The 72,089-nt window shown below is 40.1% G+C and overlaps 1 protein-coding gene and 1 long non-coding RNA gene across 5 annotated transcripts; both read right to left on the bottom strand.

Moving 5' to 3' along the window:
* Positions 1 to 30,719: 30,719 nt before the first annotated feature.
* Positions 30,720 to 37,631, bottom strand: LOC136219779 (uncharacterized). 4 transcript variants are annotated; one of them, XR_010684274.1, is made up of 10 exons: positions 37,493 to 37,631; positions 35,356 to 35,438; positions 34,178 to 34,466; positions 32,873 to 32,954; positions 32,683 to 32,767; positions 32,363 to 32,532; positions 32,171 to 32,268; positions 31,821 to 31,944; positions 31,297 to 31,423; positions 30,720 to 31,200 (listed from the first exon to the last, which is right to left on the bottom strand). It is a non-coding gene; the product is annotated as an uncharacterized lncRNA (long non-coding RNA). The 4 variants fall into 4 exon arrangements; XR_010684276.1 differs by having other exon boundaries at positions 32,171 to 32,207; XR_010684275.1 differs by lacking the exon at positions 37,493 to 37,631 and adding an exon at positions 36,017 to 36,036.
* An 11,246-nt stretch (positions 37,632 to 48,877) lies between these two features.
* LOC136217434 (probable 2-oxoglutarate-dependent dioxygenase AOP1) lies at positions 48,878 to 52,985 on the bottom strand. The gene is made up of 4 exons (XM_066004024.1): positions 51,139 to 52,985; positions 50,583 to 50,866; positions 49,683 to 50,452; positions 48,878 to 49,459 (listed from the first exon to the last, which is right to left on the bottom strand). Exons 1-2 carry the CDS (start codon positions 51,309 to 51,311, stop codon positions 50,689 to 50,691), a joined length of 351 nt encoding a protein of 116 aa, XP_065860096.1. The 5' UTR covers positions 51,312 to 52,985; the 3' UTR covers positions 48,878 to 49,459; positions 49,683 to 50,452; positions 50,583 to 50,688.
* Positions 52,986 to 72,089: the final 19,104 nt, after the last annotated feature.

The raw sequence follows: 72,089 nt of genomic DNA, 5'->3' as shown, positions 1-72,089 counted from the left end.
GAACTACCTTTTAATCGGATCACGGTTCGTATTGGGATATCAAAACGAGGTTTTTTATTTTAAAACAAAACCCAATTTTATTTAACACGAGACGAAAATTAAATGAATACGCAAAATTAAATAAAACGTGATAAAATAAATAAATAACTAAATAAATAAAAACTATGACATAAAAATAAAAAATAAAAGAAATAAATTAAAGGAAATAAAACGAGTCTAGTCCTCGGATAATACCTTAAGTTCGGTATTGACGGTTGACGTCGGTTGATTCCACGAATCGTTCTTTTCCGGTGTTTTTGGTAAAATTTTAACTTTTAGGAGATTTGGAATTTTTAGGAAAAAAATGTTTTTTCCCAAAAAATCAATTTTCTCTCTCTAAAAATGTTTAGAGTGAGAAAATCTTTCCCAAAAAGCTCCTCCTCCCTTTCAAATGCATGGGGATTCGTGCCTTTTATAGGCATTGGATCCCCGGACGGAATGGGCGACGCCCGAGCAAGATCGGGCGTCGCCCAAAGGGGTTGGGCGGCCGCCCAACCTCTGTTGGGCTATCGCCCAACAATTGTTGGGCGAGCGCCCAACAATCGTTTGGCGCGCGCCCAACCGACGTTGGGCGCTCGCCCAACGATCGTTGGGCGCTCGCCCAACGGCTGCCGGACGCGCTCGCCCGACGCCTGCCGGGGCGCGTCTCGCACCGTCGGGCGCACACGCCCCGTGGCTGTCGAGCGCGCGCTCCGCGCCGCCGGGCTCGTGCGTCCAACGGACGTCGAGCGCGCGCCACTCGCAATCGGACGCGTGCGTCCAGCGGACGTCGAGCGCGCGCCCCGTGCTGTCGGGCGGGCATCCGACCATCGTTGGACGCGCGTCAGCGGCCGCTAGGCGCTCGCACCGCGCCGCTGAGCACTCGCGAGCCGTCCAATCGACGACCGCGCACCATCGCAACTTCTCCTTCCTTATTATATATTATTTTTTGTTTTTAAAACTTCCGGAATCAACCGTTTCAACCGTCTTGTTTACAGGTTTTCGTCACAGGTCCTCCGACTCGGTGTCTACAGTTCCCCAAGATGCTGCTAGGCTGAAATTGTTCCCGTTTTCCCTGACTGGGCAAGCTTTGGAATGGCTGAGAACACTGGAGCCCGGATCAATCACGACTTGGGCAGGGTTGGAGAAGGAATTCTTGTCCTACTACTTTCCTCCCTCGAAGACAGCAATGCTCAGGGGTGAGATCACATCCTTCCACCAACCCGAGCACGAAGCGCTCCACACATCTTGGACCCGATTCAGAAAAATGCTGCGCATGTGCCCTCATCATGACATACCCAAGCATCAATTGGTAAGCGTCTTCTATCACGGACTGACACCCACCAACAGAGCTATTGTAGACTCCTTAGCGGGTGGAGATTTATTTAGGAAGACAGCAACAGAGGCATATGACATGATTAATGAGCTGGCCAGAAAGAGTGTGCAGTGGCAAGAACAGAAGCTCGCTGGCCCCACAAGGCAGCGGGTATTTTTTGTGGAAGAACAAGAACAAAATTCGAGTGTTGCGGATATAAGTAGGAAGATGGACGTCCTGTTGGCTCAATTCAGCCAACCTCCCACTTGTGTGCACTGTGGCGGCGACCACCATGGAAAGGAATGTCAAGTAGGTAGCCCTTTCGCTGGAGACGGGATGGAGATGGTCAATTACGTTGGGGGACAACCGAGGTACAACCAGAACTATAACAACCACAACTCCTACAACAACAGCAACAACTACAGGAGGCCTCAGCACCCGAACTTATCTTACGGGAATTCAAATCAGAATGTGCTTCGACCCCCTAGCGGTTTTGTTCAGGAGCATAGAGATCAGGGGCTTGGCATGCCCCCATATCAACAGCAGAATCAAGGGCTAATGCAACCTCCTAAGGAATCTGACGAGGTGGTCACTCTCTTGAAGGAGATCTCGGCTAGGCTTGCCAACAATGAAGCCTTCTGCAAAGATTTGAGCAATCAGGTAGCTCAGATCAATAGGGACAGGCAGGAAAGGCCACAGGGTTCTCTCCCAAGCACAACGGAGAAGAATCCAAAGATCCTGAGAAAGGATTGAGTAAGGGGGAGAAATCGAGTTCTCCTCGGTTTAAATTCAAAGCTTGAACAATTTACTTCTGCATTTCCTTTTCTTTTATTTTTTGTTGATTTTGGTTGTTGAATTTTAATCTCATTTTTTTTCCTTCTTATTTACATTGTCAAGTTTTGTTCCCCCATACTTTGTTCTAAAAAAAAAAAAAAACGAATTTTGCCCAACCCGGGCGAGTTAGGCACTGCCCAGCTCGTCGGGATGGTCGGCCGAGCCAGTCAGCTCGGCCAACACGGGCTGTTCGGGATTTTAAAATCCCGAACCCAAAAAAGAGAAGGAAGAAAGAAATAAGAAAAGAAAAATAAGAAAACGGGGGGGGGGGGGTGACTCATCATCCCCTTCCCCACCTTCTTCTTCCCTTCTCTCTTTCTTTCTTTTTCTTATTTCATTCTTTCTTTCTTCCTTTCTTCCTCTCTTTCCCTTTCAAAACCTAACCCCCCAAATCCACCATACTAACCCGAATTCAAGATATAAGGTATGAATCTTTACCCATTTTTGATTTCTAACATGTTTCTAGGCTTAGATTTTAGCTTAGGGTGATAATTTTTGAGATTTAAGGAAAAACCTAAGTTTTAGGTTTTTCTCTTTTTTCACAAATAAATCTCTTGTTTGCTTTTAATTCTTGATTTCCTTGCAATATATGTTAACATCATGATTAATTTGTGGTTTGGGTGTGATTTCTGTTCTTAATTTGTAAATATTTGGAGAAATTGCTCAATTTGGGTAAAATCTCCATTTTAGCTCAAAGTTCAACTATTCAATTTATAGTTAAAAACTTGCCAATAGAGTTATGAACTGCATTCTTACCATGTTTTAGTCATTGGGCATCTCTAATTTTGCATGAATTTGTGAATTACGGGTAAAACACTTAGGGACCGAATACTTATGGTTTTAGTCCCTAAATTCCTAAACTATGGTTTATGCCTATGAATGGTTTATTTGGGGGTTTATGTTCAAAATTGTAAATATGTCCTAACTTGTCCATTTTTTGGTCTATTCCTCAGGAACTATGGGTAAGAAGGGCAAAGCCAAGGTCGTAGTTGAGAATGAAGCCGAGTCTGACGTCGAGTTCAGCGATACACTCCAAGCTAAGTATGACCCACCTTTTGGGCTCGTTAATGAACGTGAGGGGTATTGTATGATAGATTTTCTAAGCAAGAACTTGCCACCTATATAGTTGTTGATCAAACATATTTAGCGTCTATAGGCTTGAAAAAGGATTTCAATGAAATCCTCAAATTCCACGGCTGGTATAGACTAGCCACAAAACCGACCCCAGTTTATCACAACTTCACTATGGAATTTTTGACTACTTGGAAAAAAGAGCTACCCTCGGGCTGTGGTAAGCATTCTTTTAGACTGAATGGTAAACCTTACAGTCTCAGTGATACCACACCAGCAGCCCTGATGGGAGTCTATAACAACCCAGAGGCAATCTCAGATTTTGAGAAACCCATGACAAAAGATATGGCCTGGGAACAATTAACAGGCATATCGGACTTTGACTCCCAGACTGCTAGCCCAGTAGCTCTCTTGGACCCACTCCTCAACCTTGTTCACAAGTTTATGGCTCACAACTTGTTGGGCAAAAACGAGAGCAATAAAGTCTCAAAGACAGAATTGCTCATACTGTGGTGTGTGGCCAACCACAAACACGTGGATAATGTTAAGACCATTTTTTAGGGCTTCTCAAGCCAAACGAGTAGAAAACGCGGTTCCCTTGGCCTTGGACACTTAGTTACCAACTTACTTGATAGCCAATTCAAAAATTTGGACATTCAAGAAGTTCCTTTTTACCCTACTTTGCTTAACTCCAAGTTTTTGGGGAGATCTACTTTTTATGAAGTCTTAAATAGGAACCCAACCGGAGGAGCAAGCTCTAACAGAGGGGGACAGAAAAGAGCACGAATTCCACCACAACATAGGGACGAGGAACCTGAGGAAGAAGAACCTGCGACAGCAGGAGACCAAATGGAAGACCAAGCACCGGGGACGGAGGCCCAATTCCAACACGATGATGGCAGAAATGCGAGACCTGAACCTTCGGACATTCAACATTGTTCAACAAATGGACCATCGGTTCACAACCTTCGAACAGAACATGGACCGGAGGCTCACGGGCCTTGAATATGTAGCGTCAGACTACTGCGAGCGCTATAACATGCCATGGCCACCTCCCCCGGCCGATCAGTAAGTTGTCTTCTCCACCCTAACTTTTTACACTCGTACTTTATGATTTGTGATGCAATGTTGGAACTTATTGCATATTTTTAGTGTGAGGAGGAGGGGTAGACAAACTTACAAAAATTGTATAAATTTTTTAATTTTTGTTGCGTCGTGTCTAGTTTAGTTTAGCGTTTTCGGGTTTTATTTATGTTTTTGCATATTTAGGACCTAAAACCGTGAACCTCCTTCGAATCTAAACTTCGTTATTCATCCTTGAGGACTGAGAACCGAATCTAATATTGCATGACAACTAGTTTAGGTGTAGGACACAATCCTTGTATCTGTAAGAGCATGAGCTAAAGTTTGCATTTAGACCCTACTTTTGAAGAAATGCTAAAATCATTACTTAGGTAGATAACTTAAGAATTGAAGGCATGTGATGTTGAACTTGAGTTTGGGGAAAACTAGTAAACACAAAATTGAAACCCAAAGAATTGTGAGTTGAATTTGAGCCTAAGAGCGAACATCAAAAAGCTCTTTTTCTTGACATTTTTGTGTGAATGCTTTGACTTGTGGAAAGATTACAGATTTTGCACCTAATACTGTGTTGAACCTATATGCAATGATTTGAAATGATAAACGATGAATCAGCCTCATTAGAATTAACCCTTTTTCTTTACCTTATTTTCTCTTTTTCATCCACTCTAGGAAGCCCCTTTGAGCCTATATTTTTGTAGTTTATAGATTTTTCTTTCGTTCTAACCTATTTTTGCAAACCACAACTTGGTTTGCTACTTAACCCAAAATTTTTGCAAAGCTCAAATTGAGCCTTTGTTTTCTTCTAGCGCTTTATCTTTGTTTATGGCATCAAAGTAGCAAGCCAAAAGGCTAAGAAGTGAATGAGCATTACTATCCAAAAGGAAAAGAAAAATAGAAAAAGAAAAGAAAAGAAAAGAGACGAACAAAAAGGGGAGAACTTCGTTCCCCAGTTCTTAAAATCAAAACGTCTCAAAGAAAAAAAAAAGAAAAAGAAAAAAAAATTTATGAATAAAAAGCTCAGTCACTTCATATTTGCTAAAGCCATTTGAACTTTGTTTTTCTAGCGCTAGAACTATTAACCCTTGTTGTACCTTTAACCCTCTAACCACATTACAATCCAAATTCGAGGATGTTTTTGATATCATCGGAGTCATATAGCATAGTAGAGGAACTCGGATGAACGTGTAAAATCAACGTAATCCTAAGCAAGAACATAAGTCGAGAGTAAACACTTTAGCCACCAAAATTGTGTGAATTGAGTGAACTACCTATGGTGAGGTGTTTTACTTAGCGATCCTAAGCAAAATCATAGTAATCCTAAGCAAGAACATAAGCCGAGAGTAAACACTCGTTTAATTGAACATGTGTCCTTTTGCTTAAAACTATGGCCTATGATAATTGAAATGCGGCTTTTGGATATCGTGTCTCTACTTTGTATTTCCGAATGCATGTAATTACAGATGCTCGAAATTGTGTCAAGCACCTAGTCAAACCGGGAGGTTTTCTAGCTTGCTTGTGATTGCGGGTTTAGTTTTTTTAGTTTACTTGGGGACAAGTAAAGTTTTAAGTGCGAGGAGGTTTGATAGGGGTCAAAAACCCCTATCTTTGGGTACGGTTTTAGGACGGGTTTTAGCATTATTTAGTTAATAAGCGAGCATTTCTCGCATTTAAATGCTTTTGTGTGAGTTAGTTAGGAATTGGAAACGTTTTATTTATTTTTCGTTGTTTCGGCTCGTTTTATGACCAATTTAGGCAATTACGGCCAAAATAGCATGCATAGTATAATTCCGTTATCTTTTGAAGCTAATTGGTCCGTCAAAAGTCGCACCAAACGAAGCGTTTGCTCAAAATAAACGATTGGCGGGCCAATTTAGCCTTTGGACTAATGTTATCTGGAGTTTCTGTACATGCGCAGGTATAAGTTCGGACGAAAAAGGCATCGACGGCAGTCGGCAAGCACACAGGGGCATACCGGGCAAGAATGCTCGACGAGCGGGCCTCCGTAGGCCATGCCTGCTCGGGTGAGCAGGATGCCTGCTCGCCGAGCAGGCCGCCAGAGGCCTGCTCACCGAGCAGGGCGCTGCTTGTTGCGAGTAGCGCCTGCTCGCCGAGCAGCTCGCCCTGCTCGGCGAGCAGACCTGCGGGAATGGGTCAAAAAGACCAATTCCGCCCCCACGATGCCACGACGGACCCCACGACTTCCTACCTGCATAAGGACACGAAAATAGGTCAAAAAGAGGGCCGAGCCACGCCTATAAATAGAGTTTTTCCAATGTAAATTAGGATCTTTCATTTTTTGTAAATTATCTTAGCTTTCCCCTTGTAATTCCTCTCCATCTCCTCCATCTTCTTCAAACCTCCATTGAAGCTCCTTCAAAGCTTTTCTTGAGGAATTATCAAGGTTCGTCCTTAAGATTAGGTCACCGGCTGCAGAGTAAACAGGTTCCCTGAAAGGGATTTTTGTATCTCCTTTTATCTTTCCTTGTTTGTACTCTTTGATACAGTTGCCGAACTTAGCTTATTGTATCTTGTGACATTTATCTTCGCCTTTAATAATAATTTAGCTCTTGTTTTGTTCTATGATTATTTGTCTAATCTTTGTCTTACGCTTTATTCAATTGGTTTAACTCATTCAAAAGCCCCAAAATCTAGTAGGCACATATTGCGAGCTGAATCTGACCTAGTCAGAGCCTAGGAGATTGACGACCTCTTAGTTGATTAAGCGCCAATTTACTGAGCCTTAGACCTAGTTTCGACCTTAGGGAATCACGCGCTAGGAACTTCAGGAGGGTAAGTAGGGTTAATCGCCTTGAATACAAGTGACTCAGATTAGGTTTTTAATCAATAGACCTAATAATCTATCTTCATTATTATCGTTCATACCATGTTCCTTCGGATAATTGCATTAGTGAAAGATCAATTAGGAGTAGTTTAACTTAATTAGGGGTAGAGTAACTTAATTAGGCATAGAATAACTTAGTTAGAATCAGATAACTTAGCTAGGATTAGTATAATTCAACCTAGGAGTAGATTAACTTAAACAAACAAACTCAAAACCCCCTAAGCCTAGATAACACCTGAAACCGAGTAGCTCGATACTTGCAGAAATAAATCCTGTGGATGATAACCTGGACTTAACCAGAAATTTATTACTTGATAACGACGGGGTACACTTATCCCTTAGTGAGTCTTCATCCCAACTTAGGTGAGGGTGCATCAGAGACCATGTACTCAAGGGTGAGATAAAGTTGACCTACGTCCCAACGGATGAGCAGCTTGCGGATATCTTCACAAAGCCACTGGCTCGTGAACAGTTCAGCATACTGAGAGAAGCCATTGGTATGTTTAATCCTCTTCAGTAAATTCCAGCTCTTAATATAGACTCATGCTGAGTGAATTAACATGCTGAATGATCTATTATTTGCTGAGTAAATAAATGCATGCTGAGTGTTTAACGTTAAATGAATGAATGTCACATACTGAGCAAACATTGGCACCAAGTAGTTACCTCAAACTGAGAAATCATCCGTATGTATAAAACTGACTACTCAGAATTTAAAACGATTAGTATTCTAAACGCTGAGTATAAGATCTGTTGCATTTAATGCTAGAGCACGCGAATAGCCACCTAGGATGACGTATGCGCCGAATGTGTCATAAAAGCCAGGATTATTGTCGGTTCACAATCCCAAGGCAAAACTGACACATGGATTCGATAAGATCCACTTTTCACCGCTATAAATAATGGGCAAATCCCCATTGTTATTTCTTTAAATTTACCAAATTCTCTGGCAAAGCATTCTCTCTCTAAAAACTCTCAAAGCTTCTAAATCTTGTTCTGAAACTATGACTAGAGTTTCCGTTAACATCTCCGGTGCCGGTCACCCTAAGACCAGTTCCGATGAACCCTCCAGGCAAACTACTTCGCCTGAAACCACAAAGGTCACTACGCCGAGCAAAGGCAAAGCTGGCCAAGCTACCTCCTCTAAGGGAAAGCCGACCAAGGTTAGAACCTATACCAAGGTATTCGAAGACGTTAAGGAATGCAAAATAGACTTCTCACGATGGTTTTCTGAGGCCTTCGTGACATCCGAGCAACCCTTCTGCGAATGGATATCGAATAATGGCTGGACCGAGCTGTTCTCCATTAGAGATCACACCTACCCTGACCTAGTAAGGGAGTTCTACCACAATCTCCGAGTTGCTGATGATAACCAGGACTATATGGTAATTGTGGTAAAGGAAAAGACCATTTTTATAAACCCTACCTATCTTGCTAACTTGCTGAAGTTAAAGAATGAGGGAACAAAACTGAGGCGGTCTGGGGATCATGAAGGAACTGGGTACAATACCACCTTCTGTAAGCCCGCTGGCCATTCTGGAGAAATCTCAAGCACCTCAATGGGTCAGCACCAAAAGATGGCCCACTATCTGCTGACCTACTACATTTATCCCAAGATCAACTGCACCACCTCAGCAACGAATTTTGAGCAATGCTTCATATGGTATATGCTGACATACAAGCCGATCAACATGCCAGTATTCTTGATTGCTGGTTTCCAAAGGAGAATTGGAACTCTCAGGCTGGGCTCGCTCATCAGCAGAATCCTCTTAGATCATCAAATTGATCTATCTGAGGAAACTAAGGCTAGAGGATTTGAGATAACCGCTGCTTCGCTGAGGGCTTTGAAGTTCAATCAGCCAGTAAAGAAAGGAAAAGCTGCTGCTGAACAACAAGCTGAGGAAACAGCTTCAAAGCAAAGCAAAAGGACAAAGGCTCCAGCTGCCCGCAAAAGGAAAGCTGTTGGGAGTCCTTCGAAGAAGGCTGAGCCTATGACTAAGAAGCAGAAGTCAGCTGCTCATCAAGGTCAGGAAAGACCTAAGTCAGCTGAGAAGAGAAGCAGGCAAGATGAGCCTGAAATAGAGGAAAGAACAGATGCTGAAGAGCAATCTCAAAAGAAACAGAAGTCTTCTACGCTAACCCCTATTGATGCTATCCCTACTGACATCGTTGTTCCTGGTGATTCTCACTACACACAGTGTCAAGGAACTGAAGCTGAACATCAAGAAGATGATGTGCAACTGGATGATCAGTTCATTGCACAAGTTGAGGAAGAGTTAGATGGCAATGATGAAGAAGATGATGAACAAGGAGAAGAACACAGTGATGATACTGACTCCGAGGAGACAGCTAGTGAGGTTGAAGCTGAGCCAACTGTTAGACGAGGTGTCGCGGCCTAATCTCCCAGGCGGACCGGGGGGTGGACACCTCATGGCGACGTAAGCGGTGATTGGCGCCGAAAGTAACCAATCGTGGAATCAAGCTGCTCGGCAGGACCGGAACTCGGAGATATGGAAGAGTCGCCACCCACGAATGGGAAAATGAACACCGATCCCTTGCGGGAGACCGGTGTGGGTTCGGGAAACTTAGGTACGAGCCGAGAAGGCTAGCTCCTTTCCGGAGAAAGGCTACTAGGCACCCCGACATCGCCCGGTTATGAACCACCGACCTCCTACTCAGCATGTTAGGCGATAACGGACTAATCGTATACTTCTTTAAGTTTAAAATTCATTTGAAACCTTTTCTTTCTCTTTTTAGAAACCGTTTTGAGCATATATTATTAAAAAGCCACTTTAGTAAAGAATCACCCATTTACACCAGTTCAATATTCATACAAAGAGAGGGGGGAAGAAAGAAGTGATTTAGTTACAACGTGATTTACATGTCGTGTTGCGTGTTAATTCTATGCTAACTTATTTCCCCAAAACGAATTTATTGTCATGGTTCGTACCTTAATCGCCGTTGGAACGATTTGGGTGCGTTTTAAAAACCCCGTTTGATGAAGTTCACCCGAATTGCCGTTGGAACGACTCGAGTGTTTGAAAGCGTTTGAGATAAAAACCTTTGATAAGAAAACGTGGTTAAACATACAAGTCAATTTTATTTTGTACAAATCATTTAAGAAAACGATTCAAAAACTCTATTATTCACAATGAAAACGATTTTAATTACAAGGTTCGCTTAATCCGTCGTTGGAACGGACTAAGATTTTAAAGCGTGATGTTTTGGGAAACGATTTTGAAATGTCAAGAAAACACTATTCATTTACATTAGGAGCCTCTAAAAAAACCATTAGTTTAAATAATTAAATTGAAAACTCTTTTTGTGATTTATTTTCCCCTTTTTCCTTAGTGGATTCTCTACTTGTTATAATTACAATAATAAACATATTTAAACCAAAATTCACTCCCAAATAAAGCCCATTTGAAACATGGACCCCTAAATGGCCCAAAAGAATAAAGAAAATAATATAAGCATATATATATACATTTTAATCCAAAAAGGAAATATGAAATAAAAGTTAATGAAAAGAGACTATATAATACATATATGAAAATACTAAATATAATACATTTATACTTTAAACATGTGAAAATAGTAAATAAAACTCCTAGATAAGAAAATAACATTTGTCACCAAAATAGTTTTATTTAATAATAACTAATATAGCCCAAATATCCCAAAACTATATATATACATAACTAATGTAATTTTAAATGTCAAAAATAATATATATTTATCCACTAATATTTACTAATTATCTCCAAAATGCTCAAGTAAATAACATTTAAAATAAAATCCAATATAACTCAAATGAATGAAAAAGGAAATATAAGATATATATACATATACTTATATTTAATAAAAAATGATATATAAACATCCCAAATAATTATATATACCAAATGTCTAAAAATAGTTTGAAAATATATATTACATAAATATACATATATATATACAAAGGACCAAAAGCTTAAAAGTTAAGAAACAGGGACCAAAACAGCATTTTTTACATTCCAGCAGATTTACCGACGGAAAATCCGTCGGTAAACAGCAATTAGTGACAGAAACAGAAAATTACAGCAGCACTCTAATTGTTTCCAGATTTATTCAAAAGCTTTAAATTAAGTCTAACTCAATCGTTTTGGATTTCCGAACTACAAAAAATGGATCATAGTCAATAACGGAAGTTCCTAAAACGACGTTTTTATTTTAAAACATTATTTGGAAATTTTTTAGTTAAAACTTATAATTACAACGTTTTCGATACCCGAACTACCTTTTAATCGGATCACGGTTCGTATTGGGATATCAAAACGAGGTTTTTTACTTCAAAAACAAAACCGAACGTTTATCTAACAAGAGACGGGAATTAAATAAATACGAAAAATTAAATAAAACGTGATAAATAAATAAATGACAAAATAAATAAAATTATAACATAAAAATAAATAAAGGAAAAAAAATAAATTAAATAAAATAAAAGAGTCTAGTCCTCGGATAATACCTTAAATTCGGTATCTGACGGTCGAAGCCGATTGATTCCACGAGTCGTGATTTTCCGGTTTTTTGTGTTTTTTAGTAAAAATTTAACTTTGGGAAAATTTGGATTTTTTTTGGGAAAAAAAATATTTTCTCCAAAAAATTGACTTTCTCTCTCTAAAAATGTTTAGAGTGAGAAAGCTCCAAAGAATCTCCCCTCCTCTCAAATGCATGGGGATCCGTGCCTTTTATAGGCAAACGGATCCCCGGCGGAATGAGCGACGCCCAAAAAGAATCGGGCGTCGCCCAAGGGGGTTGGGCGGCCGCCCAACCTCACGTTGGGCTATCGCCCAACGCTGTTGGGCGATCGCCCAACAATAGTTGGGCGGCCGCCCAACATTGTTGGGCGATCGCCCAACAATTGTTGGGCGATCGCCCAACAGCGTTGGGCGCTCGGCGCGAGCGCCCAACCGCCGTTGGGCGTTCGCCCGACGTCGGTGGGTGCTCGTCCAACGGCCGCCGGGGCGCGTCTCGCACCGTCGGGCGCGCACGCCCTGCGGCCGTCGAGCGTGCGTTCCGTGCCGTCGGGCGTCCACGCGTCGCGGCCGTCGAACGCGCGTTCCGCGCTGCCGGGCGCACACGCCCCGTGGCCGACGAGAGTGCGCTCCGCGCCACCAGGCCCGTGCATCGCTCGGACGTCGAGCGCGTGCCACTTGTGGTTGGATGCGTGCATCCGACGGACGTCGAGCGCACGCCCTGCGCCGTCGAGCGGGCGTCCGATTGTCGTCGACCGCGCGTCGTATGTCGCTAAGCGCTCGCACCATGCCGCTAAGCATTCGCGAGCCACCCCATTGGCAACAGCGACCCGCCATAACTCTTTCTTCCTTATTATGTACTTATCATTCTTTATATATTTTTTGTTTTTCAAAATTTCCGGAATCAATCGCTTCAACCGTCTTGTTTTCAGGTTTTCGTCACAGGTCCTCCGACTCGGTGTCTACAGTTGCCCCTACTTTGCTATTTTGACAGTGATGTGTGTGTTTTGAAAACGTTTTTTGCTAACGCACACATGCAATGTAAAACATATAAAAAGTAAAAGACACGTAAAGAGTAGGAGGGAGAATACCTGACCTTCGCGCTGCGCGCTCCGGTCTTGTCTTCGATCTTTGCCTTGGTTGTCCCGTCCTTGCCTCTGCATCGACTGCATACGAACGCTCCTTCCGGCGACCCTAGTCTCTAAATCGACCGCAGGTGTATAGCTCTATCTAGCGACCCTAGTCTAAATCGACCGCAGGTAAAGTTGCTCTTTCTAGCTACCCTAGTTTCCAAATCAACCGCAGGTAAAATTGCTCTTTCTAGCTACCCTAGTTTTTAAATCAACCGCAGGTAAAATTGCTCTTTCCAGCTACCCTAGTTTCTAAATCAACCGCAGGTAAAATTGCTCTTTCCAGCTACCCTAGTTTCTAAATCAACCGCAGGTAAAATTGCTCTTTCCAGCTACCCTAGTCTCTAGATCAACCGTAGGTAAAATTGCTCTTTCCAGCTACCCTAGTCTTTATCTCGATCGTAGGTAAAATTGCTTTTTCTAGCGACCCTAGTCTTTATCTCGACCGCAGGTAAAGTTGCTCTCTCTAGCGACCCTAGTCTTTATCTCGACCGTAGGTAAAGTTGCGCTTTCTAGCGACCCTAGTCTTTATCTCAACCGCAGGTAAAGTTGCTCTCTCTAGCGACCCTAGTCTCTAAATCGACCGCAGGTACTCTTCGTTTTGCATATCTCGGAATTAGTCGTTCGACCCTAATCTCTACATCGATCGCGGGCGTCCTTTCGTTTTGCATAAATCCATCATTCGACCCTAATCTCTACATCGATCACCGGCGTTTTCTTGTTTTACAGACCTCCAAATCGAACATCCGACCCTAATCTATACATCGATCGCAGGCGTTCTTTCGTTTTGCATATCTCCAAATCAATCGTTCAACCCTAATCTCTACATCGATCGCAGGTGTTTCCTTGTTGATGTTAGCTGAGCTTTATCACTCGTCCGAGAGTTTTTGACCGCAGTCGCTTTGATATTTGGGCTTTATCACTCGTCCGAGAGTTTGTGACCGCAGTCGCTTTGACATTTGGGCTTTATGACTCGTCCGAGAGTTTGTGACCGCAGTCGCTTTGATATTTGGGCTTTATCACTCGTCCGAGAGTTTGTGACCGCAGTTGCTTGGATATTTGGGCTTTATCACTCGTCCGAGAGTTTGTGACTGCAGTCGCTTATTTTTACCAGGATTGTCCGCGTTTGACCGGAGTCGATGATGCCGTAGACCGAAGCCCGTAGCATGGCCTGTGCCTATTGATGATGTCGTAGACCGCAGTCCGTAGCGGGGCCTGTGCCCATTGATCGAATTTTAATTTACCTATCGGAGCCTGCCTAAACTCACACGGATTTCTTGGAGCTATCCGCGTATTTCTGCATGCGGCTTGACTTGAGTCACGCCTATTACCTGGTGAATATTTTTATGGTATGACCTAGTGTAGTGATATGTATGCACATGATTATGGATGAATATTTTTCTCTCTTTTTCTCTTCTTTTTTTTTATACATTGATTCCATCCATTCTATTGACCGAAGATTACAGGAGAATGTGGCGGTTGGGCAAGGGGAGCGGCTACTGGATGCTGATGCTCAGATCGGACGTCGTTGTCGGGATAGGGAGAATGAGCGCTCCAACTGGGAGGAGCGAGGCCGAGGAGAGGAGTCATGTGGATATAGAAGCCCAGCGAGCTGTTGAGGGGAGTTTGCGGATTGCGGTGGAGAGCCGCCGAGTTACCGGGGAGCGGGAACCTTACTTCGGAGGCTTTGATTTGTTTGAGGGCTTTTGGGACTTTGGGATTCCTTCTCATTGATAGTCCCGTCATTATTTCGGTTTACAACTTTATTAGTACTACCGTGATGTACGACGGGTATATGTGACAAAGATTTTTGGTTCGGCTTTTTATTTGGTGGTGGGGAAAAGAAGTGTATAACTCATGACTTACAATACCATGCATTCAGTCGATCATAATAATTCCAATCATTCTCTTCAAATATATTCATGCCTTTATTTATCTACAAACAACAGAAATACTTAGCCGCTTATACATTATTTTTATAATTGCTCAAGATACAACTACTGTTACCAGGACCCGCCTTTTTTCGGTTTTCAGATCCCAGCGATTTTTCAACTCTCCTTTTATTATCCCGGAATTTTCAAATGAGCGCCCTTTCGGGTTTTCCCTCATTGGGATGTCCCTTATTGTTGCATAGATCGCCCTTTGCGGGTTTTCGACCTATCGGGAATTTTTATTTTTATTTTTATTTTTTTTTTATTTTTTTTACGAAAAGTGTTTCTTAAGCCTATCCAGATGGGTAGGTTCGGAGAACTCCATGCCGTCCATAGTAGTTAACTTCATCGCCCTTTTGCTTAGGATTTTCTTCACGAGGAATGGTCTTTCCCAGTTTGACCTGAACTTGCCCCTAGGGTCAATGTGCATCATTCGGATCTGTTTCAGCACCATATCCCCTTCTTTGATAGGACTGATCCTAACCTTCATACTCTTTTCATCCACCAAAGCCAACTGTTCGTAACACTTCTTCACCCATTCTGTCTCGGGAATCCCTGCTTCTACCGCAATTCTCAGCGATCGCTTCTCAATCTCAACGGGCAGAATCCCCATACACTAAGGAGAATGGCGTTGCCCCAGTTGACGTTCTAACCGTCGTGCGATAAGCCTATAAAGCGAGCGGAAGCTGCTCGTGCCAATTCCGATTCGGTGCTACTGTCTTTACGAGAATCCTCTTAAGGTTCTTATTGGCGGTCTCCACTGCACTGTTAGCTTGCGGGTGATATGGAGAAGGCCTATGATGCTCGATACCGTATTCTTAGAGGAGACTTCTCACTTCCCCCTGAAACTGGACCCCATTACCCGTAATCACGTGGTGAGGCACTCCAAACCTGGTGATTAGGTGCTTTTCCGTGAACTTCCTCATCTACTTAGATCCCAGTTTGCTAAACGACTCGGCCTCTACCCACTTGGTGAAATAATCGATGGCGACCGCAATAAACTTATGTCCATTCGAAGCATTAGGCCTTACTTCGCCAATGATGTCAATGCCCCAGGCAGCGAATGGCCAAATAGGTGCTAACACATGTAATTCCATGGCCGGAAGATGACTGCAATCGCCGTGGATTTGACAATCGTGGCATTTCTTTGCATACTCGTTACAATCTCTTTCCATGGTGAGCCAATAGAAGCCTTGTCTGATAATTTTCTTAGCTAGTACTGCTCCTCCCATATGGGCTCCACAAATTCCCGAATGTACTGATTCCATTGCCTCGCGGGCTTCTCCCGCATCCAAGCATCTTAGTTGTAATCCACCAATGTGCCTTTTGTAAAGCAAGTCGTTGTGGATGACGAACTGACGAGCTAACCTTCTAATCACAGCTTGATCCCTAGGTTCTGACTCTGCCGGATATGTCCCACTCTTCATGAAGTTCACGATATCGAAATACCAAGGTTTTTCCTTCGCCCCTAACAGTGTTACGTCTTCGTAGCATGGTTTGTGAGATCTCCTCAATACCAACGTGATAACATTAGGATATAATCATAAGGACCAAAAGGGGTACTTACCTTAAAATATGCCACGTAGCAAAGGAAGCCGTCTGGCGGATCATCCTAGATCAGCTCTAAGAGATCCGTCGGCGGATCTGTTAGGCGAATCTCTCCATTTACCTAGATAACGGCTGGCCGCTGTCTCGGCCATAAATGATTATTAAATGAATCATTAAATAGTCTCAAACCGCCAAATTAAGAGTAACTTGTAACCGCCATTAAATGAGCATTAATGGAGGCTTTCTAGTTACCTAGGGGTTACGAATTCCTCAACTATATATAGCCTACCTTTCCATGCTATCAAGGTATACTTACTTTTATATTCTCTAAGCTTCGTCAATATAGTTTATTCTCCCTATATTCTACTGACTTTGGCATCGGAGTGTCCCCGGCCGATCCCAACGGCGCCTCACAGGGATGTGATCCGATCAGAAGTTTCTCTTGTGTTATCAATTGGTGCGGTGAACGTGGAATCCTTGATCAAATAAAGGATTTTTTCGTTCACAGTGAAACATCATGACCGATGAAGGACCAAATCCCTCCTCTGGGATTGAATCACCGATAATTACACCATCTAGTGCTGGACGCATAAGCACAACTGCTCCTACAATAAATATTGATGGAAATATGCCCACTGCCTCTTTCATCGATATGTGTGTTCAGGATATTGAGGCACGATATGGACTTGAGATAGGGAACCGCCTACGGGCATCCATGACTATCCCTCCGCGTTGGAGTACAATATCTACGACATCTGTCTCATCCTTACCTCCTTTAAACTTTGTTCTGGGACCGGGTGCCCATGGCTCTTCATTCCTTCAAGCTCATAATATTGATTCTATAATAACCACTACGGCACCAGGTGACGGACGACAGGTTAACAGGGAGTTATTTCCTGGCGAGGGAAGTCGAAGGAATGATACGGTCCCTCCTGGCGGATCGGGGGTTCCAAGGTTTAGTCTCGATGGACCAAATGTACCCAGGCGTCCGCGGACAAATTCGTCTCTTGGCGGATTCAAGGAGCCCATGCGTAAAAAGCATAAAAAGAATAAAAATAAGCGAGCAGGATCCCCACGCCGTGGCAGATCTCCTCCATCTACTGGTCGTAGAAGAAGTAAAAGGCCAGAAATAACATCTCATATAGGTGGACCACCGCCGCATCCATCTTCGGGAACTGTTGGACACACCTCGTCAGGAGGCCATCAAGGACGAAATGGTCCAACTCCACCAGGCAGAGGAGGTAGTGGAGGAGATGGGGGAGGAAGGGGAGGGAACGGACGTGGTAATGCAGGAAGACATTCGCCGTCAGATCCATCGTCTGAGTCAAGTTCTTCTTCTTCTTCTTCTTCTCCAAGTAGATCGCCACGAAGGGGTCGCCCCAGGGCGGATCCGAAGAATTTTGATGATAGGGTGAGGGCCCTAGTACTCCAAATGAATGAAGAAAATGCTAGGCATAATCCATTCGCCAATAGGGATTCGCCTTTTGCAGCCTGGATCGAGGCAGAGGAAACCGACAGAGCTTTCAAGATTCCCAACCTTGCGATATACACAGGCAAAGATAATCCGGAGGCTCATATTCGAAAATATCGAATCTTAGCCAGACTCAATAGAGCTACTGAACCCGTGCTTTGCAAAATGTTGGTCACCACACTAGGAGGTCCAGCTTATTTGTGGTTTCAATCTTTACCTCCAGGCTCAATAAACAGCTTTGATCAATTGAGCAGGGAATTTTGTGCAAAATTTGCTGGATGCATCCCTGCAGTGGTGAAATCCGGAAAGCTTTTCGAATTAAAGCAAAAGGCGAATGAGCCCCTCCGAGATTATGTGGACACTTTCAACCAGTTGTGTATACAAATAGTTGATGTCGATATCTCCGTAGCTGTGGAATGTTTTGTGAGAAACACTACATGTAAAAGTTTACAAGAGGACCTCATCCGCAAAAAGCCTACCAGCATGGCAGAGTTGATGGAGCGTTGCAAAGACTTTATAGAGGTTGACGATATTCGCCGAGGTTCTCCATCATCGCCAAAAAAAGACAAAGGCGAATCTCGTCCCCGAGATCGGGACAGAGACAAACGTCAAGATTCTTCTTCTCGGAGCAAACGAAGGGATTCTAGGAACAAATCGACGTTTGTCACTTCCTTCACAACTCTCAATGCTTCTAAGAGCGAGGTTCTTATGTGGATCGAGAATAGTCAACACAAACGGAGCATTTCATACCCCGAGCCAAAAGGAGGGGAGTACACCAATAAAGGAAAGAATCCTAAAAATTATTGCAAGTATCACAGGAAAAATGGCCATGATACAGACGCTTGCTGGGAGTTAGCTTGAGAAATTGAGCGACTCATTGAAAGAGGAAAGTTGGATCGGTTCATCCAAACAGAAGGAAAGGAAGATGATAGATCCAAGGAGGACCCAAAGAAGAAAGGAAAGGGTACCATCAATGTCATAGCAGGCGGACCTGGCTATCAGCCAGCATTGAAAAAGGCGAAGACAACCACCCTTGATAGGACATCGCTAAACCGCCCCTTCTCGGATGCGGGTCCTGAGATTTTACCCCATGCGGACGCACTGGTCGTCACTATGACGGTCGAAGGTTGGGAGATGAAGAGGGTAATGATCGATACGGGAAGTTCATGTAATGTCATTACCCGAGGAGCATTCGCCAGACTCCGGATTGATCCCGTCCAGGTGGAGCCAACGGTGGTTGACATTTTGGGAGTGACAGGTCATACCATTTAGACGAAAGGCCAAGTAACTTTGGATTGTGAGCTTGCTGATAATGATCAAGTTTGGAGAGGAGATTTGGAGTTCTCGATCTTGGATGGACAATTAGCTTATAACATTATCCTTGGACGACCTTTTATCTCCGAAGTTGCAGCTCTTATCTCTATTCGCCATTTGACACTTTACATTCCCACGGTCAAGGGAGGTGTGATGGTCAAAGGTTGTCAAAAGGTAGCCCAAGAAACATATACGACATCCTTAACGATTCGCCCTCAATCTAAAGAAGAAGATGAGGAAGAGCGTGTCACAATGGCCCTAGGTGAAACCGAAATGTACTTTGTGGCAGAAGAGAAGCAGGTACGAATAGCTAAGGGGCTACAGGGCAAGATCCGGGATGCGATCACCAAAGTACTTTGTGAAGCTGAAGATGTCTTTGCATGGAAGGACGAAGTTCTCCCGGGAATCAGCCCAGATGTGATCACCCACAAGCTTAACATCGATAAAGATGCAGTTCATGTGGCTCAGAAGCGGAGAAATCATGGTCCAGAAAGGCAAAAAGCGATAGAAGAAGAAATCGCCAAGCTCCAAAAGGCGGATGCCATTGAGGAAGTACTTTACACTCAGTGGTTGGCGAACGTAGTGCTAGTCAAGAAAGCTGGCGGATCTTACCGCATGTGCATTGACTTTACGGATCTCAATAAAGCTTGCCCTAAGGATAATTATCCTTTGCCATGCATAGACATGCTTGTAGATGGAACGGCTGGTCACGCAATGTATTCATTTACTGACGTAAAGTCAAGTTATCATCAAATCCCGATGGAGCCCTCAGATAGGATCAAGACCTCGTTCGTAACTCATCAAGCGACTTATTGTTTTAAAGTCATGCCCTTCGGGCTCAAAAACGCAGGAGCTACCTATCAGAGGATGATGAAAAAGATATTTGCAGACAGTAAGACTGATAATTATTCTGTCTATGTAGATGACATGATCATTAAAAGTACAACTGTGGAGAAGCATGCAGAGGATATAAGGGGGGTACTGGACGTACTTCGCCACCACAACATCAAGTTGAATCCAGAGAAATGCACTTTCGGGGCAACATATGGCAAATTTCTAGGGTTCATGATTAGCGAAAGAGGAATTAGCCCAAATCCTGACAAAGTCAAAGCAGTCCTAGAAATGCAACCTCCTAGGTATATCAGAGAAGTACAACGCCTCAATGGGCGTATCATAGCCTTGGGCAGGTTTATCTCTTGCTCAGCTCGTAGATGTCAGCCTTTTTTCGAAGTTATCAAGGGACAAAAGGCGTTTGAGTGGAATGAAGATTGCCAAAATGCATTCGAAGGAATCAAGCGGTTCCTTACAGAGCCACCCATGATGAGTCGACCTTTGAAGGGGGAGGATCTATACATGTATGTGTCAGTTACGGATAAAGTCGTATGCACAGTCATGGTGCGAGAAGAAGATGGCCAACAATTCCCCATTTATTACGTGAGTAAGGTTTTGAAAGATGCTGAAACCAGATATTCGAAGTTGGACAAAATGGCATTGGCTGTCGTAACCACGGCAATTCACCTTAGGCCATACTTTCAGGCGCACACCGTGATAGTTCGAACCCATATACCGATGAGAAAGGTATTACAGAAGCCGGACACTTCGGGAAGGTTGATGGAATGGGCGATTCGCCTGGGCGAATTCGATGTAAGGTATGAAAGCAGGTCATCTTTGAAAAGTCAGGTCTTGGCGGACTTCGTGAATGAATTCACTGACGAGGGGATATCTCATCCCAAGCCTCCATTAGAAGAGTGGTCGATGTATACCGATGGAGCTTCCTCTGCAGATGGAGCTGGTGTAGGAGTTGCGATCAAAGGTCCCCACTATATAAGATTGCGATACACAGCAAAGTTAAATTTCCATGCTACTAATAACGCTGCTGAGTACGAGGCTCTAATATTGGGCTTACCCCTACTTCAAGAAATCACCCCGGAACAGATCGTGATATACATCGATTCTAAACTAATGGTCAACCAGGTGATCAAGAATTATGAGGTGAAGGACGAGGTTCTAGCCAAGTATGTAGCAGAAGTCAAAAAGATTCTAGATAACCTTGAAGCTAAAGAAACTAAGTGGGAATTGGTTCACATACCAAGGGAATCCAATACAGAGGCTGATCAATTGGCCAAAATGGCTTCTTGTGAAGTAAACTGGGCGGATCCAGATTGTCCCTTCGAGGTAAAAATGGCTCCAGCATTCGCTACTAAAGAATTGTCCGTACTAAATGCATTCTACCAGAAGAAGGGCAGCGGATCCTCAAGGAGCTGCATGAAGGATCTTGTGGGTCGCATGAAGCATTCGCCACGATCTTGAGGAAATCCAGGATAGCAGGTTTCTACTGGCCCACAGCTGAGTTAGATGCCCAAAGTTTGGTGGAATCTTGTCACAGTTGTCAGATTCATGCGAATGAGTCACACACTATCAAGCACATTCAGAGACCAATTATTGAAGGCCGTCCGTTCGCCCTTTGGGGAATAGACATCGTTGGCCCGTTTCCTCCAACTCGTCGGCAAAAGAGGTATGTAATAGTAGCAGTGGACCATTTCACCAAATGGGTAGAAGCCGAGGCCGTTTCCTCCATTACAGCAGAACAGATAGTGGAGTTTGTCAAGGATAACATCGTAGGAAGATATGGCATTCCACATACCATCATCACTGACAACGGGACACAGTTTAACTGTCGCAAATTCAAAGCTTTTTGTGAGGGATTGGGCATCCTGAACAGATTCGCCTCCGTTTATTATCCCCAGTCCAATGGAATGACCGAAGTGACCAATCGAACGATTGTAAAAGGGATAAAAAAGAGGTTGGGTGAACACGACAAAAAATGGGCGGACCAGCTTACAAGTGTTTTGTGGGCCTATCGCACCACCCCAAGAACTGCTACGGGAGAAACGCCATTCGCCCTTTCTCATGGAGTGGAAGCTGTAATCCCCGTTGAAATACAAGTCCCCAGTGATCGAGTGGCCTTTTACTGTGAAAAAGACAACGATAAGCGATTAAGGGAGCGTCTGGATCAGGTTGAGGATCGCAGGAATCAATCCTATGTACGCATTGCAGCATATAAACAGCGGATCGCATCCTATCATGATAAAAATGCCAAGCTTGTGGATCTAAAGATAGGAGATCTTGTGCTTCGCAAGGCTGATAAAGTCCAATCTCGAGAAGGCAAGGGCAAGTTGGGGATCAATTGGATAGGTCCATACTAGATAGTGGAGAAGGTGGGACCAGCCACATTCAAAATACAAGATACGGAGGGCAACACCTTGCCACGCACCTGGAACCTCCAAAATCTCCGCAAATACTTTGTTAGAAAATAAAGTGTGGTCTTGAGTACTCTTTTTCCTTTAACAAGCTTTTTCCCATGGGGTTTTTCTTGTTAAAGGTTTTGACGAGGCTCATCTATAAAAGACATGTCCGCTATAATAAGGTGTTCATCCCATTAATAAATATCATTGGTTTTATTATTCATGTTCTTTTTATAATTTACTGCTGCAATATCAATATTCCAGTCTTAAAAAGAAAGGGGAGGCACCCAACGTTCTCCACATTCGCAATATATCGCTATCTTAAAGCACATAAGAGGATCAATCTTATGGGCGGATCCGTCTCTGGGCGGATCCCAATCTTCAATAAGAGTTAAAACGATCATTGGATGCAAGGTCTTTACACTCTCTTATCCTTTTCAAAAAGGAATTCACAAGTCCTACGGGCGGCTCACTTCACCTCAAAGATAGGTAGCAAGTTGAACCCCTGGGCAGCTTTACTTCCTCTAAAGAAGGAATAGAACAGCTCCAAACCTTCACAAAGGTTCATATAATGAAGTATGGCTGGCCACCTACTTCAAACAAAAATCCTAAACATACTCACATTAAAAAACACTGTCCTGCGCAAGGATAGAAGTAGCATAATGTTTATACATAGCAATGTTTGGAATTATGCTTGAAAAGTTTTTACAAAAACTTGTTAACTAAATAGGGGCATCTTCTTTTGTGCTTCCTTCGCCCCCAACGCTCACTTGAGGGTATTTCTTCTCCACAGTCAGGGATCCGCCTTCAAGAGATACTTCCTTATCCCCTTTTTGTTCAGAATCAGCTTTGGACGGCATCTCCTGGAGGTCATCCAGCGCAACTGTGGTAGAAGGTTTGACGTCCGACAGGGTTCCCTTCATCCATTTTCGCACATAGTTACGAAGGTACTCCTTGGCATTGGGCATCTTCTTGAACCTTGCCACATCTTCCGGTTCGGGGACAGCGAACTCAGGATCTGTGAAATCAACTTCAGGATGGGATAAAGAGAAGTACGCCATAAGCATCTCTCCATAAAAGAAGGCCTGTTCGCCCGCTGTGTATTCCGCTTCCCCAAGAGCATCTTCATGGCTTTTAGCATCAGAAGCTATTTTTGCCTTCAGGTTTTGTATCTCCTCGTCTCGGAGGACTAAAGCAGCGGTAGCGGAGGCTAGGTTCGCGTTGGCAGTGGCAATAGTGGAATTGGCATTTGCTATCTCTTTCTCTAGCTTTTCAATAGTTGCCCTATTCGCCACATTCTGAAGAACTCCATTCTCCAGAGTGCGCAAACGAGCATACAGCTGAGAAAAAACAAAAGGATTTAGCCTAAGAACGAAACAAATCATCACATACTTTTAAAAACTCACAGAAAGAAGCTCAGACTTTCCCTTATGGACGTGGATCGATTCAGGAATTTGGTCATAATCCTTTTGTACTTCTCCCACCTGTCCTAAAGCTTCGTCTAGATCATTTAAGAGAGATTCATTCTCAAAAGTTCCTTGAACCCCAAACTTGGCGGACCAATATCCGCCGATATCAGGCTTCGCCATCTGCTTAAACAGGAAAAATCATACGCCGCTTTAAAATCAGATGAGCAGGAAACAAAATCAAGAGACTAATTACCTGAGCCACTTTCTCAGTAGGTTTGGCGGATTTAATCGCGTCCGCCATTATCTTGGTACTCCCAACATTATTGGGCCGCCTCTTCTTCAGCGGCGGATCGATAGTCATCTCCATAGGGCATTTGCCCGTATCAGGTTGAGGGTTAGCCGCCTGATTTTTCTTGCGGGCTTCCTCTTCTTGAAACATCCTGCGCGTCTCTGCAAGAGCACGATTTGCCTTAGACACACCCCTGTCAAAGAAGATATCAGAATAATTAAAGCTCCTGAATTATACAAAGTACCTTGATCAAACTGAGTAATTTTTGAATAAATGAATTGATCCTCCACTCGGCGGATCAGAGGAATGTCACTCATCATGAAGGCTAAGGCATCCGCATACGTCCATGCATCCGCCTTAATTTGCTTCATGAGATCCGCCACCTTTTCATCACTGTGTGTTAAGATTCGCATATCGCCCGCCATGTGTAGCGGACGAGAATTCCAGACAGAAGGAAAACCTAACGGGTCATCCTCCTTTATCTTCACGTAGAAAAAACTCTCGTCCCAGCTATGAACGTTGGACATTTTGTCGTAAAAGGGCGAATAAACACCAAATTTAGCAAATGTAAGATAAGACTCCGACTTCCTCCTGGAGGGTTTGTGAAAAGCTCTAAAGATTCGGCCATTATACACTACACCTAAATTTGACGCAAGATAACAATCTAACGCCATGTCAAGCCAGCCGTTGGGGTGTAGCTGGCTGACGGCGATGTCAAAATACGAGAGGATATCCGCCAACATCTGAGGAAGAGGAAGGCGAAACCCTCTCTCAATATGACTACAAAATACAGTAAAGAAGCCCACCGGCGGATTGGAGGGGCGTTGATGAGAAGCTGGGAGTTGGGTTTCGTAATTTTTGATCCACGGAAAGCGATCCGATAGACTCGCCAAATCCGTGGCACTCATACGAGACGAAGTAGACTCCGCTCGAGGATTCTTTTTTCTAACAGGAACAGAAGAAGAGGCCATTAAACCCAGAAACCGATTACGGGCACCGGCCGGGGTAAAACTGGAAAAGAAAGATGGGTTTCCGGTGGAACGAGTCTGGTAAGGGTTACGCACCGAGTTATTGAACTCAGTTGAACCAGAATTAATCTCGCCGACAGAAGATTGGGAGTTTTCCGACGAGGATGTGGTCCAACTAAAATCTAGTTCAATCTTGGGAGAAGGCGTCGAATTAAAGAGCTCGGAAGTTGACCCAGAGGATGAAGATGAACTTCTAAACATTCAGAGTAAAAGAAAAAGCACTTACATGGAAATGTAGAAGCTTGAGTAGGATCTTTGAAGTTTCTGAGGAAAAGCTTCGAAAACGGGAGGAGATGGAAAATGAGAAAGGAAGAGAAACTCCAGAAGATGAAAGATGGTTTTTGAAACGTTCCTAGGGCCGTGTGCTATTACACGTGTCGATCATCAAAGGACGTTGAACAGAGTGCACATTAAATGCGGAAGCATAAGACGGCGCGCAGAAGTCCAAAAGCCCTAAAAGGACTTTAAAGGCATTTTTGGGGGGGCTTCTGATAACATTAGGATATAATCATAAGGATCAAAAGGGGTAATTACCTTAAGATATGCCACGTAGCAAAGGAAGCCGTCTGGCGGATCATCCTAGATCAGCTCTAAGAGATCCGTCGGCGGATCTCTTAGGCGAATCTCTCCATTTACCTAGATAACGGCTGGCCGCCGTCTCGGCCATAAATGATTATTAAATGAATCATTAAATAGTCTCAAACCGCCAAATTAAGAGTAACTTGTAACCGCCATTAAATGAGCATTAATGGAGGCTTTCTAGTTACCTAGGGGTTACGAATTCCTCAACTATATATAGCCTACCTTTCCATGCTATCAAGGTACACTTACTTTTATATTCTCTAAGCTTCGTCAATATAGTTTATTCTCCCTATATTCTACTGACTTTGGCATCGGAGTGTCCCCGGCCGATCCCAACGGCGCCTCACAGGGACGTGATCCGATCAGAAGTTTCTCTTGTGTTATCACAACGGTTTCGAGGCAAGGTTCCGGGGATTGTACCAAACTGATACCAAAGTGGCCAAGGCATCCGCGACCTGGTTCTGTGCTCGAGGAATATGATAGAAACGACATTCTTTGAATCTTTGAGCCAATCCTTCTAGCTGATCTAGATATGGACGTAACCTTTCTTCCCTTACCTCCCAGTTTCCTTGTGCCTGTTCGATGATCAACTTTGAGTCACCCTAAATTTCGACATATGACGCTCCCAGTGCTGCTAAGGATTCTAAACCGTAAATGCACGCTTCATATTCGACCATATTATTGGTGAGAGGGAAGGATAACTTCTTCGCCATCGGGATTCTTTCTCCTTCCGGTGAGGAAAGTAGTACTCCTACTCCGGCTCCATTCGAATTAACTGCTCCATCGAAGAACATTTTTCAAGGTATAACTTCTATTGCGTTCAAGTGTTCATCGGGGAAATCATAGCTTATCTCTTCCTCTTCTATATTCAGAGGTTGGTTGGCCAGGAACTCTGCCACGGCCCTCCCTTTGATAACCTTCTTCGTTACATATTCAATGTCAAACTCGGATAGAAGTAGTAACCATCGGGCTAGTTTCCCTGTCAAAGACGGAGTTCGGTACAGATACTTTACGGGGTCCATCCGAGAAATAATAATCACTTTATATGATTGAAAATAGTGCCGTAGTTTCTTCGTTAGCCATACTACTGCCACACACGTCTTTTCGATCATGTTGTACTTGAGCTCGTACTCCAGGAACTTCTTACTCAGATAATATACCGCGTGCTCTACACCGGTGTCCCCTTCTTGGGCCAGCATTGCCCCAATAGATCGCTCCTCGATCTCCACATAGAGGAGAAGAGGTTTTCCCAGTTTAGGCGGTTTCAGCACTGGTGGGTTAGACAAGTAGTCCCGGACCTTCTCTAAGGCTTGCTGACACTTATCATTCCAAATCGTGGGTTGATCTTTCCGTAGCAACTTAAAGATGGGCTCGCAGATTGCGGTGAGTCTTGCTATGAACCGACTGATATACTGAACCTGCCCCAGAAACCCTCTCACTTCCTTCTCGTTCTTCGGTGCCGGCATTTCCCGTATGGCTTTCACTTTGTCAGGATCTACTTCAATTCCCTTATTTCCGATTATATAGCCTAAGATTTTCCCCGATGAAACGTCGAAGAAGCACTTCTTCGGGTTTGACCTTAGTTTGAATTCTGCAATTCGGGCCAAAAACTTCTCGAGTGCAGCGAAGTGCCCCTCTCTCGTCTCTGATTTGACCATCATGTCATCCACATAAACTTCCACCTCCTTGTGTATCATATCATGGAACAGTGCTGTAGCCATTCGCTGGTAAGTTGCCCCGACATTCTTCAAACCAAACGGCATTACCTTGTAGCAGTATGTTCCCCACTCAGTTGTGAGCGAGGTTTTTGCTTTGTGTTTTTCGGCCATCTGAACTTGCATGTAGCCCATGAAACCGTCCACATTCGTGTGTAAGACACTTGATGCTGCACTGTCGATCAACATGTCAATATGAGGCAACGCGAATTCATCCTTGGGGCATGCCTTGTTAAGGTCTCGATAATCGACGCACATTCTTACTTTGCCGTCCTTCTTTGCGATGGGCACCACATTTGCGACCCAAGGGGGATAGTCGATTACTTCGATGAACCCTGCTTCTAACTGCTTCTTCACTTCTTCTCTGATCTTATCTGCCCATTCCGGTCTCATGCGTCGGAGCTTCTGCTTTACGGGCCTCGCCTCGGGATATGTTGGAATACGGTGAGTTACGATTGATTGATCAATTCCAGGCATGTCTTCGTATGTCCAAGCAAACACTATTTCGTATTTTTTTATTATTCTCTCGAATTCTTTCCTCTCTTCAATAGTTAATTCTTGAGCAATTTGTATAAGTTTAGGATTTTCATCCGTGCCAAGATTGAAAGTTGACATTTCTATTGTATTGATTTCAAATGTAGGCATGTTATATGAATGAGAATGCATGGAATGATCACGATCAACATCAAGCAAATAAGCGAAATCAGAATTCATTTCATTGATAGTATTGGCGATTACATCGTCTGATTCAAACAAAGCAGTAATACAATTTTCATCCTCAAGGTCCTCGGGTTTCTCATGAACTTTGGAGGTACTAGGCTCGTCCACCGCTCCCGCAGTTGCTTCAATGGTGATGATTTGCTCCTCGACATTCAAGTCTAGCACCATAATCTCCTCGACAAAGCAGCTCGCTTTTCCTTTGCCCCAGTCAGCAACATCATTGAAGATTTCGAACCCCGGCAGGATCTTCCCTTCTGTGCTAGTCCATGACTCGGGGGTCCCTGAATAAACTTTTCCATACCCCTCATTCACGAAGTACTTCCTCAGGCCCACCTTTCCTTCACTACTTGCATTGGACGGACCTCCCTGTTCATATCCCAAACCCCTCCGGGTTTTCTGACTCTTAAAGTCCGGAAACTCTGGCAACCCCTGATGGTGTGCTCCTAAGCCCATTCTTGGGATGAAACCTCCCTTCATCATCTTCACCACATCGGTGGTCATGCTTGACTCGTAAATCCCGGAAACTTGGAACCCGGAGAAAAGTTGTGGCTCGATTCCCAATGCTGCCACCGAGCTCAACTTCTCAGCTCTGATTGTCACTATCTCTTCCCCGAAGGGGAATTTGATCATTTGATGGAGCGTGGAGGGCACACCTCCCAACTTATGGAACCATGGGCGTCCCAACAATACAGCAAAGGTTACCGGGATATCCAGCACTGTGAACTCAGTTTCTTCTTCATGCGGCCCCACTTTCAACTTGGCCTTGAAGACTCCTTCAATATGCCTTCGGCTATCATCATAAGCCCTAATCACAGTTTCCGAGGCCGTCAAGTCTCCTCTTTCCACTCCCAATTTAGACAAGAGTTTCAACGGACAAACATTAATAGCCGATCCATCATCGACCATCACACAGCTAGTCTTCTTCCCGTTGATTTCCGCTTGGATGTACAAAGGCTTATTGTGAGCCTTTCCCTCTTCTGGGAGATCCTCGTCGGTAAATGTGATTTCAGTTTTCTTTCGAGCCATAATTTCCCCTGCTAGCGCTGCCGGCTCAGTATCGGTGGAAATAACCAATTTCTGCAGCTCTTTCATCAGGTTTTCACGATGGTACTTGGAATGGCATAAAACTTCCCACACCGTGGATTTAGCTTGCGTCTTCTTCAACTGCTCGAGAACTTGGTCGTCGGGCTTAGGAGCCGACCCTTCCCATATCTCAGTCTCTACCATAGGTGCCTTTCCCTCAGCCACCCGACCTGATCTTGTTATTACGGCAATTTCCGGCTCATCGTCCGATTCGTTCCAAATGTTAATAGGAATCCTCCGATTGGCATCTTCCTCGTCCGAAGAACTCTCCCAAATGTCCACAATCATTAAATCCATGATGTGAGCAACGTTTGGATTCAAATAAAAGGGATCTGCTGATCCATACAACGCCCATCCTATCAAATCGTCGTAATCTCGGAGGGACACTCTGCTCATCCTTCTTGCTGCCAACAGAATAGCACCTCGTTGTATGCACATAAGCTGCACCTTATTGCTCATTGTTTCGTTACACTGCTCATAACGGTGCCTCCACCTCCTAGCATAGTCCACAAATGGTTCCTCGGGGAATTGCTTGATCCTATCCAAATCTTCCAGGGATCCCGTCCATGGAACATACATCTCATATCTTGCCACAAAGGCACTCCTAAGTGGTACCCAATGACCCATTTCCTCCTCCGATAGGCCTTGATGCCACAACAAGGCTTCTCCCATTAAGGTTTCCGGAAAATGTTCATGTAATTCACACTGCGGGAATCCGACGTCATACATATGATTGCGGAATAACCTCACATGCTCAACAGGATCCTGGTATCCACCGTACCTAGGCATCGCTAACACCGCATCAGGTGTTTGGTAAGACGGGGAATCCGGGGTTTGCTCTGCCAGCATCCATACTGTGTACTCCTTGATAAATCTTTTCGTCATTGCCGCCCAATCAGTCTTAACATACATCGGCAACGACATGTACCACATTAATGGTTCACCCATCAACGAATTATAGAAATGGCATATGGCTACGGCCATTTACCCTTATTAGCCACGGTTTCGCGACCGTAACCAAAGGCGGCGTGGCAAATGCTTGGCATCTTTAGCCACGGTTGTTCAACCGTGACCAAAGGGGCATTAGAGTCGGTTTTTACATAGAACCGACTCTAGTATCTTATGTTTTGGCCATGGTTTTTACAAAAACCCGTGATTAAAGGGGGTCCTTAGCCACGGTCTCTCGTAACAACCGACTCCAATGCCCTGATCATTTGAGTCGGTTGTAGAAGAACTGTGGCTAATGATAAAAGCATTGGAGTCGATTGTGGAAACAACCGACTCCAATGCTCTAATCATTAGAGTCGGTTGTTTTATAACCATGACTAATGTTAATTATATTAGAGTCGGTTGTTTTGCAACCGTGGCTAATGAGGGTCGGTTCAAATTTTATTACGAACAACCGACCCTAATGTTATTGTTTTTAGCAATTTTACAGCAGCAGGTTCAAATTGAACCTGCTCTATTTTTTTCCGACTATATTACTGTAATAAATGGTAAACGAGATTAGTTACCCTAAGTCGTTTATCATAATCGAGATTGATCCTACTGTATTACTAGAATTAAATGCAAAATAATAAAAAAATGTACATAAATATAGGATAATTAATTAACATACTATATATATACAAGCTTTGATATATTCACAGATTCATAGTATTCCTGTTGTATATTACTGAAATTAACTGCGAACACAAAAAAAAAAACTGACATATACTCATCAATACTCTAATATACTCTATAAAACATGATGTTAAACATATCTGCAATGTTGAAATCATGCACTCTCCTCTGCTGTCAACAAGTATTCATACTTTCATCATCTCGTTCAGAACACTGCACTTAGTCTACCAACTCTAGTGAAGCTTTAAGCTTGAGAAATCAAGAGTATTTTGAAGCAACATGAATCCACAATTTTCCACATCAACATCGCAAATCTGCACGTGTCGTCTCTGTGATGATGTATAAAAGCAATAGCATAGCCTAAAGATGCTTGTATAAGTCACATTCTTTTGCATTCTAATAGATCAGCAAACAACTCCCAGTTTTTAATACCTGAAAAAAAAGCAGATGAAAAGGTACATGTCATGTATCTGATGCTAAGTTCTAAATTTTGTAACACAAGGAAATAATCACTTGTATAAAGCATACTTCTACAATAGTTAACAAGTTCAAAATCTCCTCATGACTGATGCCAACAGAAAACCTTTTGCCTCAAGTTCAAATTCTCCTCCTGACTGATGCCAACAAGCATCCCCTGCCTAAGTTAATCAAGCTCCTGCTTAAGGGTTGAGATTAGTTGTATAACAATTTAACCGAAGGAATCCATACACTAGTGGCAAAAATACCATTTGCATCGGCCATTTAGGGCTATTTGCGTCGTCCATTGGACGATGCAAAAGCCCTCGCCATCGACCAATGCAATTGGTTGAATAACCTTACATAGGACTATATAGGCATACAGTGATCACTTATGTGCAATGCCAGAAACTCAATCCTTATCTAATTGCACACTCTTAGTTATATCATATAAATTGCAGCACCAATCACCGATCATTCCCTTATGTCCTTTAACTGAAGAGTGCTCAATTCAGAAAAAGATACTTATATTCAAGTTGATAGCATAAGGCTAAATTTATGTGAAATTTTTGACAAAACAGGAACAAAATTCTTGCCTTTTGCATACTGAAGCAACCAGGTTTGCTGTGAAGTTTCTAAGCTCCCAATGATTTTAGAAAATCGATTCCCCAACCTTTTAGCAACTAGGCAGGTAATAATAGATGGCATCAATTGATACAGCTGAAGAAATGACAGGAAAACTAAATTAGATGGAAGGAAAATCAAGCACTTCACTATTGTATATCAGTTCAGGAAACTCTCAACCACCTAAATGTTAAACAGCATGAGTGAGCACTGAGCACATGGCATAAAAATAGCAGATCCAAAGAACAATGACTTTGATACTTTATTGGATTTTTTTATCAATTAATCTCTGCATCTCGATTCAATAAGTCAATGAACTTACATAAGGTTCTACATGTATGTGTGGATTTTGAAGAAGGCTTCTTGTCACACGCATCAGAGCAAACAGGATAGGAAAATTATTCAAATTATTCAATCATTCTGCAATTATAAAATGTTAAACCCACCTAATTGAATCATTAAGCTTAATATAATATAAACTATATAATATTTGAAGTAAATAGGTAAAACATACCTTGAATTGGGTAGATTTGAGGTGCGACAGCATAACGTGGATCAACGCCTTGAATTTCCCATAGCATAATTTGCAGCTGAAAATTTCTCCATACTTTCTTCATAAATTTGACAGGCCATAAAACACTCAATTTCACCACACCTTTTATGATATCATACAATCCAGATATCCTACAGTCCCAACCGAGAAAAATCAAGAAGTTGTAACGAATGCCATACTGTCAATAAGTCTTAACTACAAAGCACAAGGAATTTCAAATACTAGTGTACATATCTCGTTTTAAATCGTAACATAATGTAGAGAAACAGAAAAGTAATCACCCAAATGATCAAACATAAAATTCTTTCCTACGAAAAAGCCGCCATCAAGGAATTGTTCCAAATACCGCTGTATTCCACCATATAACTGAAACGGAGACCCATTACGAGTACAATATTATCATCAACGACAAGAAATATTCCTTGAATCGACATTATTAATACTAAACAACACAGAACCTAAGAAGGTTACCTGAAAAACATTTTCAAATCCAGGACCTTTCGATCTAATATAAGCTGATGCCATTTCACATCTGATTCCTCCAGTGCAATACCTATAGCACAGTGCACAACCACAGATAAATTGTTGAAGCAACTAATCACATTCACTTTCATCAATGCAATGTTTTAAATAATAGAAAAAGCCATCAGTAACATATTGGCAATAGGCATTTAGGATCTTCACTAGGAGATGTTTCTATCACGTCTGATATATGATTGCGCCTTTGAATGTGAAAATACAGAGTCCTAGATAAAGGTCATATTGAGTTCGGTGGTAAGCAAAATAAACCAGCAATACAAAGTATAACACAGATCCATATAATGCAGAATAAATATATTGCAATATTGAATATTCAAATACTACACCGGAATGATTACAGTACAAACCTTCGCAATAATTAGACCAAACTAATCTCCAATGGGTATATTGAAAGGCTCTCGAGGGAAACAAAGCTCAGTGAAACACATTGGTTCAAATTAGAATTGATAAAAACTATTACGAGTAAGACACATTTCTACCATCTATGAGATTACCAAAGTGAAGAAGGAAAGTAAACAAACTACCACCCAAGTTTATTATAAGATTTAATAATGTCTTTTGCACTCAAAATTGCATTTAATATAGACACCGAAGTCATAATTTGTGTTTCCTGTCTACATATTTCTATATTTGATCCTCAAAGTAAATACGAGCCTACAATTTAGTTAACTAAACTTTGGGTGTGATGAATCTGCAGTTACAAAAATCTATAAAATGCAACATTTTTCAATTTTGATTTCTGAGATTGGCTCCAAAATTCTAAGTCAAAAAGGCATAATACTAATAGTGTCATTAGCATTCAGAGGATAATACTAATTTACGGCAACGAGTTTACAAAATAGAATGGAAATTGCAGTTTAATATTCCACAATCACAAAACAACAAAATTCAACAATAACACAATAAAACTCGAACTCATTGATATAGCATTTACATAATTTCATTTGTACATCAAATTTGAGCTACTAGTGTTTAATTCAAAAAGGAATCAAAGGAAAAGTTCATATCTAAAGAATCCAAATTATGATATACTGTAAACACCCTGCACATAGTTCATCTTCTTTTACTCCTTGTCTAATAACCTTATATAGGACTATATAGGCATACAGTGATCACTTATGTGAGACATGCTAGATTAAAGCCACAAAAAAGAAGAATCCTAGGAAGATGTATTCAAAGTCTATATTGTGAATATACTCATTTGGGATTTGCCAAAGTCTATATTGTGAATATCACCTGAAATTATAGCACCAAAACAATGGGTTCCAGAGGCTAGCACAACTTTGGCAGCAAAAATTACTCAAACTCAAACTCGCTGGCTATCGTGCCCTGACAGTTTCAGTTTTTCTCTTGTGATTCCCTCTATTCCAAAGCATCGATTCCCGCCATTGGTAGTTCGCTTAATCCAATTAAAGAATAAAGACCTGTTAGCTTTCTTTCAAGCCGGAATTCTTTTCCTTCACCCTGCCTATCTTTCTGCTTTTGAGCGAGCCGCAATTGCAGTTCTCTTTAAGAAAAGTTGTTTCTGAAAGAAGGCATTTTATGGCGTTAGGTGAATATGGTCCAACCAATAGTTCCAAAATCATAATCAGATGTTTAGCTTAAATTGGATATATTTTGTAAACGTTAAGCTTAAATTCGTATTATTTTATAAACGTTAAGCCTATATTGGTGCTATTTTGTACGTGAGGCCTAAAATGATGCTATATTGTAAACGTTAAGCCTAAATTGATATTATGTTGTAAACGTTAAGCCTATATTGGTGCTATTTTGGACGTTAAGCCTAAATTGGTACTTCCCCAAAAACCTTAGGCCTATTTTGATATCTTATCTCTAACAAAATTCCAACCTCTGAATTAAAGCAAACAAACCAAGATAAAGAATGATCACTATTTTAGCAAATAAGATAACAAAAATCTCTGAATTATTTTATAAGATGCTCCATAGTTAATTGTCGAACAGTTTGCTTGAACATGGAATTTTTTTGATCGACCACATCACTTATTATATCTAAACAGCCAGTAAATTGGCATGGAGATCACTGTCTATACCTTGACTTGTATGGTCTTGTTTACAACAAAACATGAAGTGCCAAACTTTTTCTTGATTAGAGGTGCAAGAATTCTTAGAATGAAGCAAGCTAACTTCTTTATTTAGTATGCATTAGAATTGACTGAATAACAAAATAATGTACAAACGCAATTTCAATTGAATCAAAGCATCATAGTATAGCTCAAAACTTTATTTGTGCAACTTTGTAAAACACATTTGTTCATGGCTAGCCATAACAAAGTAGTTCTGTTCCATTAGTTCATATCATATGATTACTTGTGAATAAAACATTTCCTATAACTATTGAAAGGAAATAAATGGGGGAAGGAAAAGTATGAATAAGCACAAAGATGACAAATAACCTGTGATCCTGTTTGTGCAACTGGCCTTGGATACAATAAGTTTCCTTTACTATCTTCACTTCCCTATGATTGTAAATCAGATTCTGCAGAAAGAGTTTTCATGTTAGAAAGGATCCTGAAATGCATTAGACGAATGTAATATGTAAGGAGCAAAAAGTATTAAAAGGAAGAATCTTGTCAAGGAGGAAGGTTTTGTCTTCAATAGCTAATTAAGAAACATGAACATGATTTTAGGTACACTAGGATTAGAAAATCTCTCTCTGTCTCTGTCTCTTTCTATGAAGTGAAGAGAAAGAATGATCACGAAACCCTTGTGCCTTCTCTTCTCTCTATGAAAAAAACCCCCTTAAAAGGGACCCCATTCAAATACATTTTATTAATTATCAGATGCATTATTGTCTATTCTTCTAACTATACCGTTCATGGTGTGAATGTGGTAGCCCAAAACAAAAAGCGGCTCTAAAAGATCATGATAGGAGTGTGAATAAACTGATTTCCATATTGACAATGGAAAAAAGTTGATTGAGATATATTTTTAAGAGGAATTTCTAATATATATATACACTGAAGTCCATAAACTAAGATAAAATATACATTTAGCTCTATGATTATTAGGGAACAAAAGATTTAGCCTTCACATATAAAACACTGTCATTTTAACCTAACTTCAGCAATCCAACTAAGATAAAATCCAACTTCATCAATTGTTTATACTTCAGAACTTCCCTCCAACTAAGAGTTAGGCTGCAAAGGCAGAAGGTGCAGAAATATTATTAGGTTAGAAAGAAGTAATCCATACTTGTTTATTTACGTAGCAAACTCAAATTATTATTTCTCTAATTGTCCTGGATATGCAAGAGGCTTCAGAAATTGTCTCTAAAAAAAGGCAATTTACACAAAATTAAAACAAAAGTTGTTATGTCTATGAATGATTAGCAGCTAGCAAGTCTTTCCTACTTCTTTTTAGACATTCAAAGCTCATTCATTACAAGAAAGAATAGTAGCAGTATGTAGCAGTAGCAGATGAAAAAAGCATGAATGAAATCTTTATAATCAAAACCCAAAACTTGCTTACATGATAGACAAAAACAATAACTCTAAACAAAACCATAAATCTCCTCGATAAACATCCTCCCTCTCCTCCAAGAGCAAAAACCAGTAGGTCCATACTTTGTACTGTTATCAGTAAATCTAAATTCAAATAAATCCTTTCTTGCTTTTACCTCAAACCCCTGAAATGTGCACAAATTAATGCACAGACAACCACTACTAATTTAGATTCATCACATCAATTTCACTAAACAAACTATTCAAGACATGTGCATAAATTAATGCACCAGATTCTTGGAATTAAGAGTAGTAAACAAGGAAGAAAATGCTAGAATTTGAAATCACATGAAAGGGTGTAACTTATCCTCGACACCACTTTTCACCTAAATTATCAGCAAACAAAAACACTTTGCAAATTTGAATCAAATCATTCTAATAGTGCAAGCTTGTATTGTATGGCAATCACAGAGCAGGTGAAGACAGGATTCCATACTGCTGGTGAAGACAAGATTCCATACATTGAAACTTCTTTAATTAACATAAACTAACAAGCTTTGGATCACTTAATAATTCAATTCAATGATTAATTAAGGATGGTTTAGTTCTACTAGTTTCAAAATAGGCTTGCTTTTCTTCTTTGTTTCATCTAAAAATTCTCTTAACCAATCAGCTGGATCTTTTGGCCCATCACTGATTGAGAAACAATCTGGAATTGTTTTGAATTGGAAGCCAGGATACTTGGAAACAAAAGATTCAATATCTGAACAGCGGATAGGGTATGGATAATCTGGAAATTAAAGAAGGTAATAAATTGAAACAAGAAATTAAAAGAAAGTAATAAAAGAGAGAAATACGCAATTATAACCAAATCCAGAAGAACGAACATGAACAGGGACAGAACCCAGAAGACCGAAACCAACAAAATCCAGAAGAACCAACACCAACCCAGACGGAACCCAGAAGATTGAACACCAATAAACTCATATAAATCGAAAGGGAAGGACACAGAAAAACAAAATCATAAAGTAGCGGAGAAGATAGAGTTCAAAATCCACTGAAGAATAACAATTCAAACACATTCACTAACCTCTTTTCTGTTGCTTCTACCACAATCGAAACAGGAACGAAACCAATGGATGAAACTTCAAACCGAGCTAAGGAGAGGAAGGAAGAGAAAGCTGCTAGGTTGCGCAAAAGGAGAGTAGAAGAAGGAGGAGCACGATATGTCGTGCTTAACTGGGGTTTTAGAGTCGGTTATTTAATTAACCGACTCTAATAAGGAATTGGCGTCGGTTTTCTTTTGAACCGACCCAATTAATCCAGTAATTTACTGACTAATTAGCTTCGGTTTACATTAAACCGAGGCTGATTATTGGGCCATTGGCCTCGGTTCAATAAGAACTGAAGCCAATGACCCGCCAAACCGCTGACCATTTTCAAAAATTACATTTAAAGTCGGTTTTTTAAAAAAACCGACCCTAATAGCGTATTTATTTGAGTCGATTTTTTAAATAACCGATTCTAATTACTTGTAGCCACGGTTTTTTAAATAACCGTAGCCAATAAGGCGTGGCGGTAGGCTATTTCTGTACTAGTGCATAACGGTGCCTCCACCTCCTAGCATAGTCCACAAATGGTTCCTCGGGGAATTGTCTGATCCTATCCAAATCTTTCAGGGATCCCGTCCATGGAACATACATCTCATATCTTGCCACAAAGGCACTCCTAAGTGGTACCCAATGACCCATTTCCTCCTCCGATAGGCCTTGATGCCACAACAAGGCTTCTCCCATTAAGGTTTCCGGAAAATGTTCATGTAATTCACACTGCGGGAATCCGGCGTCATACATATGATTGCGGAATAACCTCGCATGCTCAAAAGGATCCTGGTATCCACCGTACCTAGGCATCGCTAACACCGCATCAGGTGTTTGGTAAGACGGGGAATCCGGGGTTTGCTTTGCCAGCATCCATACTGTGTACTCCTTGATAAATCTTTTCGTCATTGCCGCCCAATCGGTCTTAACATACATCGGCAACGACATGTACCACATTAATGGTTCACCCATCAACGAATTACAAAACAAGCTAGTGATCGCTTCTTCTTTAAAACCCAAGGGCGACATGGCCGATAAGTAGAAGTGAAGGTGCTCCATAGGGTCCTTGTTGCCATTATATTTGCTAACCCTCGGCAACGGACCCTTGATAGGTCCAATCTGCATTGCGAAGCGCTCCGCGGCCCTGTCCTCAGCCCTTTGATACTTTTCTAGAAATAGATCTGACAATTGATCCCAATCATACTTGCAAGAGTCGGGTAATGAGTGAAACCACCCCAAAGTCTCGCCTATCAGAGAATGGTGGAACCACTGAGCAATCTCATCCACTCCGAAGGATTCAACAAACATATCGTGCATATATTCACGCAAGTGCACCTCGGGATCTCCTCCACCACTAAACAGACCCAATTCTGGCACAATAGTTCGAGACGACCCTTCTCCGGTCTCTTCGACACTATCTTCATCATACGGTGCTCCACCATCCAATCCTTCTTCCATCGGTTCATCCTCTTGTTCCTCGCCAAGGAAGGACACATATAGACCATTTCCTACATTGTTCCTTTCGTCGGAATCCAGCAACTCCTCTACGTTCTCCTCGAAGGATTCCATCACTACGCATTCTGTCAAACCAACTCCGATCATGCTCACCCTATGATTAGGCAATGGATTACGCCTAGTGGAAGGGTTTGCTGACGAAGGATCAGCTATCTTTTTCTCCTCGATTAAATCCTGGATTTCGTGTTTCAGCCTCTCACAATTCTCAATTGTATGCCCATGACTGCTGTGGAACTCACAATACCCTCTAGCCTGTATCTACGGAGTAGGTGGAGCTTTGTTATAAGGGGTAAGGGCTTTCAATAGTCCTTTCTTCTGCAAACGTTCGAAAACCTTTGCGTAAGTCTGATCAAATTTGGCGAACCGCCTCTTTTCGATAGCATTAAGATCAAGCACTTTCACTACTGCAGATTCTGCACTCGCACTCGGCCCTCCGCCACTATACCCAGACTTCGTCCATTTAGTGTATGCTTTCTTCGGCTCTCCATCCCCCTCGACTGTCAAGGCACAACTATACATCTGATTGAAATCGGTAAACGGCATATACCGCAACTCATTCTTGATATACGGCAATGTGTTGCCAACCACCATTCGAATCTGATCTTGCTCAACCGGCTTCTGTTTCATGACCGCGGCCTTAGCCCTCCATCTTTTCACAAAATCGGAAAAAGATTCCCCAGCCTGTTGCTTAGTGCTCTCAAGTTCCTTCAAAGTGACCTCAAGCATGGTGTTGAAGCTATACTGAGCGATGAATGACTTCGCTAATTCCTTCCAATCCCTCTTCGTCACCATTGGTAATGCATGAAACCATGTGAGGGCAGCCCGCTCAAGATAAGTGTTAAACAGCCCTAGGACTTGATCCTCAGTAAGGATCGTGTGCTTCATTACAGCGACATACTGATTCATGTGGGCAGTGGGATCCCCAGTTCCATCGAACTTTTTCATGTCAGGGAGCCGGAATTTCAAAGGCAAAGCCGTTGCCGATAAACAATTCTTCAAGTTATAAAAGTCCTGACTTCCGGAACTTCCTCCGCGCAAGTCCTGCACCTCCTGCGTGATGTATTGCTTCCATTCCTCTTCCTTAGCTTTCTCTTTTTCCAGCTGTTTTCGGATATAATCCTGATAATCCTCCTCATTCCCAAAGCGAGGGCCATCGTTCACCTCATTCTCAGCGTGTTTACTGCCACTTTTGTCATCTCCCATGGCCAGCTTAGCTAACTGGGCCGCTATCACCGCTAACTGCTCATTAATGTTGTTCACAGAGTTTTCCAATCCGGCCACTTTTTCATCGGTCGCAGACATACTGGCTGAAGACTTAGTATACTCGGACGAAGATGATTCCGAAGCCACAACTGCCGATTCAGAACTGTCAATCTGTAACTGGTCGAACTGCCTAACTAGCCGATTGCTCTCTCGGTACCACAATCGCTTAATGATGACATCTGCGTGAACGGTATCCATTAGTATGTATGCATGATTTTATATGCATGATTCGTGGTGTGTGCGTTTATTTATTTACGGATATATAAGATAAGAAGAACAAACGTTAGTTTAATTACACGTATCACAACATCTCTCTTCCACCCTTATTCCTCCACACACTCGATGGTCCAAGTCTCTTTCTTTGGGGCTCACATTGCGGTCCAGGGGACGCATGATGCCGTCGATTATTGCGGAAAAATAAATCATTCACCATACAACACAGTTCGTTTTTGACGCATCAGCGTTCAGCGACTAAGAAATCGACCAAGTTGGATTGTCCTTTCGGAATAACTCGTCTTTCGTCCTTTCGTGAGACGCATTAGTTCGGGTTTTGACTCCCTTTGAGCGCATCTCAGTTTTTTTAGACGTGGTACGAGTTATTCTTCTAGTCTAATCATTCGTTATTGTCAATGACTCGTTCCCTTTTGTTCGCGCGGGTTCGTGTCTCGATTTTTGGATTACAACGGGATCTTTTGGATCTATCGAGAGACGTAACCACGTGTTTATTTAGTGATGGAATCACTTTTGGATTTTATTTTAGGGAACGGACTCATCGCGTAACGCGTTTGTTCTTAGCGTCGAGGATCCGTTTGCTCATTTTAGCTACGTGAAAAGACGGCGAGCCTTATTTTGAGCGCACGGTAACCTTTCGGCTAGCAACGGTTCGTTGTTCTTCCCAATCCACGGGATATATCATCTTAGTGTGGTTATAGAAAATCAACGTTTCGTTGAATCGCATGCCTATTCAAAGCGAGGATACCACCGTTCTCTTTCCTTTAGGCACGACTTAAGCAAACACGTATATCGGGCCATATTTCTTGCAGTTTTGGTAACGGTCGAAATGATCGAGTCGTTAGTCAAAGCCCGCAGTCTCGTCCATATGGCACAATTATATGGTTTGGCTTAATTCGGCTTTGAGATTTTAAACGGGGTATACACTCGTTCGAGGCACGTATTCAACGGCATTGGTTTATTTTCTTTAACTACGCTCGGGATTGACATATATCGTAAATTCGGAATGATTTTGGTCGTTTAGTTCATTTTTCGCTTTTCTTTTCTTAGTCACTTCTGCGGACACGTCCATTTCTCTTAAGAACGACACGGGGCATAACGTAAAAGCTCATCTTTTATTCGGAAGGGACGGGCTACGTGCGCGAAACTTTTCACGTTATGACAGGGTCGTTCGAAACAGAAATGTTCTTCGTTTTCGTTTCGTTATGATCCCGTTTTATCCCAATTTATTTAAATAATGTGAATAACGGCTACTGTTAATATAGTCTTTTGTATCGAAATGTAACTATCCTTAACACCAAACCGATGCATACTAATACGTGCTTACGTCGTAACGCATTTCCTGAACATGTGCCTTCGTCGGGACACAGAAAGGGACAAGGCGGGCCGCACATGTTCATTCATACGAGATGACTAAGTCGTCTTTAGTTTAAATCGTTTCGATGTTTTAGGGTAATTAGTATGTCGACTCAAGAGTATATATTAACGCATCATTTCATTTTCTTTACATACTTTAGGATTTAGACACGTATCATGGCGATTTGAAAACACGAACTGATTCATTTATCACGCCAAAAATAGTAACGGGTAATCCTATGGCAACTTCTAAGGTTACTATATGCTGACACGGCTGAGCGTGGGACCTCACAGGACCGCACAAATTCGCCCCTAACGAATGGATGGGGACCCTTTGGCGCCTTACTGTAAGGGGGAACTTACACTAGCCTCTTTCGAGCGACGAATGGACTCTCGCTAGAGGTTTCGCAGAAATTACCCAAAAGGTTTGCAATAATGCACATGAATGCATACGAAAAGAAATAATATGATCCGTCCCCGTTAAGGGCTTAATACACGCCTTCCGGAATCAAATTTCTCGCTTCCCCAGCAGAGTCGCCACTTGTTAGACGAGGTGCCGTGGCCTAATCTCCTGGGCGGACCGGGGGGTGGACACCTCATGGCGACGTAAGCGGTGATTGGCGCCGAAAGCAACCAATCGTGGAATCAAGCTGCTCGACAGGACCGGAGCTCGGAGATATGGAAGAGTCGCCACCCACGAATGGGAAAATGAACACCGATCCCTTGCGGGAGACCGGTGTGGGTTCGGGAAACTTAGGTACGAACCGAGAAGGCTAGCTCCTTTCTGGAGAAAGGCTACTAGGCACCCCGACATCGCCCGGTTATGAACCACCGGCCTCCTACTCAACATGTTAGGCGATAACGGACTAATCGTATACTTCTTTAAGTTTAAAATTCATTTGAAACCTTTTCTTTCTCTTTTTAGAAACCGTTTTGAGCATATATTATTGAAAAGCCACTTTAGTAAAGAATCACCCATTTACACCAGTTCAATATTCATACAAAGAGAGGGGGGAAGAAAGAAGTGATTTAGTTACAACGTGATTTACATGTCGTGTTGCGTGTTAATTCTATGCTAACTTATTTCCCCAAAACGAATTTATTGTCATGGTTCGTACCTTAATCGCCGTTGGAACGATTTGGGTGCGTTTTAAAAACCCCGTTTGATGAAGTTCACCCGAATTGCCGTTGGAACGACTCGAGTGTTTGAAAGCGTTTGGGATAAAAACCTTTGATAAGAAAACGTGGTTAAACATACAAGTCAATTTTATTTTGTACAAATCATTTAAGAAAACGATTCAAAAACTCTATTATTCACAATGAAAACGATTTTAATTACAAGGTTCCTTAATCCGTCGTTGGAACGGACTAAGGTTTTAAAGCGTGATGTTTTGGGAAACGATTTTGAAATGTCAAGAAAACACTATTTATTTACATTAGGAACCTCTAAAAAACCATTAGTTTAAATAATTAAATTGAAAACTCTTTTTGTGATTTATTTTTCCCTTTTTCCTTAGTGGATTCTCTACTTGTTATAATTACAATATTAAACATATTTAAACCAAAATTCACTCCCAAATAAAGCCCATTTGAAACATGGACCCCTAAATGGCCCAAAAGAATAAAGAAAATAATATAAACATATATATATACATTTTAATCCAAAAAGGAAATATGAAATAAAAGTTAATGAAAAGAGACTATATAATACATATATGAAAATACTAAATATAATACATTTATACTTTAAACATGTGAAAATAGTAAATAAAACTCCTAGATAAGAAAATAACATTTGTCACCAAAATAGTTTTATTTAATAATAACTAATATAACCCAAATATCCCAAAACTATATATATACATAACTAATGTAATTTTAAATGTAAAAAATAATATATATTTATCCACTAATATTTACTAATTATCTCCAAAATGCTCAAGTAAATAACATTTAAAATAAAATCCAATATAGCTCAACTGAATGAAAACGGAAATATAAGATATATATACATATACTTATATTTAATAAAAAATGATATATAAACATCCCAAATAATTATATATACCAAATGTCTAAAAATAGTTTGAAAATATATATTACATAAATATACATATATATACAAATGACCAAAAGCTTAAAAGTTAAGAAACAGGGACCAAAACAGCATTTTTTACATTCCAGTAGATTTACCGACGGAAAATCCGTCGGTAAACAGCAATTAGTGACAGAAACGGAAAATTACAGCAGCACTCCAATTGTTTCCAGATTTATTCAAAAGCTTTAAATTAAGTCTAACTCAATCGTTTTGGATTTCCGAACTACAAAAAATGGATCATAGTCAATAACGGAAGTTCCTAAAACGACGTTTTTATTTTAAAACATTATTTGGAAATTTTTTAGTTAAAACTTATAATTACAACGTTTTCGATACCCGAACTACCTTTTAATCGGATCACGGTTCGTATTGGGATATCAAAACGAGGTTTTTTACTTCAAAACAAAACCGAACGTTTATCTAACAAGAGACGAGAATTAAATAAATACGAAAAATTAAATAAAACGTGATAAATAAATAAATGACAAAATAAATAAAATTATAACATAAAAATAAATAAAGGAAAAGAAATAAATTAAATAAAATAAAAGAGTCTAGTCCTCGGATAATACCTTAAATTCGGTATCTGACGGTCGAAGCCGATTGATTCCACGAGTCGTGATTTTCCGGTTTTTTGTGTTTTTTAGTAAAAATTTAACTTTGGGAAAATTTGGATTTTTTTGGGGAAAAAAATATTTTCTCCAAAAAATTGACTTTCTCTCTCTAAAAATGTTTAGAGTGAGAAAGCTCCAAAGAATCTCCCCTCCTCCTCTCAAATGCATGGGGATCCGTGCCTTTTATAGGCAAACGGATCCCCGGCGGAATGGGCGACGCCCAAAAAGAATCGGGCGTCGCCCAACATTGTTGGGCGATCGCCCAACATTGTTGGGCGATCGCCCAACAATTGTTGGGCGAGCGCCCAACCGCCGTTGGGCGTTCGCCCGACGTTGGTGGGTGCTCGCCCAACGGTCGTCGGGGCGCGTCTCGCGCCGTCGGGCGCGCACGCCCTGCGGCCGTCGAGCGTGCGTTCCGTGCCGTCGGGCGCCCACGCGTCGCGGCCGTCGAACGCGCGTTCGCGCTGCCGGGCGCACACGCCCCGTGGCCGACGAGAGCGCGCTCCGCGCCACCGGGCCCGTGCATCGCTCGGACGTCGAGCGCGCGTCGTATGCCGCTAAGCGCTCGCACCATGCCGCTAAGCATTCGCGAGCCACCCCACTGGCAACAGCGACCCGCCATAACTCTTTCTTCCTTATTATGTACTTATCATTCTTTATATATTTTTTGTTTTTCAAAACTTCCGGAATCAATCGCTTCAACCGTCTTGTTTTCAGGTTTTCGTCACAGGTCCTCCGACTCGGTGTCTACACCAACCAATATTGAGTTGGCTGCTGGAGAAGAACAAGAACCTGACCAACCCAATGTTGATCAAGAAGAAACTTCCCCCTCTCACTCCATAGAGTCCATCCAAGCTGACACTCCTCCTCGTCGTCGAAGAAGACTGGTAAAGGCAATTCAACCAACTGTCCCTGACCTTGTTATCCAGAAGCCGACCAAGGACCCTTCTACACTCAAGCTGAATTTTTTCAGAAAACAAACATCTTCTACTCCATCGGCTTCTCTTGAAAAGCAAGCCTCTGTTTCTTCACCAAAGGAACACGCCGACTTGAATGCTTCCGCTAACTCTACAAGCCAAATGGAGCAAATTCCCGTCAATGCTGTTACTACAAGCATTGTGCTGACTCAGGACATTCCTGCTCCAGTCAGCACAGACAACATTCAGATTACTTCTTCTCCAATCAACACTTCTGCCGATCAATCAGCTCTACCCGAGACTCAAGTGCAGATTGAAAACACACTTCCAGTCACTGACCATGTTATTCCTTTGACTCCTCTTCCAACCGGTCATACTGAGGAAACTAGGTAAGTTAATGAAGGCTCTCTCAGCTACTTGCATGCCACCGAGTCTGGTAAAAGAATCATCGACTCGGTGCAAACATTAATTAAAGACCTTCATCAAACCACTCCGCCTGCTGCTGGGTCTTCTACTGTTGAGACAACTCAGCTCTCCCACGTAACTCAGCTTCTCAATGAAGTTAAGGGATTCAAGGATTTGCTGAGTGTCATAGTCTCCATTCAAGCACAGCAACCTAAGCAGGATTCCATCACAAAGCTGGCTGAGCTCCAGCTGACAATAGTTCAACATCTCAACACTCTTCAAGGTCAAGTTCAGACCTTGTCACCTACGAACACGCGATATGCAACTTCTGATGAAGTCAAAATGCTCTTTGCTCAGCTTCACACTGAGCAAATCAAGACCAACGAGCAAATGGTCTCCTATTCTCAATGCTCAGTGGAGCAAATTGGAGAGGCTGTTCGATTGCTGAACTTGAACAAACAAGAGATGGACACTAACGCCATGAAGCAAAATGAGATATTGTCTGTCACCAAACAAACCTTCAACCATGTACGTCACAACAACATTCAGCGTCAATACTACGACTCAGCCTTGCTGAAGACATTTCATCAAGTCGTTGCTGGTCTGTCAGATGCAATTACCTGGATAGGTAAATCTCAAGCTTTCATAGTAAGCATGATCAGCGCTGCTAAACTCAATATACCCAAAGAGGTCTCAGATGATGGAGTTGCTGTCTTTGACGGCGTCAATGAAAGCGCCGATAGACTTAAGGAGCTGTCCACGGAACTGACCAGAGCCGTCTTAACCGACGCCTTTAGGATTCCTCCTCCCGATGCTGACAAAACGGGGGAGAAAGAACAAGCTAGAACACAGCATGAGCTTAGTCAGTCTAAGCAAAAGAAAAAGAAATAGATGTAGGCTAGCTCAGTATATGCTAAGTGTGTAGTCTCTATGTTTTTCTTTTGTCTTTTATTGTATACACTGACTACCTCTATTCATATCAATACTTGCATCTTTTTATCCAAAACCTGAGTTATGAGTTATTATATACGATGCTGAGTATTAAGTTATTATGTATCTTCAATTACATCAACTATGTTTAATGCTTATAAAACTTATTGATTGTACCCAATGCTGATAATGTGTTTGACATTGACCTGTATGTTTATAAAACATTGTCTTATAAGACTCATTGAACAACAAATTACTCAGCGCCCTCTGAATGTTAAAACTTCCGATTAAACACTGAGTAAAATAGAATATGTTCCATGAGCTGACCTATATCTGAAAACTGACCTTAGACTTACTCGATTAAACCTTTAAATGTTTAGAGTAAAACTAAGTCAGTAGCTCAACCCTGACGGGGGAGTTTGCTAAGTTATATTATGTCAATTATCATGGGGGAGCTCAATACTGAGTTCTTCGCTGAATAGTTTTGCCAACATCAAAATGGGGGAGTTTGTTGAAACACCTTTCCACATAATTTTGATTTGACAAAATTGTTTAAGTGTAGTTAAAAAATATTCTAAACACACTAAGTTTAAATGCTTTGATTTATTCTACTAATGTGTTTGTTCAATGTTGAGTTAAATTGTTTATAAGACACAAAGATTAAAAGGCCCAAAGCCCAATACGGAAGTCAGAGCCCAAGTCAAACAGTTTAAGGCAACTCGGCCCGCGTATGTCAAAACGCTGTCGTTATGTACAAAACGCAGCTCAGCAGGAGAAGGATCTAGAAGACCTTCGTTGAACAACTTCGGGACGAAGCTACTGAGATGATTCGACAAAGAGTACAAGACAGCAGCTGAGCAAGAACAACTTCCAAACAAAGTGTTTCCACTTTGGGTAAAGTTCAGAAGACACAGAATGCTATCTAGTTGACCTTACCATAAATGGAGAGACATTCTGCCGAGCTGACCAAAAGCTGACCGATGACAGAAGATACTCAAATCTGATTGGCCGAGAGCTCTGAGCAAGACTGGGTGACAACGACAGGAAGCCGTTTCCCTCCAACGGTTATTTCAAAATTCGAAATGACCGATGCCTCAGACGTCTCTATAAATAGAGCCCTTCAGTTGCTTCATTCGATACAGAACTTGATCAAGCCATTACGATGACCAAAATTCTACGCAAAGTTCTACAAGAAAAAGCAAAGCAATCTTACACTAAATTTCATATCTTTTGTGTAAAAGTCTAGAGTGATTATTCAATCATCTAAGGTGTCTTAGCAATCGTTGTTTAGGACAAACACTTATCATTTCTAGAATTAGAAAGGAGAGACTGAGTACTCGGTTATAGTACTCAGCGAGAGATTAGGATTGAGTAGAGGTATAGAGGAAGGTACTCTTGTTATACTCAGTTTCTAAGATTGTAAAAGGTTTGATGCTCTACCGTTAAAGAGCTCAGTAGAGAATTCGAAATCTCGGAACGTGTTCCGGGGACAGGACGTAGGCTTGGAGGCCGAACTTGGATAAATCTGCTGAGTAATATCTTTCTAACCTTAAACTCCTTTATTTATATATTGCTTGCTTAAACTGAAGGAAATTAGGGCTAAGCACTAGTACAAAAATGGCCTATGGCCACAGTCGTTTACCCTCATTAGCCACGATTTCGCGACCGTGGCCATAAGAGGCGTGGCAAATGCTTGGCATCTTTAGTCACGGTTGTTCGACCGTGGCCAAAGGGTCATTAGAGTCGGTTGTTACAAATAACCGACTTTAATGCGTTGAGTTTTAGCCACGGTTGTTGGGTCTTTAGCCACGATTGTTGGTAACAACCGACTCTAATGCTCTAACCATTAGAGTCGGTTGATTGTAACAACCGTAGCTAATGTAAATAACATTAGAGTTGGTTGTTACGAACAACCAATCCTAATGTTATTGTTTTTAACAATTTTACAGCAGCAGGTTCAATAAACGAGATTAGTTAGCCTCAGTCGTTTACCTTGATCCTGTTGTATTATTGAAATTAAATGCAAAATCAATAAAAATATACACAAATATAAGGTAATTAATTAACTTGCTTTATATATACAAGTTTTGATTCAATATTCACAAATTCACAGTATTTTCAAATAATAACGTGTATATTACTAAAATTAACTACGAACACAAAAAAGACTGACATATACTCATTACTATTCTTTCAAACTCTCTACAACCTGCAGTGTTGAAATCCTGCCATCTTCTCTGCTGTCTCGACCTTCTACATATTCTCAGACTATTGTAATTTCCCTGAAAATGGACTAATTACAGTTAAAAGCATGCTAGCATTAATTAAGAGCAGTTTCACTGCAACAAATACCAAAACATAAGTTCCATAATGCATACCTCAGTTAAGCTTTACCTTATGCTGTAAATTTAACTATACCTTATGCTGTAAATTTAACATAAAACTTACAGTATCATAGAGAAGTACTATCCTCCCAAGTTTAATCAGATAAAAAAAAGAGTTATTCAAGGAAATTTCAATTCTTCAAGTACCAGGTCATGATAGGAAAAGTAAATAAAGAATCATATGAAGATCGTACCTGAAGGAAGAAGAACACTTTTCATCCATGGATCCAGTGTTGCAAATAATCTGCATGCACCAGAATTCTAAGTAAACACTCAAGGGAATAAGATGAACTGACAGTTCCAAATATCAATGAAGTCCATAAAATCTAAATCAATTGCTTAAGAGGACAAAAGTACCAAGAGTCACTGTAAAGATGGCTATTCAAGAGTGCACTAACAAATGTAGTCCCTGTCAATTGAAATAAACAGAAAACTGTTAAGAATTTGTAATCTATTTATGAAGTAACAATTGGGCAGCTGTAATAATATTTTGATCACCTACAGCAGCATTTGTGTAGCAACAGTAGCTAAACCTTTATCCTAAAAAATCAGGAATGTTACATCTACACTTATATATCTTAACATATATAAGAACAATGAACATATAAAGAAAGAGCAATGATCAGACAAATTAACCAAAGAGAGAAGAACAACAACCTAAATGGAAAATTAGAAGACAATCTTTTTTTTTTTGCTTTTATATACTCTTTCTGTTTCAACTATTATATAAAAAATAAAAAGGAAATTACAGTAAGACATGTAGGTACAAAGGGATCAAACCAGGGCAGTGTTGTTTATGCAGCTACCTTTATACACACAATTGTCTTAACCTTGTTCTACATCTTTAATGAAATGGTACATTTGTCAGTTTCATATAAGCTATAAAAAAAAGAAAAATTGAAAAATCTATGAATTTTTTTTTTATTTCAAGTATGAAAGGTAAAAAAACCGTCTTATTGCCTCTTAACTTACTCTAGATTTCTTCTCTCAAGGTATAATTTTTCGGCGGTTGACACGAAAGCAACACATCCTATACTTTATCTGTTGTGTAAATTTCTTCTCTTCATGGATTCCATTTACCTCCATGATCATTTGTTTATCATCTTCATTTGTTAGGTCTGCAATCGGTATTTCCAACGACCCGTCTTTCGAACGATGTAACTCCTGGCCATGTTCACTCACTATGGAAGGATATTGTTCAGGCGATGCTGGCGCTATCTTGTTATGGTTCACTTCCCTGCATAAGAATTTGATCCATCAACCATGCTTAGTTAATCTCATCAAATTATTAGTTTGATTATAGGAACTGACAACTTAAATGATTGTTATTTTGATAATTATTACTCGAATAACTGAACATTGAGTACCTAACACTGCCGAAACTATTTCTAGATTCAGTAGACACCTCACTATCTGGAGATACTCCACCATCTTCTGCCCTGTTCGAGCGCGTTTCTGCATTCTTTTGCAAATTTATCTTTTGCAAATGGTAGAAGTTTGAGGAGCTTCATATTTGTTGGGCCTCAGAATATTGTAAGTAGAATTCAAGTGTTCATCTAGATATTTCTCTACACCAAAGCTTTGTGCAATCATCCTCCTTATCATTTCATCTAGTTCTGATAATGGGACTGAGAACCAATGTACTATTTCACTGCCAAAATTCATCCTCTAAAAGTTAAAAAAATTATTGTGAAACCATTAAAAGAGTAAAAGCTATGTTGCACAGACAAATACACGGAAATGGACACAGGAAACATTATTTCTAAAACATAACCTTCATAAAATAGCCTAGAAACGAAAATGGACACGGACATGGACACGAAACTCAAAAACACTACTAAGTGTCTGTGCAACATAGAGTAAAAGAAAAAGGGTTGTAAAAAAGCATATGAACCTGAAATTGATGTTATACCCTGAGGTCACATGGGATTGGTGAAGCTTTGGAGGTTATCAAAATTGTCTAGATAAGAGACTGCTATGCTCTCATACAATGATTTGTAAGATGATCCAATATAACCATGGAAAGGTAATTCAGAAACATTGAGCTTTTTTGTTTCAATTGGTAATGAAAAAAAGTCTTCCATTGCTACATTCATAGAGTTTTGGAGGTGTTGAGGAATGTTTTTGAATACAACTTGAAAGCAACCGTATTTTTCAGCTGCATTTCTTACTTGGGATTTCAGTTTCTCCCACTCAAGGGTTCCTGGTTTTAGAACTGAGCAGGAAAAGTATGATAGGAAGGGAAACACTAGTTTCAGAGCTCATTTTAATTCTCAGTTAAGCTCGTTTTAGTGAATTAATATGGAAGATTAATTTACTAGTCCTTAGCTTTTGAGTGTGTTATATTGGGATTGGGAGATATGTTATATAGTGAGTGCAAAACCTCATTTGAATTTGGCAAATGGATGGATGCACAAATCTCTAATATTCCCAGGGACCGTTTTGTGGTCCTTTATATCTTAATGTTGTGTTAGATATTTTGATAGTTTTTATCTATTATAGTACAATGAAAATGAAATAAGGAGGTCCAAATTAATAATGTGAATTCTTAAATATAAGATTGATGTTGCGTAACATGTGGACCATCAACATAATATAACCAATTTGATTTTGCAAACTATTTTTACTCATTCACATGGAAAATAATTACATCTTTGATCTCTTACTATACTATACTACACATATAAAAGAAATTAATAATTTAAGATGCGGACATAAACTATGAAATTCTTTATTTATCTTTTATTGAAATTTATTTTAAATTTTTAAGTTTTTTTTGTTAAGATGAGTTTTATTATCTCTTATTTCACTAGACCTATAAAACGTGAGGAATGATCATAATCTTACACTAATTAGAACTCACAAATAATCTTATACTGATTAGGAATGCTCATATACAATAATCCAATAATCATAATCTTACACTGTTTAGAACTCATAGTCTATATAGAACCCTCAAAACTTCAAAGGTATGATTTACATAATCTCAATCTCAGAGTTCAACAGCCATTTGTTTCTTAACATAAGCATCAGAGAGTCCTCTCTCTAGTTGGACCACCAGTGTCATTCTCATTGTTTTGTAGGTTCTAATTTGAGCTTTTTAGAGAATTATCTTGATCAAAAATCTCATTTTTTGTGTTAGATCAATAGGTGTTTTAGACAAATTTTAATGATAAAAGAAGAGAATCGGGATAGTTGGATTATAGACAAATCAAACACAAGCAAATAATTACCTAAATTATACAATTCAAGTATAAAAAGGCTAAATTCTATATTTCAAAGACATATTAGAAAAACCCCTTTGAATTTCAAATATCTAATTAGAAAGGCTAATGTCTTTTGAAGGCTAATATGAAAGGCTAATTTCAAAGACATATTTGAAAAACCCCTTTGAATTATACAAGTCAAATATTATAAAGGCTAATGTGTTTATCCATCTTTGAATTTCAAATATGTGAAAGAAACCCCTTCACTCTGTCTTGCTTCCCTCCCAATTCTTAAACCAATGATCTTTCTTCATAATGATAACATAAAATTCAGGCATTTCAAACAAAAGAGCAAGAAACCTATATGGGTTGGCTGTGATCCTGTTGTGTATTACATACAAACCGCACAGACAGCAGAGGCCAAAAAGCAGAAAAGAAAAAACAGAACTTAGCAAAAACCAGAAAAAGTAAAACCAAATTCAACAAAAGAAAGAGCAGAAAGCACTGAATTGCTAAGGAAGAAGAAGGAAAACATGGTATACCCAAGGATTAAGGAAAAACATAACTTACCCGACAATTCGATTTCAGCTTCAAAATTGACCTGGACGATATTTCGATTTCCGACCTAGACGTGATGATCTTCACCATGCAAGAAAGGGTATACCCAACAACTTAGGGTTACACAATCGTGAGTGGGATCTCTCTCTGTACATGGACAAAGATCAAAGATGATGAATGGAAAAAGAAGAATTGGAAAACCGTAAAATTAGAAAAACTTAGCAACTAAAGCAAATGCATAAAACAATAATCTGAGGACAATCGATAATCTTAGCAACTAATCCACATAATAACAAAAGAAAATGGAAGCCCTAACAAGAACCTTAATCGTCTACAAAACCCATGAAACAAATGAAACCTATATAATAGAAGAAAGGAGAAGATGAAAAACGAACGAAACTTACAGCTTTTCTGTGTCAAAACACGAATGAAACTTCAAACTCAAAGCATGGAATGAATGTGGTTTTGGCGCTGAGGAGGAAGGACAAATTTGCTCTCTGATAGTTGGTTGGCGAAGGAGAAGAAAATAAAACATGCCCTTTCTTATATCGGGTCTTTAGAGTCGGTTATTAAATAACCGGCTCTAAAAAGCATCTATGGCGTCGGTTAAGCAAACAACCGACACCAATGCCTGTACTTGGCATCAGTTACATTATAACTGACCCTAATATTTAGGGTCATTGGTGTCGGTTTTTTAAAGAACCGACGCCAATGACCCTAGAAACGCGTGCCTTCTTAATTTAGACATTTTAGAGTCGGTTATTACAAATAACCGACTCAAATAATGCCTTATTTGAGTCGGTTATTACAATTATTTGAGTCGGTTATTTGTAATAACCGACTCTAATGCTTTTTAGCTTCGGTTATTGGAAACAACCGTAGCTAATGAGGCGTAGCTATATGTTATTTCTGTACTAGTGAAGGTATAGCAGCGGAAATATAAAATTTTAGCCTATTTCCTTTTAACCATAGGATCCGTTAATCGTTATTTCATATAAAGAGGGATAAGAAGGAATACCATTCGATGAACAATCTATCGTTGTTAAAGAAGCGCCCACAATTCTTCTCTGAGGTTCCAACCACAAAGTTTAACATGGTGAGGTTAAGATGAAATCAACCCTTATGAGATGCAACCAAAATAGATTGCCTCTAATTAACCAACACAAGATCAAGGAGAAAGAGAGATGAATAAGATTAATCAATCGATGGAATGCCATATGAATTCTTGTCCACGAACTAGGGGATGGGAATTCTTTTTCTCTCTCTAATTAGCAATTTCGAAAATCACTATAAGGGGAGGGATAGGCTTAGTCGAAATTCCTATAGGGAGGGGGTATATATAGTTGCTTGTATCTAAACCATAGTTAGATAGGAATATGTTACTTAATAGGAATCCAATTCAGAATAGGATTCCTAATTATTATCTCACTATATATCTAATATATTTAGGATAATAATAAATAACCTAATTGGATAATAATAGGAGTATATTAATCTAATTAAAACTCCTAATTTAATTATCTCTTAATTAATTTAATTCATGATCCTAATCAAATTAGTATTAATGGAATAAAATTAATTCCTTATTTCTATATATAAATTTCGGCCCCCTCCATATATTTGGGCCTTACTGGGCTCAATTGGGCTTCCATCTATTAATCATATCCATCTCTCTTTTGGTTCCAAGTCTTATGTGTGATCCATTAGGTCCTTACTACTTCTGGCCGTATGCAACTATTAAATTAATTTCTTCAAGAATTATATTTAATCATTGCATAACGGAATGATGTACTGAGTATGTTATAGGCAAGTCTGTAATCATTCCCCCAGAGTCCGTTAAGAAGACATGTTGATTCTGTCGTTAACCCTTCCGTATTAGTTACGGTATAATACGATCCTTTATCAACTACATCCTTGAACTGAATCTTATGACTATGGGTAATGTCAAGTCACATATAGCGAGACGTTCGTTTTACTTGTTCTTGGCCGAGTCAACTCAAAAAGATAGGTTAAGTGAAATCCGTATTTCTACTCTTAAGCTATCACCTTGCAAGGGTTTAGAGTCGAGTCTTCCACAAGCGATCCTTGGATGTATCTCCCATTAATCGGGAGTGATAAATGCTCAATCCAATGTATAACTACCCTAAAATTACTTCCTGTGACACCCAACCTTTGCAGTTCACACCCTAGAGTCATCTCTGTTAAGGATCGTGGGACCGCAGGATCAAAGTCTCACATTCAGTAATTCAGGATGACCAATTAACATTCTTTTGAGTCTGAGGATTAGTTATACCTAGTAATACCAATGAGATGAACAGTTGACAAGGATGAATCTACCCATCCTGTTATCTCAAGTCGGATCCCCAATCCTAATGAACAACGTTTCACCGGATCTATGTAACTGTCCAGATATCTATATATATGAAGCTTGTGAGATCAGCTTTCTGTCGGACAGAAGACATTGTTACATACAAGTCTCAACTGTGATATATCAATCCTAAACATATCACTTGACTTGGGGTGGTTTTAAGTTTATTAGTTTATTATAAAGTTTTGTCTCACTTCATGCTTGTATGAACACTTTATAATCACTTTAAACAAACTCACGGATTTCCTTTTATTAGACTTTATTTAGTGCTTAAAAGGGATTGCCTTTATATAGTTATAAAACATATATCTCATTAAAACAAATGATATAAAGAACAATTCATTTACAATAAGTTTGTATCCCGCAACAATTGACTATAGGACACTAAACCCCAACATAAACAAAACTGACCAAGTAAAGAGGTCACGCTGAGTTGTATACATTGAGTATCTAAGTTCAGGAATAGACTCAAGTGCTATCTCCTGACTTAACGAAAGAAGCTGACTTAGTCACAAGTTGACTAAGCTAGTGTCTTAATATACTCAGCGCGCTGTGTAATTCTTTTTCAAAGAAAAAGAAGCCAGCCTTAACGTACTAAAATTTTAAATAGTTCCTATCCCCCCCCTTGGAACTAACTTGTTACGTTATAAGGGACCAACTTGGAGTGATAACGATGAATCATCATCCTCGGAAGCTAATGCTGCTGAGACAACAAACATATGCTTCATGGCTGTTGAGATGGAAGAACCATATGTTTCTGAAGTGCCAAAACCTTCATTTGCCTCTAAAAATGACGGTCAAATCACTGAGGTAATTTCTCTCCCTACTCTAAAAATTGAAATGATAAATTCTCTGTGTGATGTGTATTCTCTTGTTAAAAAATGTAACAAGAAAATAAGAGCACTCACCAGAAGATGTGATGAGGTCGAGGAAGTTAATCTCGGAGACATCCGACACCTCCTCCAAGACAATACTAGACAAGATGAAAATCTTAAGGTCATGCATAAGTTTGTCTCGGAAGTCCAAGTGGAGTAAAAAAGCCTTCGAAAGGATGTCACATCAATTCAGAACCAACTAAGTGTTCCGAATAAAAAGAGCCATATCCATCAGTATACTCGAAATTAAAATTTCAGTGGAAAAGGATGGAGCCCACAATCTAGAGTCCAGTGTGACTTCTATGGGAAACAAGGCCACACAACCAATGTGTCTTGGCATAGAGTTAATTATAACAAATTCTATAATGATTTACCTACTAAGCCTAACAAGAAAGGACCCAAAAAGACTTGGGTACCCAAAAACAAGTAATCATATTAGGCTTAAGATGTGCTTAGAAGTCAAAGTTGTGGTATATTGATAACCGCATGCTCAAGGCATATTACTGGTGATGAAACTCAATTCATCACATAACGAGGAGGTAACGTAAGTTTTGGAGACAATAAGAAAGGAAAAATAGTGGGCTCTGGATCCATCGGAGGTAACCCATCTATTGAAAATGTCTCCCTAGTCAAAGGACTTAAGTATAACCTTCTGAGTGTAGCTCAGCTATGTGATAACGGAAGAAAGGTTTAAAATTGACTCTTCTGGATGTCAAATATTCGACAGTAAGACTAACTCCTTAATACTTACTGCTCCGAGAATTGATAATGTCTTTATGTTAAACCTAGAAAATAGATTTTCAAAAGATATATGCTTGGTCTCTAAGGAGAAACTGAACAATTTCCTATCTACTATGCTAGTCGTGTTTTGAGAGATGTGAAAATTCGTTACCCAAAGTTGGAAAAGTAGCATATGGTGTGGTCATTGTTGCACAAAGGCTACGCCATTATTTCCAAAGCCATGCCATTGTGGTAAGAACTGATATGCCATATAGGAAGATCCTACAAAGGCCGGAGATATCAGGGAGAATTACCGAATGTGCTTTAAAGCTAACTGAGTTCGACATTCGGTATGAGCCTAGAAGGTCATTTAAGGCTCAGGTCCTCGCTGATTTCCTGGTGGAGATTCCTGATCAAGATGGCTTGATACCAACAGTTTCGGAGACTTGGAAAATCTTTGTTGATGGAAGTGCAAACAAAGACGGTTCCGGTACTGGAGTTTTTATCAAGGGCCCTAATGGTATCAAACTTCGTTTTGCTGCTAACTTGAGGTTTGAAGGATCCAATAATATAGCCGAGTATGAGGCTTTGTTACAGGGATTACGAATCCTTAATATCATAAAGCATGATAGAGCCATTCTTAAGAGTGATTCTCAGTTGGTTGTACGCCAATTAATTGACAACTTTGAAACTCGTTCGGAAACCATGAAAAAATATTTGGCATTGGTCAAAGTCCTTTTACAAGAGGGAAAGGCTGAAGGTCGTAGCTTGGAAGTGCAACGAATTCCAAGAGAAGAAAATGAAGATGCTCATTATTTTGGTCAGAGTAGCTTCGACCCCAAACGGATCCTGCACATGTCAATGCCCTATCGAGCAAATCATTGTCGCTAGTATCAGTAAGGAGGAGGTCATGATTATGTCAAATCGTATTTTAAATTTTATCATTATGGAAGTTATCGATAACTAATTATGTGGAACAAGATTAAAAGATGATGGTTACCTTTTACTTTATGACAGTTCTAAAAGAAAAAAAAAGAACCTATTACAAATAAAAATTATCAATTTGATTCAAACCAAAACATTATTAGCGTTTGTGATGTTTAGGTAAAAAAAAATCCAGAAATATACAGTTGTCGAGACTCATAGGCCCTGTTTGGGAATTAGCTGTTAGCTGTTAGCTGATTACATTAGCTGTTAGCTGTTAGCTGATTGCATTAGCTGATTTGACTAGCTGATTTGACTAGCTGTTTGTGTAGACATGTTTGGTAAAAATTAGCTGATTGATAATAGCGATTTGTGCAAAAAGTCGAATAAGGGCATTAATTTTGGCGCAGGAGAAGAGGGAATCTATCTATTAGGGTTAAAGGAGTCCATTAATTTTAATATTGCAAAACGCTAATTGAAAAAGCTAAGCTCCTAAAAGGAGCTTTTTCTAAATTAGCGTTTTCATCCCAAAACTCTCTCTCAAAACTCTCTCCACCAAACACTCCAATCAGCGGTTTCGGTGGTCAAACCTCTAAAGTTGGTCAAAACGGCTCTTTTTATTCCAAAACGCTCTTTACCAAATAGGGCCAAGGCTTAGCTGGTGCATTTGTGACTATTGACAAAGAATGGGCCTCGTTCTTGGATAAATAAACATTGAACCCAAAACAAGGCCCATTCTTTTCCTTTTTACGTTCAAAAGAAACTATTTTCTTTATGTAATTTAAACGTAATATAACATTTTGTGCAATTTAATTACATGAATAGCTTTCTAGCATTTCAATTATCACTCAATCAAGTTATGTTGATCAGTTATTCAAAAAACAACAAAAAGAAAAAACATATTCTGTTGATTGGTGCTAATCATGAATAATGATGTAAAATTCATACCATACTTATTTTGGAAATATGCTTAAATTATATTTTTTAAATTATCGATTTTTTGATACATAATTTTTTAATAAACTAATATAAAATTAGTACAAATATAAAAAGGTAATTAAATAGTACAGAAAATTCAAAAGAATAGAAAATTAAAAATTGGATGATTTTTTTAATATATAAGATTAAATAGAATTAGAAAAAGAATGGAAAAATTAAAAAATTATAAATCTACTCTTTAGAATTTTATAGTCAAAATGAAAATTAAACAGAAGAAATTGAATGAATTTAAATATAAAATTAAATAGTGTAAGTTACATAATATTAGTTATGATTAGTCTAAGTATTTAAAAATATTTGAAAACTAAAAGTGGTTTTAGTATATTTTTTTTTTTGAACCAGAAAGATACTCATAAATAGATCGGATAAGCGTCCTCAACAATAGTGTTTAGTAGCCAATCTGGCACTACAGAAACAAAATAATCGCTAGCATTGGAACAGGCAAGCCTAGCTACCAAATGAGCTGCTCTGTTCGCTAAACGAGGGATAAATTGTAATTTAAAAGATGGGTTGGATCGTAAGAGTCCACGACAGTCCTGAATAATCAAACCAAACTCGGAGATATCTTGTTTATCAGACTTAATTGCGTCGACAACCAGTTTAGCATCAGACTCAAATTCGACAGATATATATCTTAAAGATGCTAGCCAAATCATGCTCGTACGAAGAGCGAGAGCCTCAATGACTCGGGGTTCTTTAATACCTGGGATAAAGCTGCTACTACAAAACAGGAATGTTCCCATTTCGTCTCTGATAACCGCTCCCAAGCCACTGCTCGTTAAATCGTTGAAGATTGCTCCATCAATGTTGCATTTAACTGAACCAGGGTCAGGCGGCTTCCATTTCTGATTTGCCACCTGTCGTACTGGGATCCTGGTGAAGTGAGGTGCTGGTGTTTGTATTCTGCTGCTGGACGGCCCGGGCTGTTGCAAAGGATGAGACTGGCGCTGCTGTTCCGCTGCCGTTTCGCACAGCTCGCCATCCGTATTTCTGCTTACTCTTGGCTTTGTCCCTTGGTGGAAGGCCCTCCAGTCGCAAACTACATCCATGGCAATGCGCCAACTAGTATCTGCTGGCCACCATCTCATATGCCAAAGAACTCTATTTTTGTGGTCCCAAATTGCCTTTAATGCACAGCAGGTTCTGACTATGATGTCTTGGTTTGAGCCACAGAGAGTTTGCAAAAGCCATTCCGCAAGGTTCATATTGCCCACTTGTGGTACTAGAAGGCCAGCTATTCGCCAAATGTCACCTGCAAAACAACATTCAGTAAATAAATGGTTATCTATTTCATCCCGCTCCACACAAACTGGGCACTCAACAGTGATGGGGACTCTCCTTTGAACCAAACGTGTTCTAGTTGGTAGGCAACCCGAACAGATTCGCCATATGAATTGTTTTAGCTTAGGGGGAATCAATAACCTCCATAGTTTTTTCCATCCTTCCTTCACCCTGACCTCCCCTTCATTCTCCATACCCGTCAAATAACCCGAATGCACATTATAAAAACCATCTTTTGACCAATGCCATATTCTCATATCTTCCCCAACACTGTATGGTAGGATAATGTCCCTAATGGCTTGCACTTCAATTTCACTAAAGCACCCATTAAGCCTCTCCAAGTCCCACCCTCTACCATTCTCATGCAACAAGTCAGCGACCGTTAAATTTTCTAGTCCAGGGACCATGTAAGAGTTCAGACAAAAGCCATCTAAATTGGGTACCCAAGCATCCTTCCAGACTCTAATAGATTCGCCATTCCCTACTCTCCATCTAATCCCTTTTCTCAGTATGCTAAGACCCTCCCATATACTTCTCCAAACCATACTAGGGTTATTGCCTAATTTAGAGAAAAGTAAGTCCTCCCTAGGGAAGTATTTAGCTTTGAACATTCTACTTACTATAGTATTTGGGTATTTTAGCAATTTCCATCCCTGCTTACCTAACATTGCCAAATTAAATAAATGCAAATCTTTAAAACCCATCCCGCCTGAATCTTTAGGCCTACATAAATGTTTCTTTTCCCCTCTGGTTTCATACCCCACCAAAATGAATTCATTAACTTTTGCAGCTCATCACAAATAGATAAGGGTATAAGAAACGTACTCATACAAAAGGTGGGCAGAGCCTGAGCCACTGACTTAAGCAATACCTCTTTCCCAGCCTGGGATAAGAATTTTAACCCCCAAGCACCAAACTTCTTTCGCAGCCTATCAACCAGAAAGGTGAAAATTCGGCGTTTGGAGCGCCCAATCAACGAAGGAAGGCCAAGATATCGACCTGTATCAAGAGGTATGGTCACCCGTAGAGTCCCTTGAATCTCAGTTCTCACTCCCGCTGGCACATTAGAACTGAAGAAGATCCCCGACTTATTCATGTTCACAGCCTGACCAGAGGCCACCTCATATTCAGCCAAAATGTCCATCACCTTTGGGGCTTCATTTGCAGTTGCTCCAAAGAACAAGAAACTATCATCAGCAAAGAATAGGTGAGTGATAGCCGGAGCCCTACGACACACTCGGCACCCTGAAATAAGACCATCACCTTCAGCTTTCCTTATCAATTTTGATAAGACTTCTGCACAAAGAATAAAAAGATAGGGAGACAACAGGTCTCCTTGTCTGAGCCCCCTACCTGGGACAATCTGCTCAGTGCATTCCCCATTCACTGCCACTCTATACTTCACCGTTGTAATACATAACATCATCCAGCGGACCCATCGCTCATGGAAACCCATCCTAATCATGACCTGTTTCAAGAAATCCCAATCCACTCTATCATAGGCCTTACTGATGTCAATCTTGAGGGCCACCTGCGCTTTCTTTCCCCTGCTCAATCTCTTCATGGAGTGGATACACTCAAAAGCCACCTGAACGTTGTCAATTATAGATCTGCCTGGGATAAAAGCAGATTGAGTTTCGCCAATTATTTGTGGGAGGACCCTCTTTAGCCGGTTTGCCAGAGCTTTGGCAATTATCTTATAAATTACATTGCACAGGGCAATAGGGCGAAAATCCTTTAAAAGTCTAGGGTTGTCAATTTTAGGAATGAGCACGATTGTAGTGTCATTTATCCCCTCAGGGAATTCCCCCTCACGAAGCCATTTTGCACAAGCCGCTCCCAAATCCACCCCAATTGTGTCCCAAAAGGCTTGAAAAAATCCTGGGTTAAGCCCATCAGGGCCAGGAGATTTATTCGGGCTCATGGAGAAAAGGGCCTGTTTAAATTCCTCCACTTCGAACTGAGCTGTGAGATACTCATTTGTGCTCGGATCAATAAGTGTGTCAATTACCTGAACTGTTTCAGACCCATCCGTATTCGATGCAGAAAAAACAGATTGAAAATAGTTATGTGCAAGCCCTAACATCTCAGCCTGACTCTCGACCTCTCCTCCCACTTCGTCAATCAATGAGGCAATTGAATTTTGGTGTCTCCTTGCTTTGACACTAGCATGGAAGAACTGGGTGTTTCTATCCCCTTCTGTCAACCAGAAAGCCTTAGCCCTCTGTCTCCAATAAATCTCTTCTGCTTCCAGGGTGTCATTAAGTTTTCTTTTGGCAAAGAAATATAATGCAATTGACTCCCTATCACTGTTCCCGTGAAATCTCTCCATTTGGATTCTCCATTTCCTAATTTGACTCTTGAAACGCACATTGAATCCCTTCCCCCACTCAGACATTTTCTGTATACAGACCTTCAACTTCTCTTGGATCGGCCTACTACCCTGAGCCGTCCAGTGTCTGACCACGAGCCCCTTGAATTCCTGCTCCTTTAGCCAACTCTCCTCAAAAAAGAATCTTTTGACTTTCCTTCCTCCTATCTCCCTTTCCAAACTAAGCAAAAGGGGGAGGTGGTCCGAATATCCCGACATACACGATTGGAGCTGGTAGTTTGCAAACCGGTGCAACCAATCTGCCGAAGCAAAGCCCCTGTCCAGCTTCTCTCTCACCCACCTATCCGTCCCCCTGCCTCTCTCCCAAGTAAAAGGGTTACCTTTCTGCTCCAGCTCACTTAAACCACACTCCTCGACAGCTTTGGCAAACTCCTGAATTAAAAAGGTAGGGAAAATAGCACCCCCTACTTTTTCCTCATTGTTTAGAATACAATTAAAGTCCCCTATCACTACCCACGGCAGTTGAGGTTCCCCAGCCAATCTCCTCAGTAACTCCCAGGACTCTCCATGCCTACTGCGGTCAGCAAAACCATAGAACCCTATCAATCTCGAATCTCCTCTCACATTATCAGAAATTATCGCCTCGATGTGATGATCCGAAAAACTTTTTATTGACACTAGAATCTCTGCTTTCCAGAGCATTGCTAGCCCACCACTGCGCCCTCTTCTATTGACAGAGAATGTCCCATCAAACTTCAACTGGTGTTTTATAACCCCCAAACGCTGATCTTCTACTAAAGTTTCCATTAAAAATACAATAACTGGTTTTTGGGATGAAACTAACTCCTTTAAGGACCGAACTGCCCGGTGGTTTCCCAGGCCACGACAGTTCCAGCTTAAGCAACTCATTCCTCCCGGCGGCCCTGTGCACTAGGGCTCGCCGATCCATAGACTTTAGAAATCCCCTCATCCTTTTCCGGAACAGAGACCTCTACCTCTTGAATTCCCTTTCCAAGTTCCCCCCTCCTCCTTTTCCTATCATCACTGACCTCCATCTCAATATCCTCTAGGTCCCCCTTGTCTCTTCCTTCCTCCCCCCCTTTCCCTTTACCCTCAGTTTCTGTTGATGCCTTAAAGAACGGGCCCGAGTATGGGCATATCAAGACCTCCCTCTCCCCCTCCCCTACTTGTTTGGTTGATGCCCTCTCTCCTCTTCCTCTCCCCATATTAGTAATGTCTCTCAGAGTTCCCATCCTACCTCCTCTAATGCTCCCACCCCCTCGCTGATACCCCCCTGACATGGTACCCCCATTATACTCTCTCAGCCACTTCGCCCCACTTTGATCCCCTCCCCTCTTTGTTGGGGCTTTAAGCCACTCCCCCCACTCTCTCTGGATTTCCACCCCCTGCATTTCAAAAACCTTTTCATAGAAACGTTCCGTATGTCCCAGGCATCCACAAACATAGAAGAAAATCCCCAAGCGTTCGTATTTAAAGGTTGCCAGAGCCCACACATTTCCCGCACACTTCAGTTTTTTAAATCTTTTCAGTGGCCTTTCGCTATTTAGACCGACTCTGATTCGCATAAACTGCCTATGAATGCCAATATTGTTGTTATCATCATACTCTTCAAACTCTCCAAGGAAATTTCCTAATTGTTTGCCAACTATCTAGGACATAGTCCCCACAGGTAAGCCGTATATTTGGACCCAGATTGAATAATTCACTAGAGACACATCATCCACATGAACTCCATATTTCCAATTATTCATAATCAGAGCATAGTTATCAAAGGACCAGGGTCCTCCAGCAATCACCCTGTCTCTATCAATTGGGTGAAAAAATTCAAAAGAGTAAAGATTTGGGCTAATCTCTTGAATTTCGACCCCTCTAACCGGTCTCCATAATACTGCCAGTCGGTTTCTCATACTCAGGAAGTTGAGAGGTCTGTCAGCGGCAAAACGACCTAAGAACCGAAGTCCAGAGTCCACAATAACTTCTACTATAGGTGGCGCTGCCAACTCAAGATGTCCCCCTTCTTCTCCCTCAATCCTCAATCTCTCCATTTCCCTCTCCATATCAAAAAGAAGTGTGCCTCGCAGACACAAAAATACAGCAATCTCACACAAAAATACAGCAAAATCACACAATCGGTCCCCCTCATAATCAAGAAGCAGCACTTCTAAACGTTAATCAGTAAAGATTGTAACGGGAACAGTACAAGAACCAAACCACAAACGCCTCCAGAAACTCAAAGATAGAAGCCCCAAATCAGAATCACAAGAACGAAAATAAAGCAGCACTTCTAAACGTTAATCAGTAAAGATTGTCACGGAAACAGTACAAGAATAAAACCACAATCACCTCCAGAAACTCAAAGGTAGAAGCCCCAAATCAGAATCACAAAATCGGAAGTAAACGACACAGTAAAGGAAAATCGGTATTAGTTCTAAACTCAGCCTCAATCGGAACAACAAAGGAACAGAACTTCAACCAAACAACCATCGGAATTAGTTCTAAACCCCGAATCAATCGGGACAGCAAAGGAAAATCGGATAAAAATCAAGATCGGAGCCTATCCAGTAAAGCCATCAACAACACCACAATAACAGAAACTCTCAAAAGGATTGAGACATACCTTCACTAACTCGGAAGGACCCTCTTACCGGCGACGGAGACGGCCACAACCCGGGTAGCGCAGGCGGCGGCGTCTTCGAAGGTCAGGTGTGCGAGAGAGACGGCGGTTTATAAAATATCATATTAATTACACTTTTATCCAAGGTGGTTTTAGTATATTGAAAAACAAAAAAGGCTGATTTGGTGGAGTTTCAGTGAGGTTGGTTTTTTATTTTTTATTTCAAATCCAGAAAAAAAATATGTATATTTAATAAAAGCATAATAAAAATTCTAAAATTGATTTTATATGTAATTTCCTCAATTAAATAATATAAAAAATTAGTATCTTTTAAAAACTATTTACAATTATATCAAGTCATAATTTTGGATTATGTAAAATTAGTAAAATCAGTATCTTTAATATATTTTAAGGATTAGAATTTATAAATTAGAAGTCTATAATATATTTTTTAGGGATTATGATTTGTGAATTTGAGTCTAGACTTTTAAATTATAATGTAAAATCATAATATATAGAGAAGTTTGGTAACATGATTTAGTTGTAATTTTGTATTTTTTTTTTGAAATAATAAAGAATCTTGTATTAACTTAAATCTGCAGAAAGAATGTCAGTAATAACTGGTGGTGGACATGCCCACTCACTACGAACAGACCTAGAAGTAACAGCTTTAGCTAGGCTATGAGCTGCTAAATTCGCTGAACGCTTTACAAATGAGACAGAACAGGAGTTCATGTCTTGTAATAAATCGCAACAATCCCGAATAACATCCGAAAGATATGATAGCTGAAAGCTTCGATGTTGTATTGCTTTTACCACGACTAAGCAATCTGATTGAATTTCGACATGGCTAAGTTCGAAATCCTTCACCCACGACAAGGCTTCACGTATCGTTAAGGCTTCCGCCAAAGGAGGATCCGTAATATCCGCTAGGGGACCCATTCTCGCTGCAAAGCATCTCCCACGGTGATCCCTTAAAAGTATCCCATACGAGCAGAAATTGTTGCTGTTATTTATCCCAGCGTCAACGTTGCAAATAAAGGATCCAATTTGAGGTTTTTTCCACTTTGTTGCCATCTGATCTACCGGTGACCGCAAAATTATTTTCTGGAGTTGAGCAGTTCGCCAGGCCGAGAGGTCGACTATTGCTGATCGGCATATTTCTGCGGGAGAAGTATCTTTATTATCCCAAACTTTCACGTTACGTGCTTGCCATATATTCCAACTAATCATGGAAATGATACCAACATTTGTCCCAGGATCTTCGAGCCTGTATATAAGCCAATTTGAAAAATTCTGCACCTGTTCCATTCTTCGATCATTAAAATAGATTTCCCATACTTGGGCTGCCCGAGGACACTCAAAGAAGACGTGATTTATCATTTCATTGTAAGCCCCGCAAATCGGACAGCAGTTAGGTAGACTACTGTGTCGAAGAGCCAGATTACTCAACGTGGGCAAACAATCAGTGAAGATTCTCCATAGGCAATTCTTTACTTTTGGCGCCACCTGTAGATTCCAAATTAAGTTCCAATTGAACTGAATGGTATTGACAGTGCTTTCCGGTGAGGTTCCAATTGTTCGAAGATACCCGCTCCTAATAGTGTACACGCCTGACTTGTCGTATGGCCAAAACCACGTATTCGCCTCAAGCCTTCTCCTCCCGGGAATGGACAGAATAAGCTTGGCGTCACGGCTGTTGAACGTGTTGTTAATCAGCTCCCGATTCCAATCTCCCCTGTCGTTCAGCAGGTCCTTCACGAAACCCATCGGTAATGTATTGTCTATGTTACTAGTTGGAAATGGATTCTGATCATCAGGGATCCAGGGACTGCTCCAAATATTACTCTTTGCGCCCGTACCTATCTTTCGTCTCAGACCATCGCTTAACACGTCTCTACCTGCCAGAATACTTCGCCATATGAAAGATGGATTGTGCCCTAGAGAAGCCTGCAAAAAATCAACGTTAGGGAAATACCGAGCTTTCAAGATACGCGCCACCAAGGAATCCGGATTATGAATAATGCGCCAGCTTTGTTTCGCCAATAGCGTCAGGTTGAATATATGAATATTGCGAAAGCCCAAATCTCCACTAGATTTCGGCTTGCACATCTTATCCCAGGATTTCCAATGGATACCGCCCGAACCCGAACCACCTGAATTCCACCAGAATCTATTTAACATATTATTGATATTTTCACAGAACTCTTTTGGCATGAGAAATAGGCTCATAAGGTATGTAGGGATAGCCTGAAGCACAGATTTAATAAGAATCTCCTTTCCCGCCCGGGAGAGAAACTTCTCCTTCCAGTTGTTGATCCGCTTCCATATTCTATCCTTTAAAAAGCCGAATGTCTGCATTTTACTTCTTCCCACCATAACCGGCGCTCCAAGATAGAAACCCATATCCTCAACTTCGTTAACTCCCAATTCGTTACAAACATCCGTCCGATCTACCCTTACCGTATTACCACTATAGAATAAAGAAGATTTCTGAAAATTGATACACTGACCCGACGCTTCTTCATAACAGCGTAAACACGCTTGAATCTCCATCGCTTCCACCTTATTAGCTCGAAAGAACAGGTAACTGTCGTCTGCAAAAAACAAGTGGGATATTTTTGGGGCATTTCGAGCAACTTGGGCTCCGTGAATCAGACCTGCTTGTTCTTTAGCGGCTAATATAGCTGATAAGCTTTCTGCACAAATCAAAAATAAGAAGGGTGACAACGGATCTCCCTGCCTCAGACCTCGTTGAGGAGTAATAGGTCCGATTTTCTTGCCTTCCTGAACAATCTTGTAAGACACTGTGGAGACCAATAACATGATCCTTGTAATTTTGTATTTAATTATTGATATTCATGTATTTGACCCTTTAGTATACAATGAACAATTTCCCAAGTAAAAAAGTTAGCAGTCCATTATAAGCAGCCGGTCATTGGGCCTCTAATATCTACAACAATTCATTGGGCCTCTAATAAGGATCTTATATTGGAGGTGTCTCATTCTCATATAATATCCACTCAATGAATATTAGAGAAAAAAAAAGTATATAGTTTTGATGTTCCATAGAAAAAAAATAATTTTTGCTTATTAGTCTATTAGTGTACTCTTGATTAATAATGGTTTAAATTAATAAAAAATTATTTAGGTAAATCAAAATTTTATTTTGATAATAGCATATTTTAATTTCAGATATTGAAAAATAAATAGAGAAATTTACATAGAAATTTAGTTTTAAAAAATTATTTACAAATCATGTTAAGTAATCATTTGAATTATGTAAGACTAAGTAAATCATTATTCTTAATATATTTTAAGGACCATAGTTTATAAATTAGGAGTCGGGATATATGTTTTAGTTAAAATTTATGAATTGAGGTTTGAATATGTTTTAGTTGAAATATATTCTAAGTGTATAAAAACATACTTTATTTGTAACATATAAAAATTGGTTACATATTAAAAATTAATTTTTGCAGTATATATGATTTAATTGTAATTTCTAAACCGTTCAGGTTGGAATTCATTATGTATTATTAATAAATAATATATTATTTTCTACCAAAAAAAATAAATAATATATTATTGATTTTTTATCCTCTCTGGTTTTCAAAAAAAAAAAAAAAACTGCTCAACTTCCTTATCTTCTCCTCTTCGGCTTCTGATCTTCTCCTCTTCTCTTTCTTCCTCTTTTCTCAAAACCCCCTCATTTATCAAATACACAATTTTTCTTATTTTGTGAATCTACTTTGAAGAGGAAGAGGGAAGTTTGTCTTCCTTCTTCCTCCTCCCGCTCGGTTAGATTTACTGTGTTTTTTTATTATTGTTGTTTTTTTTTGTTTGTGTTCATATACTTCATCTAATTTCTTTATTCGCTTGAATTGCATCAGTTTTCTATTATTCTTCCGTTTATACATTTTTTGAATTTAGCACGAGCGGAAACGACTTATCTTGTTCGTGGATCAATGGATCTACGTGGTTGCAACAAAAGAAAGGATTTACATCCGATTGTTCAGAATGGCTTAAATGATGATGAGTGGATTGCAGATGCTTTTCTACGGATTTGGATTTATGAGAAGTATATTTTTTCTTATTCTTTTATGTTTTTAATACCTTTTATGGTTATTTCTGCTCTTTGTAGTCATTTTAGTGCCTTTATGGATCTTGTAAGGTTTTTATTCCTTATGTTTGTTTGTTGTACTTGTTGTTTGTTCATCTATTGAAAATACAACTATTTCCATAAAAAAAAATATATTTTGTGATTTTAAAATTTTGATTTATATAAGAAAGAGAAACCAATAAATTGATTAAATACATTATTTGTAGTAGAAGAATAAGTTAGGAAAAATAAAATAAAATGTATTATTTTGATAAATTTAATTAATTTTTTTAGTACACATTTTTACTTATATTGATTGAACAGAGTACAGAGTATTAATTATGTAGTTTAAAAAATCGATGAAACGGACCATTTGTTAACTTATTGATTCAATTGCTGAGTTATTTTATTTATTTTTTTTACTATTGTTAGTAGTTATTAGAATAGAAGTAGTTATTAAAAAAAAAAAAGAATAGAAGTAGTTATGACTAATTGTTTGTAAATGTTAATCAAATATTTATGTTAATAGGATTAATTCGAGTGGTAAGGAATTAAATTTTTAAGGTTGGATTTTCTCGTCTTACGCTGATTTTAGAAGTAAATAAACGTACCATTACCTTAAAAACAAAATAAAATATTTATACATTTTAATAAGAAAAATAATAAAACAACAAAAATGATTACTTACTAGTCAACTGGGCCATACCTTTGAATTTCTTTCAATTAAATATGCCACGTAAAAATGTCAATTTTCCTTTCTTTTAGTCATAAAATGTCAATTTTATTGAACAAATCAAATTCATAAAATGTCAATTTTATATAATTAATAAAATATCCCTTTTATTTATTTTAATTTTAGTCAAAAATGTCAATTTTATTGCAACAAATGAATTTGAATTAAAAAACAAACCGACAGAGCCAAGATTATGGGTTGAAGAAACTAAGCCGAGATTCGTGGAAGCCTTATCAGTGAGCAGAGATTAATCACTCTCCACTCATAATAATAATAATAATAATAATAATAATAATAATAATAATAATAGAGAATTTTTATAAGTATTTTAGAGGCATCTTTACTTTTTTTTTTTTTGACTGGAGAGGCATCTTTACTTAGTTGATACAATAGGAAAAAATATATCTATAAAAAATAATATTCATACAAGATATGATACAAAAAAGATAAAAAAACACTATAAATCCTAAACCAAAATCGCAAAAAATGCAAATTGAGCAAACAAAACCCTAATCTTAGAACAAAATCGAGATAACAGTACTTACCTTTTTTTTCCCCCTGATTTTTGCTATATGAAGGGTATTTTGAGAAAGTTTATATTGAAATAATCTAAATATATAAAAGGTGGTGTAATGAGTTTAAATATGTGAATAATTTTAAATTGAGCCAGTTTTATAATTTATCGTTTCTTTCTCTTAATACAATTATCCCTATAAAAAATATACTAGGTACTCTTCTAAGCTAAGCTTGTTTAACGTAGACCACGGGCGGATACATGGAGCGTTTGATTGCTTTTTAAGTTTGTTTGCGGTTAATTATTTCTTTAATTCTTAATTGTTTTGTTTCTCTTGAATTATGGGTTGTTGTTGCAGGGACGGTTCTCCATGATTTGTTGATTTTAATTTTGTTTGTGTGTCCTTTGAAGTTCAAATCGAAGTTTTCTTTAATTCTTGAAATTTCAGAAGGTACAATATGCCAAATAGCATTTTAGATGACGATTAAAAACTGTCGTCTCGCAAGAAATAAAACTGTCACGGGTTTCGCTATCATCTGATGGACCTTCAGACAACGGTTTGGTTCTGTCATGTGAAAGCACGTCACATGACATAAGCCTATTTGTAGGCTGTTATATTACACATGTTATGATGACAACTCATTTATTATTACCGTATATAAGGTCATTGCATGTCATCCTAATAATAAAAAACGTCAAGGAGATATATGGAAAATTGGCATATTGGTATTTGCGATGACAGTTTGTACAATAATTTCTGTCATTGTAGCTTGTTTCAGATGGTATATGTCTTAATCAATCATGTCAATGGACTTGTTTTCAGATGACAGATTCGTTTATTTTTGTGTCTTCCTACTGTTGTTTAGATAATATTTTTTTAATTAGATGTGACTCTTTACTTTCTTTTTCGAATGAATTTCTAGTTTTTACCTAAATAATGAAACATACTCAAATGAACATGAAATTTTGTATATCAATGATTTTAAATTAATTGGAGACAAATGCTCATAATCTGTTTACATTTGTACAAATAAATTCCTGAATTAAAACTCAAAAAATAAGCAATACATATCCAATTTCTGAAACAAAATCGATCTTGATGTATCTGCATATCTTAAAATCATTATTAGGCTTATAATCACCAAGACTTGATATCTGCAAAACCAAAAGCATTTCATTAATTACATACAGATCATCTTCAGACGCCCTAAACCCATTTACCCTTTCCCCTTCCTAGAACTTTCACTTACCCACCCATAGTATAAATATAAAGCTTTTACCACATTCTTCAAAGTCTATAACCCAGCAGCATATGTACTCTAGTTTATACCGATCATGTCTGATATTCGGCGCCTCCATCATCACGTTGAGTTGGATTTGGCCCAACTCCGGCAGGAGTCACCCATGTGGCTTCTCATATATCTTACTAACCCAGAAGTTCTGCATTGTTCTTCGTTTTATATTTCTGCTAATTCATGCTTGCTGCTATATATGCAGGTTCTGATAATGGAGACCAACTGAAATGGTCTATTGTGATCAAGGGCCCTCAATACACCCCATATGGAGGAGGTGTATATAAAGTCGATATCCACTTCCCTCTCCAGTTCCCATTGACACCTCCAGTTAT

This window comes from Euphorbia lathyris, chromosome 2 (assembly GCF_963576675.1).
Source record: "Euphorbia lathyris chromosome 2, ddEupLath1.1, whole genome shotgun sequence".
Lineage (NCBI taxonomy): Eukaryota > Viridiplantae > Streptophyta > Magnoliopsida > Malpighiales > Euphorbiaceae > Euphorbia > Euphorbia lathyris.
This window is presented reverse-complemented; position numbering and strand designations above follow the sequence as displayed.

What these genes read in the sequence shown, in the direction of transcription:
- LOC136217434 (XM_066004024.1), bottom strand. Translation starts at nt 51,311, where the DNA reads ATGAATGTAGCAATGGAAGACTTTTTTTCATTACCAATTGAAACAAAA. An exon ending in CAAAGCTTCACCAATCCCAT is followed by an intron (nt 50,867 to 51,138) that starts GTGACCTCAGGG and finishes GAATTTTGGCAG; the next exon opens with TGAAATAGTACATTGGTTCT.